Source organism: Camellia sinensis, chromosome 3, assembly GCF_055761805.1.
Source record: "Camellia sinensis isolate YWXY chromosome 3, ASM5576180v1, whole genome shotgun sequence".
Lineage (NCBI taxonomy): Eukaryota > Viridiplantae > Streptophyta > Magnoliopsida > Ericales > Theaceae > Camellia > Camellia sinensis.
Genome location: NC_138963.1, coordinates 108,509,147 through 108,580,829, shown reverse-complemented (window position 1 = coordinate 108,580,829; position 71,683 = coordinate 108,509,147). Strand labels below are relative to the sequence as shown.

The window sequence follows — 71,683 nt, the reverse complement described above, 5'->3', positions numbered from 1 at the left end:
TTTACCCTCTCTCCTCTGTTTTGTTTGATATTTCGGCACATTTGAGGGTTGTATTTCGGGTTTTTGGTTTTTTTTTGTGTTTCATTTTTTTCCCCTTTCTCTCACACACTTTCACTGCATCGTCCTGTCTTCCTCATGCTACATTTCTTGTTTGTATGTATGGAGTCTGTATTGTCCATTCCACCTAGGGTTCTGTATTCCACATGCTTAAGGTATTTGTGTTTGTTCTATAGGTTTGAGCAACTGTTTTGACCACATGATGGAGTAGTGTTGCCATAGGAGTTCTCTTGGTTTTTATATCAGTGATTAGTTTCACTAGGTCATTGCTATTGTACCATTGCCATTATGCACATTTTTTGCATTCTGCATTTCAAGGAAAAGGATAGTGTTGGGGGTACACTTGTTCAATCTGAAGAAGATGGCGAATGAGAGCAGGTGTGACAGAAATGGATTTGGACCGAACCTAAGTAGTGAATGAAGGCTCAAAGTCACTAATGTGCTCAATATTGCAGTAAAATTCTCGGACCCAGTCGAGATTTTGACGCCTAGAAAAAGAAAACACCAAATCACCACCTAGAGGATCAAACAATGGACTGATAGGGATGGACTCGAAAGTGTTAGGCTGGACATTCCGTTCTAGGTGAATAGTGCGAGCCTCAAAAGATTTATGGAACACCTTGTCTTGCTTAGCAGTCTGAAACCTCTCAGAATTAAAGGTAGGACGAGACACTGTCGCCTTTCGGCGTTTAGGGGCGGACATGATGAGATGAGAGATGACGAAAGTGTTAGTACCACTGCTGGCCTAGCTGAGGAGGCTGAGTTTGACGCTGCAGCAGCCGGGGGTGAGGAGGATGCTATTCCCCCTGTTCCGCCTCGAGCTTTTCATGATCAGCTTCAGCATTTCGAGAAGGCTATGACTCGGCGATTGGATCTTCTAGATGCCCGCTTTGATGCTTTTGATGGTCGCCTTGGTCAGTTGGAGCAGACTGCCGTCCACACTACTTCTCAGCTGGCCCACATCATTTCCTTACTTCAGCTTCAGCAGCCACCACCTCCCCCTGGTGCATGATTCATTGATTCCCAGTCAAAAAGGGAGAGATCGGTGTTACAGTGGTGCTCTTTTTGTGATGATCTTTGTGGTATACATTTCCATTTTTTTTGATATTTTGTTTCTATGGATATTTTGTTCATATTTGGATATGTTGGATACCTTGTTGATATTCGGATAGGTTGTAGTTGGTGGATACTGTATCATGGTTCTCTTTTTGTGTATGTTTTGGTATATTCTTATACAGTTCCACAAGTTTTTTTTTTCTGGTATGTTGATAGTTATTTCACAGGTGAATGTTGAATGAAGTTGGATGGATGGATTGATTGATCACAGGGCAAGATTGTTTGATAATAGAGTTGTTTAGAGTTTTTTTTTCTTGTTTATTAATCTTGTCTAGTGCGTGTGTTTAAGGACATTTATTTAGAAAGGTTTTGTCCGGGAATTGACAAAGGGGGAGATTGTTAGGTCCCTTGATTGTCAAATCCGGGTACAAAACTTTGTGTTGAACAAGTTGTAATTTTCCTGTGTTTTTTGTTCTTCCCGCTCGAGCGGGACCATTGGCACTCGAGCGGATATTGTAGTCTTTCAGTATTTTGACAGGTCTGTAAAAATACTGGAAGGCATGATTTCGCGCTTGAGCGGGTCATCAAGCGCTCGAGCGGAACTCTGTTTTGTCGCTCACAGATTTTGCTGAAGACGCTCGAGCGGGATGTTGGCCGCTCGAGCGGAGATCGCAGACTCAGGATTCCTGTTTATATATGTTTAGTTTGTTTTTAGGACTGTTTTTTTCTAGATCTTATTCAAGAGTCTAGGGTTTTGTTGGTAGTTTTGTTCTGAGGTTTTTATGAGTTTTTCTTGACATTTTGAGAAGAGTTCTTCAATTATGATCTAAGATACATACATCAAGGAGTTGGTTACTTTAAATTCAAGAGAGAGATCGCTTCGGTGGATTCCGAAGATTCAAGCGTAGAGTATCAAAAGGAGTTTGATTCTGTACGTAGTCGTTCATTCGACAAGTGAAGTTGTGGATTCAACTTCAGGATTGATCAGTTCCGAGACGAAGGCGTGGTGAAAGAGTTACAAAAGATTCGAAGACAAATTGACTGAGTGGGGTAAATTGTATGTTATCTTTGTAATCTTTCTTACTTCAGTAGTGGATTGATTAGTGGCGTTTCGCCCGTGGTTTTTTATTACAATTGAAGGTTCTTCAATTGTGGTTTTTTCCACGTAAAAATCGTTTGTGTCGATTTATTGTTTATTCTGAAAAACAAACAATCTAAATCACTTTCGTAAGTGCTTGTTGGTTTAGATTGTGTGTTTTGGATACTTGGGATTTGGAATATTTTAATCTTGACCTAATCACGAATCACTTAGGATTTTCACATAGTTTTTATTAAAATATTTTTAAATTACAAATAAATAAATTTTATTTAGTCTATTCTTTTAAATCTCAAATTAGATGCAATTTAGATATGGTTAAAATTTTGTTTTTAATTTTCTATCTAAAAATATTTTAAAATTTTAAATTAGATATGAGTTTGATATGGCTATTTTTATTTATTTATATGCCTGTGACTCTTTCTATATTAAGATTTTTAAATTCTAAAATCATATATATGATTAAATGGACTAATTTTTTTGCACCATGTGTATTTTTTAATGTTTAAAAATTTCTAAAAAATTAAGAAATTTAGATTAATGCGTTTGGAACTAATGAAAAATCTTTTTTGCTTAAAATATATAATAGAGATGTAGATGTATGGTTTAATTTGATACAATGGAAATTACTTAAAATCAAATGAACACAATAAATATGAGGTATGATGTCTTTAACTGCCAGGATTTTAAAAATCCTCATCTCCGCACCACAATTATTTATTTATTTATTTATTTATTTATGAAATTTGAGATTTTGAATGATATATTTTATATATTTTGAATGATAAACATTTTAAAAGAAGATCAACTTAAAATCAAGAGAGTTAAGAAGGATTTCAATAACAAATTTTATGAATTAGTAATACATGGAGGATCAATCAATTAACCAAAGTAAATTGAACGATTTAAAAGTAAAGGTATGAATATAATTATTTACCCCCCCCCCCAAAAAAAAAGGTATGAATATAAATTACGATACATTATACATAATCAACATGAAACAAATACATACACACAAAATAGGAGATGGCTTCTCTCTAATCCACAAAGTAGACTAGACCGTGTTGTTGGGCCCGTGGTACCCACCAAGGGTTTCATTTTGATGATCCGAACCGTTCAATGTGTACAACTCGTCGAGTACTTCATTTCTGCAAAAAATAACATTGATCAAATATCGATAGTCTCTTAATCAGAACACATTGTTGCCAACAATTTATTTTTAAAATCATATTTACCATTAACAAAAAAATATTATATGATCAAGAGGCTATCGATATCTGATCAATGTGATTTTTTACAAAGATAAAGTACTCGACGAATTCTACACATTTAACATTTCAAATTATTAAAAGGGCAAATTACCATGTAGTCCTATGTAGGGGATCTATTTCCCTTCTAATCCCAATTTATTTTTAATAGATCAATAGGTCCACAGTTTTTTAAGTTTTATACCCAGAGGTCCCGTTTTTTATTTTCGTATTTTTAAATGATTGTATTACCCTTTGTTTTGAGATCTATATATACGTGAAAAATCAAATTTTTGCTCCGTTTAAAAAAAGGAAATCAAATCTTCGTCTCCGCGATCCCGATTTCTCTTCGTTGTGGCGATCTCATTGTGCTGTGTGGTCGATCTCATTGTGCTGTGAGGTGGATCTGGTTGTGCGATTTGAATCTCTATGTACAGGCGATATCTGCGTACGTTGTCTCTCTCTCTCTCTCTGGTGATAGATATATGTATGTGTATGTATGTATCTGTTGATACATAGATATACATATATATGTATATATATATATGTCTGTGTGTGTATGTGGTTTGTATTTGTCGATATATATGTATGCATACATAGATAAGCAAATTTGCGTGATATGTGGTTTGTGTTTGGCGAATTTTGTTTGTTTGATTTTGATTTTGTTGATTTTGTTTGTCGTATAGTATAATGTGTTTTGAAGTTGTATTTTGGAATTGTGAATTCTGGTGTTTTGATACTGATATGTTATAAGTGTATAATTTTGCAATTTGGAATTGTAAATTGTGCACTGTTGGTATTGATATGTTGTAACTGTATAATTTTGCAGTTTGGAATCTATGAACAATTGTTTGTTGGTTTGTGGTTTTGTAGTATGGAGCGGTGTTTCATGTTAATGTGCAAATACAATAATTGTTGTGCTGCTACTAAGATTAGTGAGGGATGTAGTTATGATGAAGTTGTTGAGAAAATATGTGCGAAGTTCAAAGAGTTGAGTGTTGGTAACTTTTGTTTGTTTTTCTCTGTTCCTGGATATTCTAATTGTATTGTTGAATGTGATGATGATTTGGGGAATATGTTGTCAATGGTAGGTGGTAGTGGTCGTCATGTTGTTGATGTTATTGTGGGGGATAAGAGAGTTATGGAGGTTGATGATGGTAATTCTTGTAGGATTGATTCTGTAACTTGTGAGAGTTCTTTTGTGAATGATTGTGATGATGTTGGTGGTTTGTTGCATAGTTTTTATCCAGAACCAGAGAGAGTTTTGTTGTCTGCTAGTTGGAAGGGGATTATACATAGTGTTGGTCAAGAATTTGAAGGTGGAGTGCTGGGGTTCCGCATTGCATTGGCTAAGTATGTAGTTAAGTGTGGTTTTACAGTGAATTATTTGAAGAACGATGCAACAAGAGTAACCACTAAATGTATGATGAAGTCGTCTACGGGTTGTAAATGGTTTGTGCATGGAAGGGTGTTGATGGATTCTGGTGTTTTTTTTATAATGAAATTGGATAATGTGCATACTTGTGGGGTTGTTGCTCGTAGATCTTGTAGCAAAACGGTTGGTTCTAGACTTGTGTCTGATATTGTGCAAAATGATATTAGTGATAATCCGTTGACTCGTCCTATTGAAGTTAAAAAAAAGTTGAAGAAGCAATATGGTATAGATGTTTCTTATCGGGTTGCATGGTTAGGAGTTGATAAGGCAAGAGGTGGGTTGTTTGGTGATTTTGCAACTTCTTTTGACCAGCTTCGATGGTACCTTGAGACGGCTATGAGAACGAATTCGGGAAGTGTGTTTGAATTAGATGTGGATGAAAGTAGTGGGTGTTTTCGGAGGTTGTTTGTGGCATTTCATGGATGTTTGTATGGCTTTCAATTTTGTCGTCCGTTGTTGTTTGTTGATGGTACATTTTTGAAGGGGCGTTACAAGGGGCATTTGCTTGCAACAACATCAAAGGATGGTAATCAAGGTATGTATTTATTTGCAGTTAGTATTGGTTTAGTTTGTCAGTGTGTTATTGTATTGTGAGTCTGCTAATTTTTGCAGTTTCATGTGGTTTTGTTTGCAGGTTTGTTTTATTTGGCTTTTGCGATTGTTGACGCTGAAAATCAAGATAATTGGATGTGGTTCTTAAGTCAGTTGTTGAAGGCTGTTGGTTCAGGCCGGAGATTGACTTTTGTATTGGACCATCAACATGGATTGCTAAATGCTCTTTCAGTGGTTTTTCCCAATGCACATCATGCTTATTGCTTGAATCATTTAAAGAGAAATTTGATTGACAAATTGGTGGGACTTCGTACTAACTATAAGCTGTGTTTGATGAAAATATTAGTTAAATGTGCTTATGCGCCAACGGTTGCTTCTTTCCAACATTATATGGAGAAATTGAGGCGTATTGCTGGGAATGGTAGAGTTGATAGTATGTTGGATGGTTTGCAAAATGATAAGTGGGCCAATGCATTTTTTAGAGGGAAACGATATGGTGAGATGTCATCTAATGCTGCCGAGTCTTACAATAATTGGATTGGTGGGGCCCGTGAGTTGCCTATTACTTGTATGGTTGATATGATTAGGGTTCAAATCATGACTCAATTGTCGGATAGAAGAGCTGAATCTAGAAGATGGACTACGAAATTGTGTCCAGTTATGGAAAAGAAGTTGGTGGACTCTTTCGAGCTAACTAAGTCTTGGGATGTGATTGTTGCTAGTGATACTGTGCTTGAGGTTCATTCTTCTATTTCTTTTTATGTTGATATTGGTAGACAGACTTGTTCTTGCCATGAATGGCAATTGAATGGTTTTCCTTGTTGTCATGCTGTGCATGCTTTGCGTAGTAGTGGTAGAGATGTGTATGGTTTCATTGATCCTTTTTTTCATGTAGATTGTTTTAGAGAGTCATACAAGGAATCTGTTTATCCAGTGCCTTCAAGTGAGAGATTTGACTTTGATGGTGCCAGTAGTTCGGTTATCAAACCTCCTATAACGAAGAAGCAGCCCGGGCGGAACAAGAAGAAGAGGATACCTTCTAGGGGTGAGAATGTGAAGCAAATCAAGTGTGGGAGGTGCTTGAAATATGGGAATCACAATAAGAAGACGTGCAAGGCTGCTATTTGAGGCCACAATCTATTCTTTTGGATTTGTATTTGAATTTGAGGAATTATGATAATAAAAAATGTGATACTTGGTATTATGGAAGTAATGAATAAAGTTGGTTGAATTGTTTTTTGTTTGTTGATGTGTTCTTTACTTATTGAAGTTGTTTTGTAATAGTCTGGTTTTGTTTTTTATTTTTATGGAATGCAGAGAAGGTTGTTGAAAATTTCTTATTGAAACAGTATAATATGGAAATGCAGTTCATATTTCATAGCGAGAAAACCGTATAATTTTGCAGTTTTAAGAATTATTAGAAACAACCTGATGAAACCGCATAATTTTGCAGTTTTAAAAATTATTAGAAACAAGCTGATGAAACTGCAAAATTTTGCAGTTTGAAGAATTATTAGAAACAACCTTTACTGTATGAAAATATATGCAACCACAAACAAGTAGACAAACAATCAGAAGAAGAACCACAATAATAATAAGAAGAAGAAGAGCAACAACAACATCAATCATTTTCACCATAACCATAATAACCAGAAAAAGATCATTCCCAAAAGTATATAAAGTACTTGTCACATGTTAAAAAAGAAAAATAAATAAATAAAAAAAAGGTACAAAGATATGTTCCCTTGAATATTTGTATTGTCAAGAAATTTGTTCATTGTTTCTATGGTTTGGTATGTTTTGTCAACATTTGGTAGTGCTCGAGTTTCCAGGATCGGTTCTCATCATTGAGGAATTGATTGATGATTTGTGCTCGAAATTTGACCCACTCAGTTGGACGAAGTTTTTTCTGCACAGGTTGCCAGTTGAGATATTGGTTGATAACATTGCAGACGGCGATTGCACAATCATTCCTGCAGTGTTTGAGATGAAGTTAATTAGTTAGGTGAAACTGCAAAATTTAGCATATTGGAAGATTAGTTTATGGATTTTGTATCTTACGAGTGTGGGGTTTGTTGTGGGCATTCCTCAATTGATGCAATTTCTGTCTCGCACTCTTGAGATGATAACATGTTTCCCTGTTTGCTGAGTAATGCTTTATTCCATCTCAGTTGATGTTGTTGTTACAAAATAGTTAGTGGGTGTTTTTGTTAGTTATAGTGATGAGTTGAGATGTTTGTAAAGGAATGGAACTAAGTATGAAATTTTATTTTAATTTACAATTTGCTTTGCAATTTCAAAGTGCTTGTTGTGGCAATCTTTTGCTGGTCTCAAAGAGTCATAGTGTCTCCATATTCCATCAGCATTGTCAAAGACCACAATTGTCCAATGGTTGTCGTGGTTGATTGGGAAATGGATATATCTGTTTTTCATTGCTTCTGGAAAATGGCTGTCCATCAGTTTTTCTCTCAGTGCTTGATCTTGGTTTTGTAGTGGAGTCTGTAAGTTATATATATGTTTGAAATATGTTATAAAACTATGTAGTAATACATGTTGAGAAAGTAGAAAATTTTGCAGTTGTAAGGTATGTTAAGTTTTGCTTACATTGATGAGTGTTGAGAAAACGTAAGATCTTCCTGCGTATGAATTGCTTGCAAAGACTAGATCGTTTTTCTCAAATTCTTCAATGGTTGGTTATAGTGCCAATCGCTTTTCTGAGAAGGCATCAATGACCTGAAACATGTTATATATGAGAATGTGTTAGGTTTGTGGAATAGGTTATTGAATATGTACAGAAACTGTAAAATTGTGCAGTTGGAGACCTACATTCCCATATAAGGGTTCCCTGTTGGTCAATCTGCATATATCTGAAAAGTATACGCAGTTTTCATCTTTGCTGCCAGACCAGACACAAGCACTTGATTGTGTGTTGTTGATGAGTTGAATTTGGTCTTGGTCTTTTTTGGATAGGCTATGCCAAACCTTGTTTGTTTTGCGGCATGAAATGGCGAGTGGCTTGTTTGGGATTGATTCTTCCTGGAAATCATCATCACTTTCCAATACTTGAAGTTTTTTCTTCTTTTGATTGGCATGCTCTTTTGGGTTTGTTTCAGCAGCAACTGCTTTCTCTTGGCCAATATGATCTTGCATCTTTTCTTTCTGCTGTTGTTTTGCTTCATGAGCACCCTCTTTTTTGTTGTCATTCTTCTTCTCTTTTTCTTCATCGGTACCCTGTGTTGGTTTGGGTACATCAGCAACAGTTTGTGTCTTGTTTCTTGCATCTTCTTTGGGTTTGGTCATTGGTTGGTATTCAAAATCTGGGTCATGTGCTTGTTTTCTTGATTTTTGTTTGATTCTCTTGACCATGGATCTTTGTTGGGGACTGCTAGTTTTTTTGGTGGACATTTCCTTCAATTGATCTTCTTTTTTACGCAATTCAGCCATCAATTTTTGTTCCATTTCTTGCATTTGTGCTCTCATGGCTGATATGAGCTTGTCCTTGTCGTCCTCTTTGGTTGGTGTTTGTGGTTGGTCATGACCTATAAAAATGTTGGATTGTGTTATGGTTAGTTTAATGAAATTTTGCAGTATGCTTTAGTATTAGACAATAGTTTACCTTGTGCATAAAATATGTCAGATTTCTCTTGCAGTTCTTCTTGTTAGTTTGTCAGTTCTTGTTCATTGACTTCTTCTTGTTGGTTTGTTTGTTGTTCTTCTTGTTCTTGTTGTTGGTCTTCTTCTTCATCAAGGTCTTCTTGTTGATCACCTTTTGTTTGTTGTCTTTCTTCTGCTTTGTCATTGTCTTTCATCAGGTTCTTCTTCTTTTTCTTCTTCTTGTTGTTGTTGTTGTTGTTGTTCTTCTTCTTCTTCTTCTTCTTCAGCTTCTTCTTCAGTTTCAGTTTCTTCTTCTTCTTCAGTTTCTTCTTCATCAGTTTTTTCTTCATCAGTCACTTGATTTTTTTCATCATCACTCTTTTCTTCTTGTTCATCACTTTCTGGTTCTTCTTATGGTTTTTGCTTTCTTTTTTTTTTTTTTTTGTTCTTCTTGTTCTGATTGTGATTCTGATTCTGAATGATGTTCTTCTTCGAGAAAGTCATCCTCATCACTGTCTAGAAGTCTTCTTTTTTTTGTTGCTTTTGTTTTCTTTTTTTGCTTATTGTCCTTTTTGTGGTCTTGTTTCTTTGCTGAAGAGTCTGTTGATGTGCTTTAATTGATATGCAATAACTATATTTCTTGTTCAATTGGTGTTAAAGCACTTTGGTTAACCTGCATTGGAACAATGTGGCATATATCAGTAATACTGTAAATTTGGTCAGTTTCATAAGATGAGTTGTACTGTGAGTAATGTGGGTTAAGTGTCGAAATATGTTTTTTGAAACTGAAAAATGTTACAGTTTCATAACATGAGTGATGTTAAAGAAGTTTGTGCTTTGAAACTGAAAATTTTCACAGTTTCATAATATGATTTGTACTACAATGAATATGAAAGGAGTGTTGAATAGATTTGTGCTATGATAGTATAAAAGAGTTTGAATACCTTTTCAAAGTGAGCAAGGCTGATGTGTTTCCACTTGGAGTACATTTTGCCAAGGTTCCATTTCATAAACCTTGGGAAGCCTTCTTTGTTGGATGGTCGGAGGAGTTTATTGTGCTCACAGTACCAGTACTGTAAAAAAAAAAAAAAAAAAAAAAAAAAAGTTGAAATATGTTAGATAGTTAGAAATAGGTGGATGTCTGATATTTTTGTGGGAAGTAGTTGAGTAATGTGTTTACCAAGAGTAACATGACGCATCTAGTGACATGCCTTGGGTTGTTGTTTGCATTTGTCATTGAATTCATCAGTGTGTCTTTTATTGCCTCAACCCAATTGTACTTCTTGATGTTGTTGAGATTGTCAACATAGTTGAGGAAACTCCAACTGAGTGTATGGCCTGTTGTATGCATGAGAAGTTTCAAGCACAAGTAAAGGATGATTACCCTTGCAAGATCTTGACGATCATTGGTTGATTTTCCTTTTTTTGTTCGTTGAAACATTTTGGTCAAAGACTTGCCATCCAATCTCTTGACTGATTTGCATCTTCTTTTGTAAAATGGAAGCTCAAAATCCTTTGGTCTTGCATAGGATTTGGTGGTGATGCTGTCTTCTCCACAATCGATACCAAAAATGAGCTTGACATCACTGCTTCTAAGTTTCATTTCCTTTTTCCCAAGTACAAATGATATTTTTCTTTTGTTGTAGAGTGTTGTCATTTCTACTACAATGGAATTGTAGCATCTGCACCAAGAGGCCTTTAATTGTGTTGAGGAGAGAGCATTTATAAGGGGCCAAAAAGGGGTTTTTTGCAGCTCTGTCTGTTGAGCTTTTGTGAATTTGACCCCCTTCAACAGTTTGATTACCGTTCCGATGTTGGAACGATAATTAAATTGTTGGACTCTCTTTGCAGAGACTGCTGTTTTTTTTTTCTTTTGATGCCTTGGTTTTTGTTTTGGGAGTTGATTGGCTTTCTTGGAGCTTTCTTTTTTGGTTGGAGGAGCTTCTTGGTTTTTTGTTGGCTTTCTTTTGTTTGTTTTTGTTGTGGTTGGAGGTGTGGTTGGTGTTTGTTGGGTGGGTGGGGTCTGTGGTGTAGTTCTTGGGCTTTTTCTTGTAGGTGGTGTGATTGTTTTGTGGGTTTTTTGGTGGGGTCTGTTGGGTTTGGTTGTTTTTGGGTGTGGTGGTTTGGTTTTTTGTGGATGGGGAGATGGTGGTGGCATTTTAGTGAATACAGGAGATGGACTTTCAAAAGGGGAGATGGTTAAATCCCTGATTGGATTTGTGGGCATACGGGTTTGTTTCTTCCAATATCTTCCAGCAGCTATTTCTGAAAAAATGAAAGTGACAGCAGGGTATGAGTAATATAGTGACAAAACTGTATAATTTTGAAGTTTTATATGCAGTTTAATATGAAGTTATATGTATTTTGTTGGTAACAGTTACGAAACTGTATAATTTGACAGTTTGATTTGCACTTTATAATAAGTTAGCTATTTGTTTTGAGTAGTGGTTAAACTGTGTAATTTTGCAGTTTCATTTGCAATTTGAATAAATTTAGATATGTTACTTGTATAGTGATGAAATGAAACACTATGATGTTTATAAGGAAACAGTATGAACAATAGGAACAGCCCATTGTATTTTGTAAAAAGCAACAATAACAACAAGAAGATTAAAAATTCAAAAATAAGAATAAGAGAAGCCAATATTGAACAACAAGAATAAGAATAAGGTGTTGAATGTGTAAAAACAGGGATTTATGTGTAAAAACAGTGTTTAGAATGTTGAAAAACAGGGGACTATATATATATTAAAAGCGGGTTTATACATTTTGGAAGTATGTAAAATGTGTATATACGAAATATGAAAGAATGATGTACAAATGTGAATGAAAAATAATGAATAGGTGAAGAGAGATGTTACTTTTTTTCCCCATTTTTGTGAATCGGAAGTCAGGAACTATGAAATCTCTTCAGAGTGGTGATGGTTCTTCGTGTTGTTGAGAGTCGCCGATTGGAGAATATGAACGGCTTGGTGTTGTGTTGAAGATTAACGGTTTGGTTTTGTGGTTAGGGTAGGGTTTCAGAGGGAATGGAGTCGAACGGAGGAGAGATAGAGGACTGAGAATGCGATTTCGAGCGGCGGAGATGTAACAGTGTACTGATCAGACTGAGATGATTGTGGGTGATGAAAATGAACGGTTACGTTTTCTGGTTAGGGTCAGGGTTTCAGAGGGGATGGAGTTGAACGGAAGAGAGATGGAGGACTGAGGAGTCGATTTCAAGCGGCGAAGACGTGACAGTGTAGTGATCGGACTGAGATGATGGGGATGTGGGAGATAGTTGTGCGCGTGTAAATTGGATGATATATTGTGGGTATTTTCGTCTTATTGTTAATTTGAGGACTTAATGGAGTATTAAATTTGTTTTGGGTCTAAATGGGGTATGATATGTTGGGCTTGGACCTTTGGGTCAGACTCCCAAAATAGTATATGTATATGATGTTAAATATATGTGCATAGGTGTAAATGTGTATATTTTGTAGGGAAGGGCTTCTCTGCAGTCTACAAAGTGGACTAGACCATGCTGTTGGACCCATGGAACCTATCACGAGTCCTATTTTAATAAGGGCGTCTGACCCAAAGGTCCAAGCCCAACATATCATACCCCATTTAGACCCAAAACAAATTTAATACTCCATTAAGTCCTCAAATTAACAATAAGACGAAAATACCCACAATATATCATCCAATTTACATGCGCGCAACCATCTCCCACGTCCCCATCATCTCAGTCCGATCACTACACTGTCACGTCTCTGCCGCTCAAAATCGACTCCTCAGTCCTCCATCTCTCTTCCGTTCAACTCCACCCCCTCTGAAACCCTAACCCTAACCAGAAAACGTAACCGTTCATCTTCATCACCCACAATCATCTCAGTCTGATCAGTACACTGTTACATCTCCACCGCTCAAAATCGCATTCTCAATCCTCCATCTCTCCTCCGTTCGACTCCCTCTGAAACCCTACCCTAACCACAAAACCAAACCGTTCATCTTCAACACAACACCAAGCCGTTCATATTCTCCAATCGGCGACTCTCAACAACACAAAGAACCATCACCACTCTGAAGAGATTTCATAGTTCCTGACTTCCGATTCACAAAAATGGGGAAAAAAAGTAACTTCTCTCTTCACCTATTCATTATTTTTCATTCACATTTGTACATCGTTCTTTCATATTTCGTATATACACATTTTACATACTTCCAAAATGTATAAACCCTCTTTTAATATATATATATAGTCCCCTGTTTTTCAACATTCTAAACACTGTTTTTACACATAAATCCCTGGTTTTACACATTCAACACCTTATTCTTATTCTTGTTGTTCAATATTGGCTTCTCTTATTCTTATTTTTGAATTTTTAATCTTCTTGTTGTTATTGTTGCTTTTTACAAAATACAATGGGCTGTTCCTATTGTTCATACTGTTTCCTTATAAACATCATAGTGTTTCATTTCATCACTATACAAGTAACATATCTAAATTTATTCAAACTGCAAATGAAACTGCAAAATTACACAGCTTAACCACTACTCAAAACAAATAGCTAACTTATTATAAAGTGCAAATCAAACTGTCAAATTATACAGTTTCGTAACTGTTACCAACAAAATACATATAACTTCATATTAAACTGCATATAAAACTTCAAAATTATACAGTTTTGTCACTATATTACTCATACCCTACTGTCACTTTCATTTTTTCAGAAATAGCTGTTGGAAGATATTGGAAGAAACAAACCCGTATGCCCACAAATCCAATCAGGGATTTAACCATCTCCCCTTTTGAAAATCCATCTCCTGTATCCACTAAAATGCCACCACCATCTCCCCATCCACAAAAAACCAAACCACCACACCCAAAAACAACCAAACCCAACAAACCCCACCAAAAAACCCACAAAACAACCACACCACCTACAAGAAAAAGCCCAAGAACTACACCACAGACCCCACCCACCCAACAAACACCAACCACACCTCCAACCACAACAAAAACAAACAAAAGAAAGCCAACAAAAAACCAAGAAGCTCCTCCAACCAAAAAAAGAAATTTCCAAGAAAGCCAATCAACTCCCAAAACAAAAACCAAGGCATCAAAAGAAAAAAAAAATAGCAGTCCCTGCAAAGAGAGTCCAACAATTTAATTATCGTTCCAATATCGGAACGGTAATCAAACTGTTGAAGGGGGTCAAATTCACAAAAGCCCAACAGACAGAGCTGCAAAAAACCCCTTTTTGGCCCCTTATAAATGCTCTCTCCTCAACACAACTGAAGGCCTCTTGGTGCAAATGCTACAATTCCATTGTAGCAGAAATGACAACACTCTACAACAAAAGAAAAATATCATTTGTACTTGGCAAAAAGGAAATGAAACTCAGAAGCAGTGATGTCAAGCTCATTTTTGGTATCGACTGTGGAGAAGGCAGCATCACCACCAAATCCTATGCAAGACCAAAGGATTTTGAGCTTCCATTTTACAAACGAAGATGCAAATCAGTCAAGAGATTGGATGGCAAGTCTTTGACCAAAATGTTTCAACAAACAAAAAAAGGAAAATCAACCAATGATCGTCAAGATCTTGCAAGGGTAATCACCCTTTACTTGTGCTTGAAACTTCTCATGCCCACAACAGGCGATACACTCAGTTGGAGTTTCCTCAACTATGTTGACAATCTCAACAACATCAAGAAGTACAATTGGGTTGAGGCAATAAAAAACACACTGATGAATTCAATGGCAAATGCAAACAACAACCCAAGGCATGTCACTGGATGCGTCATGTTACTCTTGGTAAACACATTACTCAACTACTTCCCACAAAAATATCAGGCATCCACCTATTTCTAACTATCTAACATATTTTAACTTTTTTTTTTTTTTTTACAGTACTGGTACTGTGAGCACAGTAAACTCCTCCGACCATCCAACAAAGAAGGCTTCCCAAGGTTTATGAAATGGAACCTTGGCAAAATGTACTCCAAGTGGAAACACATCAGCCTTGCTCACTTTGAAAAGGTATTCAAACTCTTCTATACTATCATAGCACAAATCTATTCAACACTCCTTTCATATTCATTGTAGTACAAATCATATTATGAAACTGTGAAAATTTTCAGTTTCAAAGCACACACTTCTTTAACATCACTCATGTTATGAAACTGTAACATTTTTCAGTTTCAAAAAACATATTTCGACACTTAACCCACATTACTCACAGTACAACTCATCTTATGAAACTGACCAAATTTACAGTATTACTGATATATGCCACATTGTTCCAATGCAGGTTAACCAAAGTGCTTTAACCCCAACTGAACAAGAAATACAGTTATTGCATATCAATCAAAGCACATCAACAGACTCTTCAGCAAAGAAACAAAACCACAAAAAGGACAATAAGCAAAAAAAGAAAACAAAAGCAACAAAAAAAAAGAAGACTTCTAGACAGTGATAAGGATGACTTTCTCGAAGAAGAATATCATTCAGAATCAAAATCACAATCAGAACAAGAAGAACAAAAAAAAAAAAAAAAAAGAAAGCAAAAACCACAAGAAGAACCAGAAAGTGATGAACAAGAAGAAAAGAGTGATGATGAAAAAAATCAAGTGACTGATGAAGAAAAACTGATGAAGAAGAAACTGAAGAAAAATAAGAAACTGAAACTGAAGAAGAAGAAGAAGAAGAAGAAGAAGAACAACAACAACAACAACAACAACAACAAGAAAAAGAAGAAGAACCTGATGAACAACAAGACAATGACAAAGTAGAAGAAAGACAACAAACAAAAGGTGATCAACAAGAAGACCTTGATGAAGAAGAAGACCAACAACAAGAACAAGAAGAACAACAAACAAACCAACAAAAAGAAGTCAATGAACAAGAACTGACAAACCAACAAGAAGAACTGCAAGAGAAATCTGACATATTTCATGCACAAGGTAAACTATTGTCTAATACTAAAGCATACTGCAAAATTTCATTAAACTAACCATAACACAATCCAACATTTTTATAGGTCATGACCAACCACAAACACCAACCAAAGAGGACGACAAGGACAAGCTCATATCAGCCATGAGAGCACAAATGCAAGAAATGGAACAAAAATTCATGGCTGAATTGCGTAAAAAAGAAGATCAATTGAAGGAAATGTCCACCAAAAAAACTGGCAGTCCTCAACAAAGATCCATGGTCAAGAGAATCAAACAAAAATCAAGAAAACAAGCACATGACCCAGATTTTGAATACCAACCAATGACCAAACCCAAAGAAGATGCAAGAAACAAGACACAAACTGCTGCTGATGTACCCAAACCAACACAGGGTACCGATGAAGAAAAAGAGAAGAAGAATGACAACAAAAAAGAGGGTGCTCATGAAGCAAAACAACAGCAGAAAGAAAAGATGCAAGAACATATTGGCCAAGAGAAAGCAGTTGCTGCTGAAACAAACCCAAAAGAGCATGCCAATCAAAAGAAGACAAAACTTCAAGTATTGGAAAGTGATGATGATTTCCAAGAAGAATCAATCCCAAACAAGCCACTCGCCATTTCATGCCGCAAAACAAACAAGGTTTGGCATAGCCTATCCAAAAAAGACCAAGACCAAATTCAACTCATCAATAACACACAATCAAGTGCTTGTGTCTGGTCTGGCAGCAAAGATGAAAACTGCGTATACTTTTCAAATATATGCAGATTGACCAACAGGGAACCCTTATATGGGAATGTAGGTCTCCAACTGCACAATTTTACAGTTTCTGTACATATTCAATAACCTATTCCACAAACCTAACACATTCTCATATATAACATGTTTCAGGTCATTGATGCCTTCTCAGAAAAGCGATTGGCACTATAACCAACCATTGAAGAATTTGAGAAAAACGATCTAGTCTTTGCAAGCAATTCATACGCAGGAAGATCTTACGTTTTCTCAACACTCATCAATGTAAGCAAAATTTAACATACCTTACAACTGCAAAATTTTCTACTTTCTCAACATGTATTACTACATAGTTTTATAACATATTTCAAACATATATATAACTTACAGACTCCACTACAAAACCAAGATCAAGCACTGAGAGAAAAACTGATGGACAGCCATTTTCCAGAAGCAATGAAAAACAGATATATCCATTTCCCAATCAACCACGACAACCATTGGACAATTGTGGTCTTTGACAATGCTGATGGAATATAGAGACACTATGACTCTTTGAGACCAGCAAAAGATTGCCACAACAAGCACTTTGAAATTGCAAAGCAAATTGTAAGTTAAAATAAAATTTCATACTTAGTTCCATTCCTTTACAAACATCTCAACTCATCACTATAACTAACAAAAACACCCACTAACTATTTTGTAGCAACAACATCAACTGAGATGGAATAAAGCATTACTCAGCAAACAGGGAAACATGTTATCATCTCAAGAGTGCGAGACAGAAATTGCATCAATTGAGGAATGCCCACAACAAACCCCACACTCGTAAGATACAAAATCCATAAACTAATCTTCCAATATGATAAATTTTGCAGTTTCACCTAACTAATTAACTTCATCTCAAACACTGCAGGAATGATTGTGCAATCGCCGTCTGCAATGTTATCAACCAATATCTCAACTGGCAACCTGTGCAGAAAAAACTTCGTCCAACTGAGTGGGTCAAATTTCGAGCACAAATCATCAATCAATTCCTCAATGATGAGAACCGATCCTGGAAACTCGAGCACTACCAAATGTTGACAAAACATACCAAACCATAGAAACAATGAACAAACTTCTTGACAATACAAATATTCAAGGGAACATATCTTTGTACCTTTTTTTTTTTTTTTTTTCTTTTTTAACATGTGACAAGTACTTTATATACTTTTGGGAATGATCTTTTTCTGGTTATTATGGTTATGGTGAAAATGATTGATGTTGTTGTTGCTCTTCTTCTTATTATTATTATTGTGGTTCTTCTTCTGATTGTTTGTCTACTTGTTTGTGGTTGCATATATTTTCATACAGTAAAGGTTGTTTCTAATAATTCTTCAAACTGCAAAATTTTGCAGTTTCATCAGCTTGTTTCTAATAATTTTCAAAACTGCAAAATTATGCGGTTTCATCAGGTTGTTTCTAATAATTCTTAAAACTGTAAAATTATACAGTTTTCTCGCTATGAAATATGAACTGCATTTCCATATTATACTGTTTCAATAAGAAATTTTCAACAACCCTCTCTGCATTCCATAAAAATAAAAAACAAAACCAGACTGTTACAAAACAACTTCAATAAGTAAAGAACACATCAACAAACAAAAAACAATTCAACCAACTTTATTCATTACTTCCATAATACTAAGTATCACATTTTTTATTATCATAATTCCTCAAATTCAAATACAAATCCAAAAGAATAAATTGTGGCCTCAAATAGCAGCCTTGCACGTCTTCTTATTGTGATTCCCATATTTCAAGCACCTCCCACACTTGATTTGCTTCACACTCTCACCCTTAGAAGGTATCCTCTTCTTCTTGTTCCGCTCGGGCTGCTTCTTCGTTATAGGAGGTTTGATAACTGAACTACTGGCACCATCAAAGTCAAATCTCTCACTTGAAGGCACTGGATAAACAGATTCCTTGTATGACTCTCTAAAACAATCTACATGAAAAAAAAGGATCAATGAAACCATACACATTTCTACCACTACTACACAAAGCATGCACAACATGATAACAAGGAAAACCATTCAATTGCCATTCATGGCAAGAACAAGTCTATCTACCAATATCAACAAAAAAGAAATAGAAGAATGAACCTCAAGCACAGTATCACTAACAACAATCACATCCCAAGACTTAGCTAGCTCCAAAAAGTCCACCAACTTCTTTTCCATAACTGGACACAATTTCGTAGTCCATCTTCTAGATTCATCTCTTCTATCCGACAATTGAGTCATGATTTGAACCCTAATCATATCAACCATACAAGTAATAGGCAACTCACGGCCCCAGCAATCCAATTATTGTAAGACTCGGCAGCATTAGATGACATCTCACCATATCGTTTCCCTCTAAAAAATGCATTGGCCCACTTATCATTTTGCAAACCATCCAACATACTATCAACTCTACCATTCCCAACAATAAGCCTCAATTTCTCCATATAATGTTGGAAAGAAGCAACCGTTGGCGCATAAGCACATTTAACTAATATTTTCATCAAACACAGCTTATAGTTAGTACGAAGTCCCACTAATTTGTCAATCAAATTTCTCTTCAAATGATTCAAGCAATAAGCATGATGTGCATTGGGGAAAACTACTGAAAGAGCGTCTAGCAATCCATGTTGACGGTCCGACACAAAGTCAATCTCTGGCCTGAACCAATAGCCTTCAACAACTGACTTAAGAACCACATCCAATTATCTTGATTTTCAGCGTCAACAATCGCAAAAGCCAAAGAAAACAAACCTGCAAACAAAACCACATGAAACTGCAAAAATTAGCAGACTCACAATACAATAACACACTGACAAACTAAACCAATACTAACTGCAAATAAATACATACCTTGATTACCATCCTTTGATGTTGCTGCAAGCAAATGCCCCTTGTAACGCCCCTTCAAAAATGTACCATCACCAAACAACAACGGACGACAAAATTGAAAGCCATACAAACATCCATGAAATGCCACAAACAACCTCCGAAAACACCCACTACTTTCATCCACATCTAATTCAAACACACTTCTCGGATTTGTTCTCATAGCCATCTCAAGGTACCATCGAAGCTGGTCAAAAGAAGTTACAAAATTATCAAACAACCCACCTCTTGCCTTATCAACTGCTAACCATGCAACCCGATAAGAAACATCTATACCATATTGCTTCTTCAACTTTTTTTTAACTTCAATAGGATAAGTCAACGGATTATCACTAATATCATTTTGCACAATATCAGACACAAGTCTAGAACCAACCATTTTGCTACAAGATCTACGAGCAACAACCCCACAAGTATGCACGTTATCCAACTTCATTATAAAAAAAACACCAGAATCCATCAACACCCTTCCATGCACAAACCATTTACAACCCGTAGACGACTTCATCATACATTCAGCGGTTACTCTTGTTGCATCGTTCTTCAAATAATTCACTGCAAAACCACACTCAACTGCATACTTAGCCAATGCAATGCGGAACCCCGGCACTCCACCTTCAAATTCTTAACCAACACTATGTATAATCCCCTTCCAACTAGCAGACAATAAAACTCTCTCTGGTTCTGGATAAAAACTACGCAATAAACCACCAACATCATCACAATCATTCACAAAAGAACTCTCACAAGTTACAGAATCAATCCTACAAGAATTACCATCATCAACCTCCACAACTCTCTTATCCCCCACAATAACATCAACAACATGACAACCACTACCACCTACCATTGACAACATATTCCCCAAATCATCATCACATTCAACAATACAATTAGAATATCCAGGAACAGAGAAAAACAAACAAAAGTTACCAACACTCAACTCCTTGAACATCGCACATATTTTCTCAACAACTTCATCATAACTACATCCCTCATTAATCTTAATAGCAGCACAATAATTACTGTATTTGCACATTAACATGAAACACCGCTCCATACTACAAAATCACAAACCAACAAACAATTGTTCACAGATTTCAAACTGCAAAATTATACAGTTACAACATATCAATACCAACAGTGCACAATTTACAAGTCCAAATTGCAAAATTATACACTTACAACATATCAGTATCAAAACACCAGAATTCATAATTCCAAAATACAACTTCAAAACACATTACACTATACGACAAACAAAATCAACAAAATCAAAATCAAACAAACAAAATTCGCCAAACACAAACCACATATCACGCAAATTTGCTTATCTATATATACATACATATATATCGACAAATACAAACCACATACACACACAGACATATATATACATATATATGTATATCTATGTATCGACAGATACATACATACACATACATATATCTATCACCAGAGAGAGAGAGAGAAAGAGACAACGTACGCAGATATCGCCTGTACACAGAGATTCAAATCGCACAACCAGATCCACCTCACAGCACAATGAGATCGACCACACAGCACAATGAGATCGCCACAACGAAGAGAAATCGAGATCGCAAAGACGAAGATTTGATTTCCTTTTTTTAAACGGAGCAAAAATTTGATTTTTCACGTATATATAGATCTCAAAACAAAGGGTAATACAGTCATTTAAAAATACGAAAATAAAAAACGGGACCTCTGGGTATAAAACTTAAAAAACTGTGGACCTATTGATCTATTAAAAATAAATTGGGATTAGAAGGGAAATAGATCCCTTACATAGGACTACATGGTAATTTGCCCATAATTTTCATAAATACATTAAATATAGATACATGTATATGTTCAACATCATATATAGATACTTAAGATAAAAGACTTAAAAGAGAGAATACAAAACGACGAGATATTCAAACATTCATTTAAATGTAAATATTTGTACCAATTTTGAATAATAAAAACAGACAAATATATGAATTGTATGAAACTAAATTTTTTCTAAAATACATGTTACATTAGATTGCTGGATTGTGTAGGATTTTGCCTTCTTCTAAAATGCTTTTCATGTTGAATTGCTATATGTTGTTTACGTTTTCAAATTCTATGTTTTGTAATTTTATTTTATGGTTTTGATTGGCATTATTTGGAAAGGTTGAGTGAAGCCAATATATGGGATAGGTTAATCGCTTTTCATATTAGTGGCATATTTGAATTTTAAAATGCCAATTTAAAGAATAATTAGAGTATTTTTTCTTTTAATAGTGGTTAACAAATAGAAATTTTTTTAATTATTTAGAAATATAAAAAAATCAACATAATTGGGTTGAAATTTTGGAACTATCACAAGCCTTCTCATTAAAAATTCTCTTTTCCTTATATTATATATATATATAGATAGAGAGAGAGAGAGAGAGAGAGAGAGAGAGATTTGACCAATGAAACAATTTGTTAAGATGTCGAGCATAGTTTACACCTAAAAAAATATCAGCGATGCTAGGTATCATGAAAAATCTTTCATGAAAGCTTTGTGACCTTTGGATTACACTTAGAATAAAGCACCACACACTAATTAAGATAATCCAAGGATCATAACTCTTTCATGATCATTTTTATGAAAAAATTTTCATGATCCCTAACTTTTCTCAAAAAATATTGTAAACTCAATCTAACAGTCGATATCACAAGTTTGTTTCTTTAAAATTTAATCCTAAAAAGCCCCAAATTAGTGACATACACCATCTTATATAAGCCCGTTCAAAACATCTAACAAAATACCAACGTTAACTTGTTTGATGACATGATATAAAGCAAAGACTAGTAGAATTTTTAAGGGAAAGTAATACATTGAAAAGTAAATATCATTTTCCTCCTCAAACTATCACGCATTTTTCATGCTGACCCCTATATTTCGATTTATTTTAATTTAGTACCTGAACTTTTCACAAATTGATCAATTAGACCCCTGTCGTCACCTTCCGTCTATAATTGGACAAAATGTGCTGGCGGGGCATTTAAAAGGTATGAATATCAATTTGTAAAAAGTTCAGGTATTATATTGAAATAAATCGAAGTATGGGGGTCAACGTGAAAAATGCGTGATAGTTTGAGGAGGAAAATGATATTTACTCTACATTGAATTAGGTTTGGAAGAGCTTTGGCTTTTTTTGTTAAAGGCTAATGTATTTCCTAATCTAAAAGTAAAGCATATAAATCATGAGATCTATATTATGGAAATTTTTAGAGTGATTAAAAAGAAATAGTTTCATAATCAACAAAAGCAGTCCTAAAACAAAGGCATTGGAAGCTTTTATAATGCCATCATAATTCATAAACAAGAAGAAAGCATAAAGTTCTTGTCACCAGATAAACATCACTATTTTTTCAACTCAAAACTAAAATCACAAATATCGTGTAAAAATAATAGAAATTTTACATCTACACATGACGTTTATGGCGTGTATTCAAGCAAATAGTGAAGAAAAAAAAAAAAAACAAAACCATGATATTCATTCAATGATATATAGCAGCCGGCTATCAGTAGAAAATAGACTATATTTTTCAATGCATCTAATGCTAGTTTCTCAACTTAATTCAATATATGTTGTATACCTAGTAGAAATCATCACCGATAATCAAAGTTTTTATGGAATTCTTCAAGCCCTCTTTTTACCGCTTCCACTTGATTCATGTCTCGTGTTGATTTTTGTAGTCTTACCAGCAGCAGAAGAGTAGTATGTTAGCAGGCCACGCAGAATGGATAAAACACCGCAACCAATGAAGAGGAGATAGAGCATTATAAGCGTGTCCGACACTGTATGCGACATCACTTCTGCTAATACTGCATACTGAAACATCCATAGTAACTATAATAAGCAAGAAGCACTCTACATTTATTTTATTTGTTTATATATTTATTTATTTTTGCTTGGCAAGAAAAATAATACACAAGGCATGAGGAAAGAAAACTGATGAACAGTGTTCAACCACCCAAAAAAATGAAGAAGAAGAAAAGCATAGTCGGCAGGGAGTCAACTTAATTAGAGTATCTCTAACCTAACACTGTTAATTAGAGCATGAAAATACATTTTTTTAGATTTGGTTTCAGATTTGGGTGATCTAATAATAAGAGTTGGATTGCTTCTCTAATGTTCATTACAAGGCCTGAACACTATGGTTGGAACCAAAACTATCAAATACCAAACATTCAAAATTATATCCATTTTATCCAATTTCACTATTCGAAACACACAAAAAACAAACAGGTTTTTTACACGATTTTTTTACTACTCGACACAAAGGAGGGTTTATATCAATAACTACTGGCAAGACTCATTGCTTTGCAACCTTCAATTTTAATTAAAAAGTCAAAAAATTACTATAAATTATTATATCACTTTTTTTATTTTTCTATATATTTTTTCGTAAAAAATTAAGAAGTTATTAAAATAATCTGTTTCCAAACCAGTCTAATAGTAAGAAAATTTGATAGTATTATATATTGTATTTTTCAAAAAAAAAGAAAAAGGAAAGTAAACATTATAACTGTGATGAGATTAGAGGTGCAAACAACCTGACTTGTTCACGAACAATTCAAACTTGATTTAAATTGAAGGCAAATCAAAATATTAATAATTAAATTAGTAAAATTAAAAATTAAAAATTTATTTTGTTATATGGGACAAACCTTGAAATTCTTATATAATTTCTACTAAAAGTTATTGTTAATATTCTTATATATCTTACTCCTATTTTATTCATTTTTGTTTTTAATATGCATATTAATTTGAGTTTGCTTTTTCTTTTCAAACACAAGCTTAATTGTTAAAATCAGACTTGAGAAGATGCTACCTATCTAGATAAAATTGTAACTGGGTCTCGTACATTGTGGAGTCAACAGATCTCTTTGTAAACTGACTAGTCTTTGTCAATAGTAAAGTATCTTTTTTAAGTTCGTGATTTTTAAATTTCCATTCTAGACCAATGTTTTAAGAATTGGATCATATCGGCCGGTTCAACCGGTAGAATCGGTAATCGGACCTAATTCTGATTCAGAAGATCCACGAAAATCGGACTAGGTCAAAAACCGCCCTTGTTTGCAAATATCAAAAAAATTGGTCATTCAACCAGTAAAATTGGCAAAACTGATGCCCGTTCTCGACCAACCTGGTGGGTTTTTTTTTCATGTTTTTTTTCCCTTCTTTTCTTTCTTTCTTTCTTTTGTATATATATATTAAAATTTTGACTGAAAATTCTTACTTCAAAAGTCTCCTCTTATAAGGAGAAGTCTCATTGGAAGCTTAAAGAAATTATGAAAGTCTATTCCTATTTGTAGGACAAAATTATTCAAAGAGAACCTAAAAAATCAATGTTGGATTTAATCAAATTGTTTGAATTATATTTGATTGGAGGGAGAGTTGAAAATTTCATTCCCCTCCAAAATTAAATCTAGTGTTCAATCAATTAGTTTGAAGGGAATGTTAATTTTTTTTTAATTTCTTTAAAACTAATGACTTTTTTTTTTATCAATTATGACTTTATTAAATATTATTAATAAATATTATGCAACACTTTTTTTTATTTCAGTAATTATATATATTTTTATTTATTTATGATTTATAATTATATAATATCAATTATGATGTCACGATTCAACCGCTTTGACCCGACGATTGAACTAGTGACCTGTCTACCTGGTTTCTTTTCCGATTTGCTCACCGATTCAATTTTCAAAATATTGTTCTAGGCTAAGCACAACATGGTCTTTAGAAAAAGAAGAGACACAAAATAAACAAATAAATAAATTACATGCACACCTCTTCACGTTTGCTTAAAATATAAATTACCTCTTATAGTTCTAAAAATTACATCATGTCCTTTTAAGTTTTAAATTTTCACTACTACAATAGTGGTTAAAGGTCGCACTATATTAATGGTTAAAGGTCATAAAATATAGTCCTAATCAGTTCTATTAATAAATTATTAAGAGCTCGTTTGACATGGAACTATCTAAAATAATCATAAAAGGACAAAATAAGTTAAAAAGTTAATAAAATAAAATGTCACTTTGAAACCACAATCATTCTATTTTTTCTCTCACAAAAGTCAAAAAAGCCAAAAAGCCCAACATAAAGGAAGTTTTTTGACCTCAAGCTAAAATAGCCAAAAAGTCAAAAAGTTAACTCGCTTCCCAAACGAAACCTAAGTCAACTAACTATATTAATGATGTCATAAATATATATCAATTAATAATTCATATAATTTTATTGTTATATTGGAAAGTAGTTAAGAATTTAATTTTTTGTATTAATTTTGTTAAATAAAAACTTTTAACAATGAGATATTTATAATTTTCAAAATCATAAGGATAATCCATATTTTTATTAAACTTCAGATAATGTATTTATAATTGTCACGACCTGCTCCCGTACCCAAGGGTTAAGTATCGCGATGGCCAGTAACTGAGGTTACCTCTGGTCAATTCTTAAACAAATTAATAAACGCGGGCAGAAGTAATATTTAAGTGAGGGTACCAAAATAATCATCAGAACTTCTATTTTTATTATAAAATTATATTGACCAAAAAGACCTATATTTACATAGAAAAATATCAATAAAAGTGCAGTATATGTCTATTCCACAGTCAGGCATCTAAGACTTTTCAAAAGCTATTTCTTAATTGCACCGTTTCCTGAAAATTGGTAAACAGTTATAAGCACACGGCAGAGTGAGAAGTATTATACCAAAAGTATAAGGGACACGAAATAACTATGGATAGTTAGTTAGGCCAAAACATTTACATAATTCAGTTTGGTAAATACATCATTGGTAAACAAATCATTTAAGTAACAGAACTGAAACACATAACTTATGAAAATAAATATATAACCATAACCACGGTACCGAAAGAAACAGAACAGAGGTCATATAAGTGACAGTCAGAACAGAGGTACGGATTCAAAAGGTGGTTGGTACGGACTATAGAGGTGGCTCCCATAATAGTATAACACTTATCTCCGCACGGCACTTTGCTCTGCACAGAACAGAGGTACGGATTCAAGAGGTGGCTCGTACGGACTATAGAGGTGGCTCCTACAATAGTGTAGCACTTATCTCCACACAGCACTTTGCTCCGTACAGAACAGAGGTCAATGGATCTATGACAAACAGAAGAACACAAAGTGGTCAAATAGATACCAATAGTTATTTAAGTCCCCAAGGCATGGGACTCCCGTGGTGGTACTTACAAAACATAATTGTACATAAGGTCATAGTCAAATATTATTTAAAATATAAACAAACAAATTCATGGGTTTCCTTTTAGACAAATAGGGTTCAGAAATTAAACCACGTAACTGAAATATTAATATAGTTTATAATAATTTATAAAACATAACTTGTATAAAATAAATATAATAAGTCAAAATATACGTAAAATATATTTTGATAACTCAAGATATAATATAACTCACCTTATCTTTAATACTTTATTTTTTCTTTTTACTATAAAAAACCATCTCAACTTCCATTATTTTTTCTTCCTTTCTTTTCTTTCGTTCTCTCCTTTCTTTCTTCTTTCCTTCTTTTCTTTCTTCTTTTCTTTTCTTCTCCAAGTGACACGCCTTTCTTCTTTCTTTTCTTCTCCGGGTGACGCGCCTTCCTTTTTATGGGGAGATAACGCGCATACCTGACAGATTCGATAATAAATTTATAGATTTATTTTTATCCTTAATAAATATTTAAAATCATTATATTTTAACTCAATATTTTAATATAATTATATAAATAAATTAATTTTTAATTAAATTACACTCTATTATATACTAACAAAAAATTATTTATTATATTTTGATCCATAAATTTTTTATTATTATATTATTTTACAAAATTACGTATAATAATACCAAGTAAGTCATATATTTTTCTAACAGTGATTAAATAATATTAATATAAATTTTATAGAATAATTAAAAATTTGGGTTGTTACAATCTTCCCTCCTTCTAAAACTTCGTCCTCGAAATTTGTTACATGTGTAAGTTATCCGCTGCGCACTCTGATAAATATATATTAGATGATTAATCTGAGAGAAAATATTACCTTAAAAAAAAATTTACCAAAAATAACTCACTGTCTAGTTGTCAAAAATTGGTTTGGTCCAGAATGAGAAATAATTGGTGACTGTAAAAACTTTTCATTTGTTTTGTTTACGACAAAAATAAATAAATAAAAAATAAAATGAGAACACAATGATAGAATCATATATAAGAGTGGAAAAAAATTTGAGGTGAACTTTTCATTAATGGGAAATAGTTTCAATATTAGTATTTTTAAAATTTGAACCCACTTTTTTAAAAGGTCGAAATAAATTTTTTTTTTTGAATACTGAACTGGAAATTCCATGTATTTAATTATATTATAATTTTAGTGGGTGTTTGAGCCCGACATTCTCTGTTTCTTTTTCCTCTTTTGCTATAACAAATATAAATTATATCTAATATTCTTCACAATTTTGCGCAAAAAAAAAAATTTAATATATATATAAAATCATATAAAATTATAATATAATTAAATCGACGAATGTAATATTTAGGTACTAATTACCCGCTATGCTACCTCTTAAATGTGCGCGTGTCCTATGCTCCAATGATGATTTTTTTTTTTTTTATAAACCATTGCTCTGATACCACTTGTCACAACCTACTCTCCGTACCCAAAGGTTAAGCATCGTGATGGCCAGTAACTGAGGTTACCTCCGGCCAATTCTTAAACAAATTAATAAACGCGAGCAGAAGTAATATTTAAGTGAGGGTACCAAAATAATCATCGGAACTTCTATTTTTATTATAAAATTATATTGACCAAAAAGGCTAATATTTAAATAGAAAAATATCAATAAAAGTGTTATGTGTGTCTATTCCGCAGCCCCGCATCTAAAACTTTTCAAAAGGTATTTCTGAATTACACCGTTTCCTGAAAATTGGTAAACAGCTATAAGCACACGGCAGAGTGAGAAATATTATACCAAAAGTATAAGGGACACGAAATAACTATGGATAGTTAGTTAGACCAAAACATTTACATAACTCAGTTTGGTAAATATATCATTGGTAAACAAATCATTTAAGTAGCAGAACTGAAATACATAAATTATGAAAATAAATATATAACCATAACCACGGTACCGAACGGAACAGAATAGAGGTCACGTGAGTGACAGTTAGAACAGAGGTATGGATTCAAGAGGTGGCTCGTACGGACTATAGAGGTGGCTCCCACAATAGTGTAGCACTTATCTCCGCACAGAACAGAGGTCATAGATCAATGACAAACAGAAGACCGCAAAGTGGTCAAACAGAGGCCAGTGGTTATTTAAGTCCCCCAAGGCATGGGACTCCCGTGGTGGTACTTACGAAACATAATTGTATATAAGGTCGTAGTCAAATATTCTTTAAAACATAAACAAACATATCCATGGGTTTCCTTTTAAACAAATAGGGTTCAGAAATTAAGCCACGAAACTGAAATATTAATATAGTTTATAATAATTTATAAAACATAACTTGTATAAAATAAATATGGTAAGTCAAAACATAAGTAAAATACATTTTGATAACTCAAGATATAATATAATCACCTTATCTTTAATACCTTATTTTTTCTTTCCTTATCAAAAATCATCTCAACTTCCATTCACTATGCTTGTTATTATTTTTCAAAAATACTTTTCAGAAAATTTTACTTTTTTATTTTCCGTGTTTTTTTTGTTTTTACTGAATTTTTTTAATATTTTGAGCAATTTTTTTAATTTTTAGACAAACCTATCATAAATATACCTAAAAAGTAAAAAAAAATTGAAAAAAACTTTTTAAAAATTCACTAAATACCAAAAATACAAAAAAAAAAAAAATCAGTACATTTTTTTATATTTTTATGTATTTATTAATTTTTAAAAATATTTTTTCACAAATTTTTTACTTTTTAAATACATCTAAGTAAGGTGCATCTAAAAAAATATAAAAAATGTTTAAAATTTTAAAAATATTCACTAAAAATAAAAAAAATACAAAAACTAAAAAATTTAATTTTTAAAAAACTTAAATTAAAAAACTCAAACCAAACACATTGATTATTTTTTCTTCCTTTCTATCCTTTCTTTTCCTCTTGCTTTCTTTCTCTCCTTTCTTTCTTCTTTCCTTCTTTTCTTATCTTGTCCAGGTGACACGCCTCTCTTTTTATAAAAAGGAAGATAAGGCTAAAAAGGAAGATAAGGCGCATACGTGAAAGATTCCATAATAAATTCGTTGCTTCATTTTTATTCTTAATAGATATTTAAGATAATTATATTTTGATTCAATATTTTAATATAATTATGTAAATTAATTAATTTTTAATTAAATTACACTCTATCATATACTAATAGAAAATTAATTATTTATTTATATTTTGATCCATTAATTCCTTATTATTATATTATTTTATAAAATTGCATATAATAATACAAAGTAAGTCATATATTTTTCTAACAATGATAAAATAATATTAATATAAATTTTATAGAATAATTAAAAATTTAAATTGTTACAATAATTTATTCATAAAAAAACAATAATGGTAAATTACACTTTTTATTGTCAAGCTTTCACTTTATTTTTCATATTTATTTTCTAATTACAATAATTGAGTTCTCTACCTTTAACATACGTTTCAACATGATTCTCTTATCACTGAGCCAAAAATTTGGATCAAAATTGTTCATTAGGGCTATATGAACACATTTTTAAAACATTAGAACAAATTTATGTATTTCACTTTTTAAATTTCATTTTAACTACTATATTTTGACTTTAAAAAAAAATTCAATACACGCTATGCCACAATTATGATATTTGTAATCTTTAATTATGACCTATTTTGATATTAATTTTGACTTGTTTATGACTCATTGTGATATTAATTATAACTTATTGTAATTATTATTTTGGTCGAAAAAGTTTTTAGTTATACCTTATATATTGTTCGGTTATAACTAATAAAACTTTTTTTTTTCTTTTTTTTTTTTTGCTAAGAATTAAAAAGAATTTAGTTATAACATTTATGATAATTAATATCAAAAATGTTATATCGAGTATATGATACACACCCTTTGGAGGGGGTGTATGTATACTATGACCACCTTTAACTTCAGTTACATTCTATTTGACTTATAGATTTCAATAGGAATTTAAAAGAAAAAGGAAAATTTGAAGGGGGGAAGTGTATATTTTATTGACATTCACCTCGTCTTTTTTTTTTTTTTTTTTTTTTTGTTGTTCAAATCTCTATTTCAAATTTATATGATCCAAACACAATTTGAATATATTTCATTCATATTATCCTCACATTTTTTATTTATTTTTTCCTATTTCTACCCAAATTCATAATACAAACATATCACCAAACTAAAAGAGCGTTGATATAGGAGAACTCAGTTGTTACAATTACAAATTAACGGACTAAAGAATTCAAATTATTTTATTTTATTTTATTTTATTTTTAACAGAATTCAAATAAAAATTCAAAAGCCAAAAATGCGGTCATATTTGGTTTGATTTTCACACACTTGTTTCAATTTTTTTTCTAAAAATTAAAAATTAATTTGGTGAAAGAATTAAAAAATGAAAACACTTATTATTTTTATATAATTTACAAGGTCAGAAATAATTTTAAAAAATTAAAAATATTTTTTTGATATTTATTTTTGTCAAATTAATTTTTATTTTTTCAACAAAAATATGAGAAACAAACTAAACAAGCCCGTAATTTACTCAAAAAAAAATTGGGAAAAAAAAGAGAGAAAAATACCATGGTTGTGCAATAGGAGGCACCAAAGAGCAAGAAGGTGAGAGGGAGCCAAGAAGCGTGGGGAGAGAGAATGCCATAGAGATTGAGAAGCTGTAAAGGCCAGAGGAACACTACTTCGAGCCACACCAGGGCCACAAAGAAAGCTGGCTTGTTTGTGACCAAGTAATCCCCGTACTTGAATTCGTACAAAGGCTTGAGGTGATGAACCAGCAAGTTATTGTTGTTGTTGGGGTCTAGATTGGGGGTGAGGAACAATAGTCCTGCGTCCAAGGGTGCAGCCACTCCAAACGCAATAGAGAACACTATCAGAACCCTGTCCATAAGCTTCATCACAGACACCATCACCATTTCTTTCTTTCTTTCTTTCTTTCTTTCTTTTCTCGCTAAGTTGTTTGAGAACGTTGTGATTTGTGATTGGTGATAATGGATGGTGGGTATTGGCTGCCCTGACTTCTTTCTGCTAAAGTGGGTACATGTAGCTTTCTTTTTAATTTCTGTAGTTGACTAAACTATTGTTATATTAAAAAAACAAAACAAAAACCCAAAAAAAAAAAAATAATAATAATAATCCAAAGTTAAAAATAAAGTTTCAAAAATTAAAGGCTAAATTACAGTCTGTCCCTTTTATGTTTAGCTATTTTTTTATTTTGGTACTTAATTTTTTTTTTTTTTTTCATTTTGAGTGGTTGTTCATGTGATATTTTCTGTTTAATTTTGAACCGAAATGAGTTTTGGGAGTAGACTAAAAAAAACCTTTATACATGAAGGGTAAAATATAAAAACTGTAATTTATCCAAAATTAAGTGTTGAAATTTTGAAGTGAAATGTTATTTGATATATGATTCAATATATTTAAAAAAAACAAAAAAACAAAAAATAAGTAGTAAACTTTACAAATATTAATAACTAAAGTCTTAAACTTTTTTTTTTTATTTATATAAATCTGTATTATTTTGTGGGAATTGGGGTAGGTGTTGTGCCTTATGGATCCGTTGGGGCATGTCATGAGCGTATTTTCATGATCTGAATCGTTCATATTATAAGATTAGTCAACTAATCATATATTAAAAAAATCGTATCAATTAGACAACTATAACCCTATACAAACCACATTTGTTTAAAAGAAATAATAAACGGTTAGTATAATTTTGATAATTCTTATAAAAACTATTAGGGCAGATCATAAAGTTACATATGTCCGATTAACTAGAACTTTTTTATGAATAATATGCTCGATAAATCTTATAATATGAATAGTCTAAATCATCGAAAAAAATTCTAGATACACAATAATATATCCGAATATTATAATATGAACGGTTTAAATTATAAAAAAATAAATAATAATAATAATAAAAGTTCTACGCACATCTCTCCAGGACCTCACAACATAAGCATTGTACATTCTGGCACAAGAACTGAAATGTAATTTCTCCTTATTTTATAGTCCGGATCCTCGGCCGCAGTATCCTGCCGCCCTCCCTGCCGCCTTCCAAACTGACGTCGTTTAGGAGTATATTTTTTTTTTTCTTATTTGTTTTCCCCTCTGCTTTTCCCTTTTCTTATTTTGAACCCTAGCCTCTGAGACAGAAGAGGCGACGAGAGAGAGAGAGAGAGAGAGAGAGTCGACGAACGGAGGCGACGAAGGCAGAAGCAAGGCAAAGCAAGGGCAGCAGAGGCGACGAACAAAGAGGCTACGGAGGTAAGGCGAGGCGAGGAGAGGCGGCGGTGAGGCGACTGAGGCGGCGAGAGACGAAGAGAGGGGCTTGAACAATTAACTAATTTTTTTCTTTGAGGATATTCTGGACGAAATTTTTAGTAAATTTAACCTGTAAATTTTTTTTCTTTTTGTTGAATACTTGACAGTTGAAATTATATTTGTAAGTCATTTAACATTTTGGATTTGGAGCATCACTATTGTAGGTGAGGTTATTTGAATCTTTGATCAGTTGAATGTGTGGGTATGTGGGGATCAAAGTGAAAGAGGAAGATGAAAGTGAGCTGCTGATAGAGGAAGATGAACATAACATATGAGCTGCTGATAGAGGAAAATGAAAGTGAAGGAATCAAATTTTGGGAAGGACAAAAAAAAAAAAAAAAAACCAAAACGACGTCGTTTTGGAGAGAGCGGCAGGGTGGACCGCAGGAAAGGGCGACTGAGAATCCTGATTCCTTATTTTAGCGTTAGTTCTTTAAACCATTCCCTCGAGGGTGCTGTTATGGTGTGCAACCCCTTAAGGTTGCACACCATATGCAACCAACACAAAAGGTGTAAGTGGAAGGTGTAAACATAAAACAGGACAGCAAACAGAAAGGCGTAAGTGTAAGGTGTAAGTTGCACACTTAAGAAAAGTCCTTCCCTCGATCCCACTTGTTAACTTTTGGTTATAGGAGCTTTTGGCAACAAATTAAAAAAGTCAATTTTTTAATTTTTTTAGTTAAAAAAGTCAATTTTTTTTACTCAAAAGAATTCAACTTTTTGTCAAAAAAGTCACAAAAAAACTCAAAAAGTCAACTTTTTACCAACTTTTCAAAACACTCTTTGTGTTACTCTAATTATATAACTTTTCCTTCTATTTTATTGGTTAAAATAAAATGAAATAGAATGGAATGTGAGAGGGTAATTTATGATCTGGAGTTGGGCCGAGGTAACGGCCGAGCAGGTTGAGGGCCCAACGGTGCATGGGGCCGAGCTGATGAACTATCCGCCTGGAAAGGGGCTGCCAGAACTTGGGCCGGGCAGAGTTTGGACTGTGTGCCACCCCGAACCGTACAGAAACTGCTCGGCCAGGAAGTGACCGATCGGACCAGGCTGCTCGGTCCGAGGATGGTCGAAGCCAGACAGACCGAGTGACCGGCGCCCGGAAAGGCGTGGTCAGCCGAGGTAGTTGTATGACCGGCAGGAAGGCCGATCAAAGTAAGTATCCGGGCTAGGCTCGGCCGGGATGCCGCTTAGCCCGGTCCTCCGTGTGTTTATCCGGTTAGGCGCTTGAAGTATGAAGCATGATATGACCGAGGTAGGGCAGCTCGGCTGCCGAGCTCCAGCTGTGATGACAGGCAGTTGAGATTAGGTGATGAATGGCATGGTTCATGCTGACAGATGGGATAGCAGAGCCACGTGTCAGGAGATAGCAGGGAGTGGATATGGGGCTCAGTAGGTATATAAGCATGTCTGCGCCCCCCATACGCAACACACGAACATCTCTGTAAGAAATTCTTACACCCAAACACTCTCTCCCTTCTCTCTAGCTATCCTCTGTGTGTGTGTTCTAACTTGATCGTCGGAGGGTTTTTCCGGCCACACACCGCCGGGTAGCTCACCCTTATTGGCTCGCAGGTGATCGGACAGAGACGGAGCTCGGAAGAAAGGAGTACGGGCTCGCCGGAATATTTGCTCCCCGTACAATTGGCACCGTCTGTGGGAAGTTTTCAGACAAAACCTTGTCTTCCAGGCTCGTCTGATCGCCGTCCATGGCGAACAACGACGAGTTTCCGTTGTCCGCCATCGACGGAGCCACCCCGGAGTATACCCGAAGGAGAGAGGGACCTCATGCCGTCCATCCAATGGCTGACTTGGGGACGCCCACTGGAGGACAGTCAGGAGATGCGCGGGATAAGCGCGGAAGGAGTCATGGTCATTCGCGGAGTCCAGACGGACACCGGCGGAGGAGAGACTCGCACGCCAGGTGACTGGAAAACAAGTTAAGGGACCAAGACGTTGTCATCAGGCGGATGGCGGCGGAGATGGAGGATCTTAAGCGGCATGTCAAAGGGAAAGGTGTAGCTGGAGTAGGAGACCACAGTGAGCGCACCCCATCCCGCCGGTCAGGCGATCAGAGTCAGCGACGTACTCAGTCCATTTCCATCACCAGGAGTTACCAGGTTGGTGATTCCGACGTGCATGCAGAAAAGTCTAGCGCGCAAGACAGCACCTACAAACCCTCACGTCCGGCGACGACGTCGAGGTACTCTTATTCTGCTCAGTCAGAGGACCTACGGGCAGTGTTAAGGGAGCGGGCTCGCCGGCGCGAAGCCCAGAGAATACCAGCTTTCCAGCGGCTCTCCTACGGGGTACACGCCAGCGAGGAGGTCGGAATGCCTCCACCCCGCCAAGCAGTGCCAATATTTGAAGATACAGACCTGGCCAGGCTGAGTGCCACCCCTTTTTCCCTGGAAATAGAAACAACACCGCTTCCGGCAGGCTTCCACCAACCTAAGTTCACGCTCTACGACGGCAAAACCGATCCTTATATGCATGTGAGCCACTTCCGACAGGTCATGGCCGGACATAGGCGAAATGACGGACTTATGTGCCTAATCTTCCCGTCCAGTTTGGGTGAGCTGGGCTTAAAGTGGTTTGAGAGGTTGCCGGAAGGGAGCATACAACGGTGGCATCAGTTGGCCGAAGCGTTTGTTACGCGCTTCAAAACCAACACAAAAACACCAAAGGAAGTCGATCACTTGCTGAGTGTCAAGATGGAACCGTGCGACACACTGAAGGCATACAATTCAAGGTATTGGGAAACCTTCAACGAGATCCTGGATTGCCCGGTCAACCTTGCAATCACGCAATATAAGCGTGGTCTCCCGGTCGGACATAGACTGCGGGACTCGCTTACCATGCACCAGCCGACCTCCATGGGCCAGCTCATGCAGCGCATCAATGAGTACATCCGAGTAGAGGATGATGCGTCAGCTTCCACCGTGAAGGCAACTCCGGTCGGAACAGACAAGAAGACAGCAGGCAAAGTGCACGCAGTTGGGCAAGAGTCCAGCCGCTCAAATGACCGAGCAGAGGAATCAGACCGAGGTTCAAATCGTAAAAACCGGGGTAGAGGACGTCGGAATGACCGGGATGATTACCCCCGAGATGACGTTGAGGACGCAAACAGAAGAATGAAGGCGAGGACTGGCATAACCACGGTCTTCAAGATTCCAATCTATCGCATACTTAGTGAAATCCGAGACGAGGAGTATGTCCAGTTTCCTGCTAAGTTGGGCGATGGACAAAAGGGCTACAATCCGCGGTATCGTTGTACGTTTCACCGGGAGAGAGGCCACCGGACTGAGGATTGTTTGCCTTTGCGACAACACTTGGAAGAACTGGTTGCGGCCGGACATCTAGACCTTTACATTGATGGTGGCGTGAAACCGAATCAGGCTCCGGTCGATCCCAGGGGACAGGATGACCGAGATGCACCACCACAAGGAGTTATTAATGTCATCCACGGCATCGTGGAACCGGAGCGTGTTTGCGAACTCCGGGGCATGATCAAGAAGGCAGAGCATATGAGGGAAGTTTTGTCGGTACAGCCTGCCGTCAAAAGGGGGAAGACAGAAGAGAAAGACGTGATTAGTTTCACCTCAAGGGATTTAGAGCGTATCCAGACGCCGCACAACGATGCTCTTGTAGTAACACTACGCGTCAAAGAATTTGATGTTAGACGGATCTTGATCGATCAGGGTAGTTCGGTCGAGATCATGTATTATGATGCGTTCAAACAGCTCAAACTCCGTGAGACAGACTTGGCTCCGGCCACTTCGCCTCTGGTTGGATTTAACTCGCAGCCGGAGTGGCCATTGGGAAAGATTATCCTGCCGGTCAAAGCGGGATCCGTGGTCAAGCAAATGGAGTTTTGGGTGCTACAAGTGCCTTCAACGTACAACCTTATCCTTGGAAGAGGATGGCTTCACGCCATGCAAGCCGTAGCATCGACCTACCAGCAGGTGATGAGATTTCCCTCGGCTATGGGGGCAATCGAGGAGATTTGGGGTGATCAGGTCATGTCCAAGCAATGCTTCGTGGCGGTCAACGGGAGCCGGGCTGCCAAAGGATTCGTTCAAATGATCGAGAGACCGGAGGACCGGAGTGTCTTGGATGATGTTGGCGCCAAAGCCGAAGACAAGGCTGTTGAAGAATTGGTTGAGGTGCGGATTGATGCCGAGCAGCCGGACAGATTCTTCTTGCTCGGTTCAAGTCTCTCGGCCATGGAGAGAACCGAGATGATTAAGTTTTTGATGGCGAATATCGAAGTCTTTGCATGGTCGCCCTACGACATGACTGGCCTTGACCCAAGCTTTATCTGCCATCACCTCAATGTCTTCCCTGGAGCAAAGCCAGTCATCCAGCGAACAAGGAGATCGGCGCTGCATCACGCCGAGGTAGTAGCAGAGGAGGTGAAGAACTTGCTTGAGGCACGAGCAATACAGGAAGTGCACTACCCTCGGTGGATTTCCAACACGGTAGTGGTGCCTAAGAAGAATGGAAAGTGGCGAGTTTGTGTCGACTACAAGACAGTCAACCGAGCTTGTCCAAAAGACAGCTTCCCTTTGCCGCACATTGACCAGCTAGTGGATTTGACGGCTGGACACAGTCGACTCAGTTTCTTGGATGCGTACCGCGGCTATCACCAAATTGCCATGCATGGGCCTGACCAAGAGATCACCTCTTACACGACTCCATGGGGACTCTTCTGCTACCGAGTTATGCCCTTTGGTTTGAAAAACGCCGGAGCAACCTTTCAGAGGATGGTGACCAAAATGTTTGCACCTTTGCTTGGCCGGACAATGGAGGCTTACATCGATGATATGGTGGTAAAGAGCAGACATGAGGCAAACCATTTGTCCGACTTAGCCGAGATGTTCGCCATTCTGAAGAGACACAAGCTGCGCTTGAACGCCTCGAAGTGTGCCTTTGGCGTGGGATCCGGGAAATTTTTGGGATTCTTAGTCACGAACCGAGGCATCGAAGCAGACCCTACTCAGATCAGAGCCGTGCAAGAGTTGAAGCAGCCCAGCTCGGCTAAGGACGTGCAGCATCTAGCCGGGATGGCCGCCGCGCTTAATCGATTTATAAGCCGGTCATCAGATCGCTGCCGCCCTTTCTTTCAAGCATTGAAGTCAAAGTTCTCATGGGATGACGAGTGTGACCGAGCTTTGGCCGGGCTCAAGGATTATTTGTCTTCTCCGCCGCTGTTGGTTACACCAGAGCCAGGTGAGGAACTCTACCTTTACCTTGCCGTCTCCCAGCACGCAGTAAGTGCGGTGTTAGTCCGGGCTGAAGGAATCAAGCACCTCCCAATTTTTTACGTAAGACATTGCTGCCAGCTGAGAGGAGGTACTTGCCGCTGGAAAAGCTTGCGTTGGCACTGATGATGGCTTCGAGGAAATTGGCACATTATTTTCACGCCCATACCATCGTCGTACTGACCGAGTTTCCCCTCAAGGCCTTGTTTGAACGCGCAGACTTTTCAGGCCGAATTTTAAAATGGGCGGTCGAGTTGGGACAGTTCGATGTGAAGTTCCAGCCGCGCACCGCAATCAAAGCCCAAACCTTGGCCGATTTTGTAGCCGAGTTCTCACCTGGCACTCATCCGGTATGCCCGGTCGACATTGCCGAGGCAGATGATGAGCCGCACGCAACGCCAACCGAAGAACAACCAGTTGAAGAGGGAAGCGCCGCGGAGTTAGTGCGCACCATCGAAGTTCCCTCAGTTTGCACGGTCATACCACCCGGCGATGCGATGACGGAGTTGTGTATCACCAACCCGTCCACTCTGTCCGGTACCGCATCACCAAGGAGGCAAGGAATGGTTCCACACAGCTCAGAAATTGATGATTCGCCTACGGACTTGGGCATTCTGAACCAACTTGCTGAGTCCGGTGCCGAATCATCAAGGGGGGAAGGAATGGTTCCAGACAGCTCAGAACCTGCGGCCGGCTTCATACCGCAACCTGATGATTCGCCTACGGACTTGAGCATTACAGACCAACTTGCTGAGTCCGGTGTCGAATCACCAAGGGGCACTGAATTTGAACCGGACAACACCAAACTTGACACCGCACAGCCAGGCAGTTGTGATCCCATTACCCTTCGCAACTCTCAGGACCCATCTGACTGTTGGAAGCTTTTTGTGGGGGATATGTGGAAGCTTTTTGTTGATGGAGCGTCCAACCGCCATGGTGCCGGCCTAGGTATTGTTCTTATATCCCCGGACGGCCTAACCATTGAGCATTCTATCACACTTGGCTTCCCGGCGTCTAACAACGAGGCTGAGTACGAGGCGCTTCTCGCCGGGCTCAAGAGCGCAATTCAAATGAAGGCTGCCGAGCTCCTAGTATACAGTGATTCCCAGCTTGTGGTTAACCAAGTTTCGGGGATTTATGAAGCGAAGGACGATAGGATGGCGAAGTACCAAGCTCTGGTCAGGGACCATATCAAGCAGTTTGAGGCAATTAGAGTCCAACGGATTGGCCGGGAAGAAAACAGCCGAGCTGATGAACTCGCCGGCCTCGCTTCCATGGTAGATAGTACGTCTCCAAACCCCCTGTTAATTGACTTTCTTCCGCGGCCGAGCATTGAAAACGCCGGGCAGACGGATGTACTCTGCGCCGAGTTAGGTCCTTCCTGGATGGACCCCTTGATCTTGTTCCTCAGAGACCGGACTCTTCCAACAGACAAGAAAGAAGCACACAAAATCCGGGTGAAGTCAGAGCGGTTTTGGCTCTCTCCATCTGGCGCGTTGTATAAGAAGTCCTTCACCGGTCCTTACCTCAAGTGCGTGCACCCGAATAGTGTGGAGGCCTTCTTGTTTGAAATTCATGAAGGCATTTGTGGCAGCCACATAGGGGGCAGGTCCTTGGCCTACCGAGCTATTTCGCAGGGATACTGGTGGCCGTGCATGCAGGGCGACGCGCAAAAATATGTCCGCAAGTGCGAAAAATGCCAGAAATTCGCCCATCAGATCCACCAGCCTGCCAGGGAACTTCTTCCCCTCACCAGTCCTTGGCCTTTCGCCATGTGGGGGCTAGATATAGTGGGACCACTGCCAACAGCACCGGGCAACCGGAAATTCTTCATCGCGGCCACAGATTACTTCACAAAGTGGGTTGAAGCTGAGCCCTTGGCAACCATCAAAGAGAAAGACGTGAAGCGATTTGTCTGGCAGAACGTGGTTACGCGGTTTGGCGTCCCCAAGATTTTGATCTCTGACAACGGCACCCAGTTTGACGGTCGCCTATTCAGAGGATTTTGTGAAGATTTGAAGATAGAATTCTACAACTCCACCCCGGCCTACCCGCAGTCCAATGGTCAAGCCGAAGCATCAAACAAGACTATACTAGATGGGTTGAAGAAACGGCTGGAAAAGGCTAAGGGCAAATGGGCTGAAGAATTACCTAGCGTCCTTTGGGCATACCGAACAACCCCGCGACGTTCGACCGGGGAAACTCCATTTGCTTTGGCTTATGGCATGGAGGCGGTCATACCTTTGGAAGTTGGAATGCCCACCCTTAGAAGCGAAAGTTTCGAGCCCGAGCTAAATACCGAGGCTATTGCCTTGGAGCTCGACCTAGCGGAAGAGCGCCGGGAGAAAGCCCTCATCCATGTGGCCGCCTACCAACAAGAGCTCTCCAAGAAGTATAACAAGACAGTGCACCCCAGACCGTTCAAAGTTGGAGATTGGGTTTTGAGGAAGATTATGGGCAACACCCTGGTGCCAGGAGAACGCAAACTAGGGGCAAATTGGGAAGGACCCTACAAGATCACTGATCTGGCTGGCAAGGGGACTTACCACTTGGAGGATCTAGAGGGAAGAGCCATACCCCGGCCATGGAATGCGGCCAACTTGAAATTGTATTATTTTTAAGCTTTTACTTTCCTCTTTTTGTAAAGAAATTTCTTGGCTTGCAAAGCAGAATGTAATTCTTTTTGTCAAATTATAGAAGTAATTTTGCTTTAGCACTTGTATTATTGTTTTAATGTTACGGACCGAGATGATGTACTCCGGTTGGAAGAGTTGGTGTCTTGCCCAACTTAGGATTCCCAACCGAGATGATGTATTCCGGTTGGAAGAGTTGGTGTCTTGCCCAACTTAGGATTCCCAACCGAGATGATGTACTCCGGATAGGAAGAGTTGGTGTCTTGCCCAACTTAGGATTCCCAACCGAGATGATGTACTCCGGTTGGAAGAGTTGGTGTCTTGCCCAACTTAGGATTCCCAACCGAGATGATGTGCTCCGGTTGGAAGAGTTGGTGTCTTGCCCAACTTAGGATTTCCAACCGAGATGATGTACTCCGGTTGGAAGAGTTGGTGTCTTGTCCAACTTTGGATTCCCAACCGAGATGATGTACTCCGGTTGGAAGAGTTGATTTGTTTGACTTTGTTACAGCCGAAGTGGCTATTTCGGTTCATGAATTTGTCTTGTTCTGCTGAAGTGCTTAGACCGTGTTATGTATTCCGGTCGACAAAGTGTTCAAACGATGAGTTATACCGAGATGTTTTGCTGAAGACAGAACTGATTACAACCGTGCATACACTTGCAAAAATTTGAATTTTCATTGATAAGAAATTCAGTACAAAGGTGGGGACAGAGCCCGGTTACATCAAAAGTGTTGAAAGCAAAAATACAAAAAAGAACAAGAGAACTAAACTAGGGGGGAGAGATTGGTGAACTCGTCCTCGCCAGCATCCAGGTTGATGGTAGGACTGACGTCTTCGACACCGGGCTCAGCATTGCCGGGCTGCTCTTGCACCTCGGCCTCCTCTGCCTCAGAATCTGTGTCACCCTCTCCGTCCTCAAGTCCTTCCTCGGCCTCCGCTTGCAAGGCGCTGAATACGTCGTTTGCATAAGGCACAAGGTAGACCGGTAGCAAAGTTGGAGGAGGGTTGGCAAATACGTCGGTGTCGGAGCCTTGGCCGAGGTGTTCGCAGGCGGACTTCCAGCCGGCCTTGAAGTAAATGTCTTGAGTAGCGAAGACTTGCTTTTTATAGCTCTGCTCGGCCTCGTTAAAACCGGCATTGTTAGCAGCCCGGCAAGCTTTCTTCTCTGACTTCTTGAGGGTGTCCACCTCGGTCTGGAGCTCACTTTGTTTCTTCTCGGCTGCATTAAGCTGACCGAGCAGCCTATTATTATCCGCATTGGCCATCTCGAGAGAAGCTTTAGCCCGGCCGAGCTCGGCTTGAAGGCTTTCAACCTGGCTGGCAGTGTCGTTGGCTTTCTGCCTAAGCCGGTGGATGCGCTCCAAAACCAAGTGTTGTTTTTGAATGGCCTGCACAAAGAAGCAAAGTTGATCAGAAAGGAGACCGAGCAGAAAGGAAACCGAACAAACACTTATGAAATTTTTCAAAGCAACATCCACTTACCCTGGCCATGGACTTCACCGACGATTTGACCAACCGGGTGTCTGGGACGTGGTCGCTGCCGACCACGTCGCTCGGTAGCAGCAGGGCCTTGGTCAGATCAAAGGCGAGCAAATGCTCTTTGTCAGCTTTGATAGAAGCCGTTGCCGGGATGTCCTGACCCCGGTGCTTCAAATGTGGGCGCCAGGCCGGCACTGGGGCGGGGGCGTCAGTTGGGTGCTCGGTGGTAAGCTCGGTGACTAGCTCGGCGGACGGGTCTGCCCGAGCTCTTTTTCCGGCCCGACGTGCAGGGGCTTCTCGGCTGGATTGCCCGGCGGATTGAGTGGCAAGGGCGACCACGGCGCCACTGGATTGACCGGCGGCCGGCGACCGAGTTACCATGCTCGGTACCTCGGCGGATGTGGCGGTGAGCAGGTTTTTGATTCGACTTCTTTTGGCCATCTCTTGCTCGTCTGTCAGCCGGATTAGCGGGACGTCGGGTAGGGTTGGATCTGGAGGTGGCGAAGGAGCTCTGAGGAAGTCGGTTACTCTACTCCGGCGCGGGGCAGAATACCTATACGTCGGGGTATAGCCGAGTAAATCGTTGCAATCCCGGTGACGGTACCTAAGCACGGCCCGAATTGCTTCGACGTTGGGGAATTGGTAGTTGGCTTGCAAGGCTTGGATAGCTGCAAAAGAAACAGGAAAACCGGTTAGTTAAACTAAAGAATTAAGTTCACCGAGCAAGTTTGAGTGGCTTACATGAAGAACCGAAGTCCTTGCTTATGAACCAGCCCGGCACCTCGGCTATTTCGTAATTGCCGGACACCCAGAAAAAATCATCGTCGTGCATATCTTTATCCGGGGTGCCGGTTACGATTTTTTCCTTGCCCGGTCTTATTTTCAAGTAGTGAGCTAGGCCGTCACCGGTGTGGCCCATTGTGTATTGCCTCAATATCTCGGCTAGGCCTAAGTTGGTGCCTAGCCGTTTGTTCAATTCGTGAACGCCGTTGATTATTCTATAAGTGTTGGTGGACACCTGTGTGGGTGCCAGCCCGGTGCGGCGGAGGAACTCGGTTATAAGAGGGTTGAGCGGGAAACGAAGGCCCCCTTCGACAATAGACAGCACGGTGAAGGGGCATTCCTCCCTACCCCAAGGCGTGGTCTCTTCTTCGGCCAGCTCGAGATGGACGTCGGCCGGGACGCCGTACTCCTCTCTGAAAGCGGCTAGCGCGGCCGGAGTATCCACTAGGAAGCGGAATTTCCCCATTTATGGCCGACTTACTATAGCCCGGTTGATGGGTTGGGCACGGTGGTAAATTGCTGCAGCTCGGTCCTGAGAGGTTCAGGAATGACAGTGGTCCCCTTGGACTCTGCAGGAAAAGGATGGCAAGTGTAAGTGAGCGTGGTTTCGCAATAGGAGCTAGACTTCAGCTCGGTCAGTAAGGATGCCAAACCACCTCGGTTGTCTAATTAAGGAGCTCGGTCGCCCAAGCAGACCTGATGTTAGCCTGGTTGAGCGACCAAGTCCTTTGGTTATCTCGGTTTTTGCTGTGGTTGAAACAAACATGTTGTTTGCCCGGTTTGGTTGGTTTTTTGGATCAAAAGAAGGCCCAGAGCCCGGTTCATCCCAGTTCTTCAGCGTTCTTCAGGAAGACGAAGAACACCAAGAACAGTGGGAGGTTTGGGACGTTTTCTATGGTCTATGCCCTAAAATCTACGTTTTTGTGCCCTAATGTGTGTAAAATAAAAGAAAATAGCAACGTAAGAGGGATTGAGTATCTTACCTGTGAAGGGCTGAAGGTGTTCTTCCTAAACACGAAGAATGGCAGAATGGCAGAAGAGGTGAGGTCAAGAGTGCTGGAGCTCTGAGGTTGAATATCGAAGTGGCAGTAGGAGTTGGAGTTTGGGGGAGGTCTTGTATGTATAGGCAGGAAGGAGTCCGCCCAAATTCAAAATCTGACAAAAACGGCGGGTTGGCTTCTCGATGACCAATGGGAGCTCGCCACGTGTCACCATTTATGGCTACGTCGGGACTGAAGCGACGGGTTGAAGAGACGAAGAGCCAACCGAGCTACTTTTGACGAAAAGGCTGTAAGCCGAGGAACATGACCGGGGAAGGATTGCAGATTAACTCGGTGAAGCTTTGGCATCTTGGGAACCGGGGAAACGTCATCTCGGTCAAAGTGAGTAATCCCAGTCACGCTTTCGCGGACGGAATTAAGGGGCAATTGAGAGGGTAATTTATGATCTGGAGTTGGGCCGAGGTAACGGCCGAGCAGGTTGAGGGCCCAACGGTGCATGGGGCCGAGCTGATGAACTATCCGCCTGGAAAGGGGCTGCCAGAACTTGGGCCGGGCAGAGTTTGGACTGTGTGCCACCCCGGACCGTACAGAAACTGCTCGGCCAGGAAGTGACCGATCGGACCAGGCTGCTCGGTCCGAGGATGGTCGAAGCCAGACAGACCGAGTGACCGGCGCCCGGAAAGGCGTGGTCAGCCGAGGTAGTTGTATGACCGGCAGGAAGGCCGATCAAAGTAAGTATCCGGGCTAGGCTCGGCCGGGATGCCGCTTAGCCCGGTCCTCCGTGTGTTTATCCGGTTAGGCGCTTGAAGTATGAAGCATGATATGACCGAGGTAGGGCAGCTCGGCTGCCGAGCTCCAGCTGTGATGACAGGCAGTTGAGATTAGGTGATGAATGGCATGGTTTATGCTGACAGATGGGATAGCAGAGCCACGTGTCAGGAGATGGCAGGGAGTGGATATGGGACTCAGTAGGTATATAAGCATGTCTGCGCCCCCCATACGCAACACACGAACATCTCTGTAAGAAATTCTTACACCCAAACACTCTCTCCCTTCTCTCTAGCTATCCTCTGTGTGTGTGTTCTAACTTGATCGTCGGAGGGTTTTTCCGGCCACACACCGCCGGGTAGCTCACCCTTATTGGCTCGCAGGTGATCGGACAGAGACGGAGCTCGGAAGAAAGGAGTACGGGCTCGCTGGAATATTTGCTCCCCGTACAGAATGAAAGGGTAATTACTTAATTTTTTAATAGAATGATTATTATTTTAAAATAGTGAAAAATAATTTTTTTTAATACATATGTCGTTATTGTTTTAGTCTAACTAAACATGAAAATGAACATTTTGATAGAATAATCATTTTATTTTATTTCATTTCAATGAATCAAACACTACCTTAAAATTTCTTAATTGAATATTATGTTTACTTAAAAATAAAAATAATAAATTTAAAAAAAAAAAAACCTAATTTGTGACAAGAAGCAACTAGATTTTGACTCACAAATCCCTTATAAAATCAATAATTCAAATTATTCAAAAAAAAAATAAAAATAAAAAATTCTATGATCAGGGGCACGACAGTGTCTGATTGATTCAGTGCCATCTCTCCATCAAGCAAACAATAACTCTTTAAAAGAAATATTTGTATTAATATTTTATTTTCTATAGTTTAATTGTTTTAAAAAATTAAGTGACTTGATTGGTGCCTAAATGTACATATTTAGCCTCTAAATATGCATTTTATTAGTTTATTAATTTGTATTAATTTATAATTTTGTATATTTATATATATTTTAGATGTTTGTATATAAAGCATAAAGCTTGAGACCCATCCCCAGTGATCCCGTGCCACATGGCACCGCGTGATTGGAAGGAAAAAAAAATTTGTTTTGAGGGTCCCAGCACCCCTAGTATATAAATTAGTATAAATAATATTTTTTAATATTTTATATATTATAAAATAAATAAAATTGAAAAAAAGAGAAGAGAGAGCACGCCTCCCATGCCCCTCTTTTTTAATTATATATGTATATATATATAATAAAATATTATTTTATATATTATATAATTTATAATTTAAATAATTAATATTTAAAAAAAAATGTAATCGATGTCGGCAGCCATCGACTGCCCGACACCCTCCACTGTTATATATATCGATATTGTTTTATTATAATATTATATTATTATATTTTATTTGTTTTTGTAGGTGATGGCGTGGAATTCGCAATTCAAGAAGAAGGAATAAATCCGTTCAAAAAAACAAAAAACAGAAGAAGGAATAAATGGGGAAGGGAGGAGGCAGAGAGGCAGAGGCCACGGAAACCAAGGGAAGAAAGAAAAGAAAATAAAGAAGTAGGGACTGATAAGGTTTAAACAACCGTGCTGGGAGCCCAGTGGGTGGCCCCAGCACCACGTGCTGTGTTCTCAAGTTTTAGAAAAAAAAATATATATATATTTTTGACTAATTAGATTTCATTGGAGGTTCTGAACGTCATCTTCAGCGGGGTCTGATGCATTTTCGAGGTTTAAAATGAGGTAAATTATATTAACAGTTTTTATAATTTAGAGTTTATGTCATTTTGATCTTTGATTTTTTAATTACAATATATTTGATCTTAAGTTTTGAATCTTGTTTTAAATAAGGATAATTGAAGATACTATTTGATATTTTAAGGACAAATTCGTCAATTTGATAAAATATAAATTAATTTGACAAAAATAAATGTCAAAACATTATTTTTGAATTTTTAAAAATTATTTCTATCTACTAAAGATAAGATTAAATAAAACTGATAAATCTTTTAGACTTTTTTTTTACCAAATTAATTTTTATTATGTATTTGGATGATGACCATGTAAAATTAATTTTTAAAAATTAATGATGTAATTTTTATTAATTTTTATCAATTTTACATAATTTTATCTTTGCTAGGTAGAAATAATTTTTAAAAAATTTTAAATATTTTTTCGACATTTATTTTTGTCAAATTAGTTTATATTTTATCAAATTGACAATTTTGCCCTTGAAATTAATCAATGGTATGTTCAATTGTTCTTATTTGAAAAAAGATTCAAAATCCAGGGTCAAATATGTTACAATTGAAAAGTCGGGGACTAAAGTGACACGAGTCCCAAACTATAGGGACTATTAGTGTAATTTGCCCTTTAAAATATATATATATATATATATATATTAACGTATGTCCATGCCTGAAGACACGGTGTCAATAATATTAAGATTAGAATATAATTATAATCTCAATACTATTTAAATTTATTTTTTAACTTGATAAAATCACAAATTTACTATAAAATTTTGGAGTTCTTACAAAAAAACTCCTCACAAAGACTCGTTTTTGCTTATATAATGAATAACTAGATAGATAGATGTACTTAGCATACATACAATTTTCACGAGCATACATACAATACTGCTTTTGCTTATATAATTATATGAAAATTGTATGTATGCATGTAATTTCCTAGTGTATTACGGGCATACATACCTTGTATGAAAATATGTGTAAAATATATTAAATAAAAAGGAGAAAATAAAAAAAAAATAAACAAATAAAGAGAAAAATAAAAACAGAAGAAAATAAAAAAATGAAAAAGAAAAGACAGAAGAATGCGGGATCATGGGATCATAGAAGGAGGGGTGTGAAAAAAGGAAAAAGTAAGAGAGAAAAAAGCAAAAAAGTAGAAAATATATAAGTATAACATTTTTTGGAAAATATATCTCAACCATTATTTTATAATTTAAACAGATTTGAGTCATCCAAATGTCCTAGTAGGACAAATGTGCGTAAGACAAATTTAAAAACCATCCTGCTTTATTATATAGATGTTGAAGATTCATATGAGGTCTAAATTTACAAAGTCTATCAGGTATTCAATATATTTAAAACAATAGTTAATTGTTCAAATTTATTTAATTTGTGAATTATAAAATTCATTAATTTAATCTCCTCTACACATAGTAAAATCTGATTCCTAATTTTGGAATCGCAAACTTTTTCATATAATATGAATAAAAATAAGTGAAAAAAAAGGAGAAAATAAAAAAAATAAAAAACAAATATAGAGAAAAATAAAAATGGGAGAAAAGAAAAAAAATAAAAAGAAAAGAGAGAGGAATGTGGGATTAGGGGGTCATTGAAGGATGGGTGATAAAATGAATAAGTAAGAAAGAGAAGCGAGAAAATAGAAGATGTACATGTAGGATATTTTTTGAAAAATATATTTCAGCCATTGTTTTATAATTTAAATAGATCCGACCCGTCCAAATGTCCTAGTAGGACAAATGTGTGTAAGACAAATTCAAAAATCATCTTGCTTTATTATATAGATGTTGAAGATTCATGTGAAGTCTAAATTTATGAAATCTATCAGGTATTCAATATATTTAAAAATAATAATTAATTGTTCAAATTTATTTAATTTGTGAACTAAAAAATTCATTAATATAATCTCCACTATACACAGTAAAATCTGGTTCCTAATTCTAGGATCGTAGATTTTTCCATATAATATGAATAAAAATAAATGAAAAAAAAGGAGAAAATAAAAAAATATATGAATAGAGAGAAAAATAAAAATGGGAGAAAATAAAAAAAAAAATAAAAAAAAAAGAGAGAGAAATGTGGGATCATGGGATCATAGACAGATGGGTGATAAAAGGAATAAGTAAGAGAGAGAAGCGGGAAAATAGAAAATGTACATGCAGGATATTTTTTGAAAAATATTTCTTAGCTGTTGTTTTATAATTTGAATAGATCTAAGCCGTTCAAATGTCCTAGTACGACAAATGTGTATAAAACAAATTCAAAAACCATCCTGCTTTATTATATAGACTAGCGTATGCTCGTGCCTGAAGGCATAATATAAATAATGTTAGGATTGGAATATAATTATAAACTCGGCCTCGTTTGGGAACAGGCTAATTTAGTAACTTTTTGGCTATTTGGCTAAAATGTGATGTAAAAAAAACTAGTATGTTTGGGATGACTTTTTGAATTTTTACGAAAAGATGTGCAAAAAGTAGAGAGAAAAGGGAATCTTTGACTTTTTGGTATGAGTTGTTGGCTTTTTGGCTTTTTTAGTAACTTTTTGACTTTTTGGCTAAAATAGCCTCTTGCCAAACGAGGCCTCAATACTATTTAAATTTATTTTTAATTTGATAAAATCACAAATTTATTATAAAATTTTGCATTTATCACAAATCTCCTCACGAAAACTCGCTTTTACTTATATAATACATAGCTAGATAGATAGATGTGCTTGACATACATACAATTTTCACGGCATATATACAATACTACTTTTGCTTATCTAATTATACGGGCATACATACATTGTATGAAAATATGTGTAAAATATATTAAACAAAAAGAAGAAAAAAAAAAAACAAATAGAGAGAAAAATAAAAACAGAAGAAAATAAAAAAAATGAAAAGAAAAGACAGAAGAAGGCGGAATCATGGGATCATAGAAGGAGGGGTGTGAGAAAAGGAAAAAGTAAGAGAGAAAGAAGCAGGAAAGTAGAAAATATATATGTAAACCATTTTTTGGAAAATATATCTCAACCATTGTTTTATAATTTGAATAGATTTGAGCCGTTCAAATGTCCTAATAAAACAAAAATATGTTGAAGATTCAAAAACCGTCCTACTTTATTAAAATATGTTGAAGATTCATATGAGGTCTAAATTTATGAAGTCTATCAAGTATTCAATATATTTAAAAATAATAATTAATTGTTCAAATTTATTTAATTTGTGGACTATAAAATTCGTTAATTTAATCTCCACTACACATAGTAATATTTGACTCCTAATTTGATATGACAAACTTTTCTATATAATATGAATAAAAATAAATGAACAAAAAGGGAAAAAAAATACGAATAGAGAGAAAAATAAAAATGAGAGAAAATAAAAAAATAAAAAGAAAAGAGAGAGGAAGGTGGGATCATGGGATCATAGAAAGATGGGTGAGAAAAGAAAAAAGCAAGAGAGATAAGAGGGAAAATAGAAAATGTACACGTAGAATATTTTTTGAAAAATATATCTTAATCGTTATTTTATAATTTGAATAGATTTGAGCCATCAAAATATCCTAGTAGGACAAATGTGTGAAGGACAAATTCAAAAATCATCCTGCTTTATTATATAGATGTTGAAAATTCATATGTGGTTTAAATTTATGAAGTCTATCAAGTATTCAATATATTTTAAAATAATAATTAATTACTCAAATTCATTTAATTTTTGGACTAAAAAATTTGTTAATTTAATCTCCACTACACACAGAAAATATCTAGTTCCTAATTCTGAGATCGCAGACTTTTCCATATAATATGAATAAAAATAAGTGAACAAAAAGGAAAAAATAAAAAAATAGAGAGAAAAAAAAATGTCAGAAAATAAAAAAATAAAAAGAAAAGAGAGAGGAATGTGGGATCATGAGATCATAGAAGAATGTGTGAGAAAAGGAAAAAGTAAGAGAGTGAAGCGGGAAAATAGAAAATGTACATGTAAGATATTTTTTGAAAAATATATCTCAACCATTGTTTTATAGTTTGAATAGATCTGAGCCGTCTAAATGTCCTAGTAGGACAAATGAGTGTATGACAAATTCAAAAACCATCCTGCTTTATTATATAGATGTTGAAGATTCATATGAGATCTAAATTTATGAAGTCTATTAGGTATTCAATATATTTAAAAATAATAATTAATTGTTCAAATTCATTTAATTTGTGAATTATAAAATTCATTAATTTAATCTCCATTACACACAGTAAAATCTGACTCTTAATTCTGAGATCGCAGACTTTTACATATAATATGAATAAAAATAAGTGAACAAAAAGGAAAAAATAAAAAAAAATATGAATAGAGAGAAAAATAAAAATGGGAGGAAATAAAAAAATAAAAAGAAAAGAGAGAGGAAGGTGGGATCATAGAAGAATGGGTGAGAAAAGAAAAAAGTAAGAGAGAAGCGGGAAAATAGAAAATGTACATGTAGGATATTTTTTAGAAAATATATCTCAGTCGTTGTTTTATAATTTCAATAGATTTGAGCCATCCAAATGTCCTAGTAGGACAAATGTGTGTAAGACAAATTCAAAAATCATCTTGCTTTATTATATAGATATGTTTTATAGGAGTAATGCTATAGTTACTAATTAATGTACATATTAGTGTACTAACAGTTGGTGTGACATCATTTGTATAATTTTGGATATTTGTAACTTATATAATAATATGGTCAATAATAATATCATAATACTAATTGGTGCATGTAGTACCACCGATTTTATAGTGGTTGTAATATTAGTATGTGAAATTAATTTCTATTTCTTAAGGTAGAGATGAAACTCTGATTAAGTAATTGAGATGAGTTGTATTTGAATTTTTTTTTGATTTGGATAACTTGTATAACTTTTATATCTTTTTGTGCAATAAACGTTTTATTTAAATCATATTATACAATTGTTTTCACGATGTGTATTAAAATTATTAGACGAATTATACCTAGTAATACGGGTCTTGCATCAACCTTAATTTAGTTTAGTTTAGTGGTGACGGTCTGAACTAAGCGAAAATGATTAATGACTTTTTAGTTTTAATATACAAATTTTTTTGATGATATATTTCTGATCAACTTACATCATATTATCCAAATTAATAATTTTTTGAAACTAATACAATAATCCTTGATTAGAAAGTTAGTGGTAGATTCAAAATCCTGAGAAAGTTTTTACTTTATTTTTATTTATTTTAAGTTTAATTAATTTTAATTTTATTGTTTTCAAAATCTATTTTTTAAATTATTTTAATTATTATTTTTGTATCAACACAACTTGATTAGTTCTTGAGAATCGATACTTGATTTTAACTGCTAAAAATAATAATTATTATTTAATTATAAATATAATATTTTGATGTGCAAACCATGACATCAGGACTCCATTAAATAAGAAAAAGAAAAAGTTGAATACAATGATAGTATGTTATTGGTATTACTATCCACTGGCATCTTGCCATTATCTTCCCATGTATTGTAGGTGGCAAGGTAGTTATATTTCAAGGGGTGTTTGTTTGAAAGAATTTGGAAGGGAGATTGGGCGTCATGTCCAATCCACCATAAAATTTATTATTTGGTTAAGAATCATAAAATTCATTATTTGGTTAAGAAGTTATAGGCTGAATTAGGAGTTCCACCATATTATAAATTTTATATGTATTGAACTATTGTGTCGTAAGGGATGTGAGATAGAAATTGTGGGATTAGAATCCCATAAGATTAAGTTATAAAATGACTTATTTGCCCTCCAGTTATTTGATTTCATTATGTATTGTATTTAGTCAAATAAAATAAAATAAAATATAAAAATCTCTATTAAAAAAATTAAAATAAATTTAATTAATTAATTAATTAATTTAATTTCTTAAATAAATTGATTGGAACCTAAATTTTACATATTTGACCCTCTACTGTACATTTTATTAATCTATTTATTTGTTTTATTTTATAATTTTGTATAATATTATGTGTTTTCATATATTTTAAGGGTTTATATATAAATTGTTATATATATTATATTTAATAATATTAGATATATAATAAATATAATAAAATAGATAAATAAATAAGCAAAACTTCCGCGTTAAAATCTGACAAGCAACAAATCTGTATATATTATACTATATAATTATATATATTATTATAATAAAAAAAATAAATAAATAAACAAAACAATAAATGGGGGAGAGACACTCCATCCACCCCTGCCAAATTATGAATATATATATATATATACGTTTTTAGTGAGTGACATATGATATGTGTGTAATTCAGAAAATTAATAATAAAAATAATAGAAATAATACATTCTTTTAATTTGAGAGTTCTAAAAGAACACTAATAATGTGAAAAAAAAAAAGCCAACACGTTACATCACACGGGACTCACAAACCAATTAAAGCTATTAAAGCTCTTAATTTAGAGCTTCCAATCTTTTTTCTAAAAATAAATAATAAAAAATTTAATATCATAATATGTATATTGCTTAAGTGATAAGTTTGTTCTTAATAAAATCCAATGTCTTGGGTTCAAAACTTACTTACACATTGTGTATAATAATTTTTTTATTTTAACATATATATAGTTGTCAAGTGACATGAGGAGAAATAAATTTTACTAATTAATTTAGACTTTTTACTTAATAATAATATAAATAGATAATATTATATTACTAGTGTGCTGAAAGACATTTATAATACAATTTTACACCGATTAAAATACGGAGTAAATTATTCTCATGCATTGACCTGCCCCATCCTCTTTCTCTCTCAATTTATACTATATATTAACACAAATGGTCTTTCTAGCCAAGCGAGTTGTTCATGGCTCGGTCAAAAGTACAACTACAGTGAAATTATTTTTAAATATTTTCTTTTCTATTATTTTTTTTAAGCCTTTGGGTTAGGTTTTTTTTATGAACATTTTGAATTTTAACATAGCAACGAGGGTTGTGGATTCAATTGGTGGATCCGACAATAATGACGCCAATGAAATATTTATGTTCTTGACTAAATGTTAATTTAAGGGTAAATTACAAACACCCCATCGAGATTTGGTAAAAATACAGATTTTTTCTTGAGGTTTGAGAAATTACATCCCGCCCTCTGAGGTTTATATTTCCATAACAAATTGCCCCCTGAGTTTTTTTACTTTCATACAGATTCCCTCCTAATTATCCCTAATTTGTTATGAAAATTTGACCATCAGGGAGCAATTTGTAATTTCTCAAACCTCGGGGGAGAATCTGTATTTTTATCAAACCTTGAGAGTGTTTGTAATTGTCCCTTAATTTAACTATGCACTTTTTAAAATAAGTTTGGAATTCTCCTTTCCATTATATTTTTATTTGACCAATTTATTTATTTGTTATTATAGAGCTCGATTCAAAAACAAATTAAGGTTAATTTTTTAGTAAGTTTTGTTTTTTTTTTTTTTGGTCAAGGATAGAATGTTAGTATGTTAGTAAAAGTTAGGTTGCAACTTCAAGGGTCACTACTAAAAATATGATTTTTTGCGTCTATTTTTTTGCGATTGATTATTGAACGGTCGCAAAAAATCATTTTTAGACATCAAAATCTTATTTTACCATCTCATTTTCCTGACCCAATCATTTTTGGACATCATAATCTTATTTTACCATCAAAATCTTATAAAACTTGACTCTCTCTCTCTCCCCCTCTCAATCCGCCCCCTTTTTTCCCAAATCTGAGCTCTCTCCCTCTCCCTCTCCCTCTCAAAATCTGCCTCTCTCGCTCGAATCTGTCGATCGATTCAACTTTCTCAAGTCTACAACTGTTGAAGATTTCATAATCGGTAAGCCTAAGCACATATTCATCGATTCAACTTTCTCTGTAATGATCCGAGAAATCAAGTTGTGTGTACAGAAATCAAGTTGTGTGTAATGATCGATTCAACTTGCTTATCCACTAATCTCACTGCAATCTTCACTGCAATCTTCTCGATCGATCAGGTTGTGTGTACAGAAAGTGAAGGAATCGGAGATAACCAAGCACGACTCGTTTCTACTGGTACAGTTCAGCTTTTGATTTTCATTTACAGGTGATCATAGCAACCTATATATAAATTTCACTATCTACTTATCTTCATTTTTGTGGATCGAATTCTGGAATTATTATTTGAACTTACGGTTTTCTCATATTCAGAATTAGATCATTGAAATTATCTTCAACATGCTCTTGTTATGTATTAAAACAAGCTACTGATTATAATGCTCTGTCACGGATAGGGAAAAAATGTGCATTACATATTGTATGAGTGATGTCTTCCTCTAGTTGATAAGCCTCAACATTTCTATAAGAAAATATAAATATGAGGCAAATAGACATATTGAGGGAATATTTTGATGTCCTGTAACAATTAGCATAGTTCATTTTCCTAAACCTACAATTGCTCAGTTCTTTATTCACAAATACAATTTTGCTCATGCATTGGTTATGTATTTTTTTTTTAAGTGATCGTGAATATTATTTCCAAAACAACAAAATATTATATCAGATTAAATTTTTTATCAAATTTTTATTCAAATTTAATCAATATTAGAGATGCTCTAATTGATTTCAACCTTGCAAACTATTTCAAGTGCCCGTATCGCATGGAATTATGATAATGGCATTGTGCATTAACAACAATCAATTGTTGCATCAGCTTGTATATAAAGCCAGTCTTGATTGATTTGAATTAGAGCTAGCTTTCACATCTTTATATGGTTGCAATTCTGTGGGGATCATTTCAGTACTTGCAATTCTGTGGTTGTAAATGTCTTTCTTGTTTTTGTATATGTCTATTTTATTTATTTATTAATATATGTATATATATATATATATATATCACAGTCAAATTATCTGTACTCTGTTTCTAACGAAATGAATAAAACCATTTTCAGTATAAGAGAAGTCAGTTTGCTTTCGCCCAACTGGCTACTTCGGTTGAAATGATATAATGGAAGTCAGCTATGTTTTGCCACCAAAGAAAATCCATTAACTTCAAGAACAAAATTCATTCACTTCAAAAAGTAAACAAGAAACTATGACTTAATTCATCATGAACAATAATCAAAAATTAAATTAACGAAAATTTATGTTTTCATAGTAGTAAAATGAAACCAGAGCGTGTGGAGTAATTTGACAGTGGTATCACATTTCTTTTTCTTTTTGGATACATTGGCGTACATAGCCCATGGGATAGGGAGTCTTGCTTGTGGCAAGACTTGAACCTTGACCTCCTAGTGAGGTACATGGGTTCTGGTGTCACGTTTCTGTAGTTGTTTTACTTTACTGCATTCATGGAGCTAGTTTTTTAACATGTCTCTCTCTCTCTCTCTTTCTCTCTCTCTCTCTGTGTATGCATTTTTGCTTTGTTTCCCTCCTGGCTCGTTATTTTGATGCTTGCGGATTCTAATTTATTTGAACCAAAGTTCTTTCTTAGGATGTTGAACTTTTTAAATTTGGCTGTGAAAGAATCATAAGCCACAACGATGCATTTTCTTGTATTGCCACTGACCTAACTTCTGGGTTCAAGTAAGCTGCCAATGGCATCATTTTACAAAGGATTCTACAACTTTTTCATGAAGTTCCTTTTTAAATACTTTCAAGGAATTGAAGTCACGAATCATGTGCTATATATACTTTATTGCTTGGTATTATTCGAATAAAAATTGAAGTTTTATTGATTTGTTTGAATGGACTTACCCAAATTTGAGTTCAGTTGCTTTGATCCTTTATAAATTTGCATTTTGCTCCCTTAATCAATTTATATATTTGTAGGGGTAAGGCAATTTCTTGACCTGGTCTTTTCTTCTCTGTTGTTTTTTTGTTTGGGATTTATTTGATTTATTTATTATATATTTTGAGTAGATGGGCAATGTTTGGTTTTGCTATTGGGATGCTTATAGAGTATGCAACAGGCTCCGATTTTGTTGATCAAGTAAAGATTCTTCTCTCCAATTTTGGTATTGTAGACCTGGAATGATTCACCTATTTGATCTCCAATGCTATAAATACTCTCTGTTTGATGTAATTGCTGTAATTAAATACAATGTCACGTCTGCCACTGTTTTTATTTTTATTTTTTTATTTTTGGATTAAATTGTTCAATTTCATCTTTTTAAATCCACTTGAAATACATTTATAGAGCAGCTCCTACCCTCTATTTATTCATGATGTGCAATTTTATAAATTTTACTAAAAGTTTTCATGGGCCATTGGTTTTATTTGGTATACTTTTTGAACTATAATATGCACTTGTCATTATGATACTTTGCAAACTCATTCTTTTTATTGATGTGTACAAAAATAGTAAATGACCATCATTTACTATACTAACACTTGTTCCACATTTGGACTTAATAGATTTTACAGCTTAGCTATTATCAAATTTAACATTAAATTTTTTCGATCCATCTAAGTAGCAAAATTCAAATTCCCTTATTGATTAATTACTAGAAGCGGGTAAAATTCAAGAATGATTGTCTTGATAATGGTCATACCAGTAGTTATTTAATTTTTTTTTCCCTTTTGTTTATTTATTTTTATTTTTTGACAACTCCACTAGTACCTGCCACATGCTAGTAAAATTCTATAGACAAATTTTAGATTAGCCCGATATTTATACATTCTAGCGAAGCTATATACATACCTTGATAGCTGCACATTAGCTTATGTAATTTTAGTTATAGTATGCATTTGAGATTCTACTCTTATGTGCTATATTGATAGGAAGTTCCTTAGCTTTCAGGTTGATAACTTGGAATTTCTGAGGGAAATGAGGATCAACCTAATAAAGGTTGGTTTTTTTAATTTGGCAATAGATTACACTAGTAGTTCTATTATACATATTATAGTTCCCGCAATCCTTCTTGTTTCACTTGTTTTTGTTCTGATAACCAGAAATTTGGTTATATTTTTTAGTCTTTCTTATGTTCATGTGACATAGAATAATTATGTGTGTGCTTGCTTACACATGCACATGCGCTCCAAAAATTAACCCCATGAATCTGGAAGGACTTCTGCTCTCACCTTTATAGTGAAATAATTCATCTTTGTTGCTTGCACTACTAGAAAATTGGCTTTTTGCGACTGATTATTTGACCGTCGCAAAAACTAATATTTGCAATAGCACCCTCCTTTTATTATACCTATGCCCTAACAGAGATTGATTTCCCCTGGACTCTCATTTCCCCCAAATCTGATTTCGCTCGATCATGTGTGAGTAAGAGAATCTGATTTCCCTCTCTCGATTTCCCTCTATAGATCACCATGGTTGTCTGAAGAAGTGACCTCCAACAGTATGAACTCTCTCTCTCTCTCTCTCTCTCTCTCTCTCTCGTCTCAGTGAGTCTCTTCGAATCATTCATGCATATTTCAACTTCTTTGTCTCTCTACTTCGATCACTTGTTTCTTATCATCTGAACTCACTGTAGTCGCAACCGTAGATCACCTTTCGACGAAGCTTTGGTTTGAATCAATCCTTCCTCATCTGCTACAGGTACAAACTGAACCATTCAATTCTTAATTGTGTATGTTCTGTGCTGCGAAAATGATGAACTTGCTCTGAACTTGCTTGATTTCAGTTCTGAATTCGAATTATTATTATTATTTTCTGTCATGTTAGATTGGAGCATGTGTAACATCAGCTAATCTGGATTTGAAAGTTAGATCAAGGAGATATAAATAATTGTGTATTTTTTACGAAGCTTTTATAGATTCGGACCTTATAGCGTTCAATAAATAATTGTGTATTTTCTGTCATTAATTGTGTATTTGATTTCAGTTCTGTGCTGCGAAAATGATGAATGTGTATTTTCTATATCCAAATTTCTGTCATCTCTTATGTAATTTGCTTGAAAATAGATTCAGACCTTATAGTGTTCGATAAATAACAAAATCGAATAGATTATATAGCTATTCAATCCAATCCTTTATTGTTTATATAGCTGTTATATTCAATGAGTCAATCTTTTTTTTTTTTTTTTTTTTTTTTCTGTTTGATGAGATGCTCATGATTGAATATATTAGTGTTTTTGATCTTTTCATTTGCATTGTTCTGTGGCACTTGGAGGCCATTGTTCATCTATGAATGTTTTACTTGGAAACTTGCAACAAGAATGGTTTCAAGAAATAAATATGCTAAACTATTGATGTATTGTTCTGTGGCACTTGGAGGCCATTGTTTATCTGTATATATGATTTGATTTTACTTTCAATTGTTAATGCTCTGCTTATTGGTGAAATCCATATGATGGAGCAGATGTGTATCGCTTGGTTATCATCCTTCTGAACAGTGGCTGCTCAAAATCATTCTCTATTTTTATTTTTTTTGACTTTGCTGTTTAGTAGTTGCTGTGTACTCAATCTGTTGGAAACATTTTAATGTTCATATTACTCTAGAGGGTATAAGAAATTCTTTAATTCGACAAGAGGACAGCATCATATTTAGCCTCCTGGAGAGAGCTCAATATTGTTTCAATGTTGACACATATGACCCTAATGCTTTCTTCATGGATGGGTTCCACGGCTCGGTTGATTTCATGGTCAAAGAAACTGAAAAGCTTCATGCTCGGGTATGTTATGCCTTAATTTATGAAAGGAGGAAAATAGAATGATTTTATTTCTAGTTTCTGATTTATATGACTTACCAGATCCAATGCTGCCACCTTTGCAGTACCCTCAGGTAAGACAATAGATACAATGGTTTTAGTTAATTTACTCTGAGCCAGAATTATGATTGACATAGCTTGTAAGATAATGTGTAACATGCAAATTTATGAAGTTTGGATTGGAATATGGCAAACTTGGAGGGTGCTTGTTCATGACTTCTTGAGCTCAATTTAATTTGATGAAGTCAACCACATAGATTTGCTACATGCATGAAACTTTATCAAATCCAAGTGTAGAATGTAATCTTGATGTTAATTTAGTAAAATCTTGGTATCAACTCTTACAATTGTTAAACTCTCTCTTTCTCACTATGCACTTGTTTGTGTTTGCAAATTTTTATGCCAGCCATCACTGACATAGCCCCTTGTTTTATATATTCAAATAGGTTCTTCATCCCATCGCTGATGCAATCAATATCAACAATAAAATATGGGATATGTATTTTAGGGATCTTCTTACAAGACTAGTCAGGGAAGGAGATGATGGTAACTGCGGTTCAGCTGCTGTCTGTGACACAATCTGCTTGCAGGTATACATTTTTAACATATAATTAATCTCGATTAGTTTGAACTGTGAATTATTGGAACAGGAGATGATTTCACTGCGATAATGTACTGTGAGCTGCATTTTAATGCTTCTGAATGTGTGCTTGCTTTAACACACCTATTTGTAGATGATAATTTGTTTTTAATTTGATTTTGTCCATGAAGCTCATCATGTTAAATTTTCTACAAATGGTAAAGCAAGCAGCCTAAACTGAATATCCTACGTTGAATTATAGACAAGACATTTTCCCCGTTGTAAAACAGTGAATGATCCATTTGCCGAGTATTAGTGACTGCCTACTGTTTTCACTAGTTACATTAATGATCCAACATTCTTTCTCATGATAGAAGTAAAGTAATTGATGGATTTGTTGCTTTTGTAGATATATGCTGACTAATTATATATATATATATATATATTAGCATAACGTTTTTCGATATGTATTTTATATATCCCAAAGCATGGCATTTAACGTAGTGTTGGGGATTAACCAATCATTCTAACTTGCAACTATTCCTTCTATGTATTGCTGTACTTTGTTTGCAGGCTCTCTCAAAGAGAATTCATTATGGTAAATTTGTAGCAGAGGCCAAATTTCGAGCTTCACCAGATGCATATGAAGCTGCCATTAGAGCACAAGTTTATATTTTATTTTTCAGATGCACTGGGTGCATCCATTCCTTTAGTATAACTTTTTCAAAACCTTGTGTGCTGAAACAGGTCATGATCACTTGATTTTGTTAAATTGTGGTGCTTGTGATTTTGCAGGACAGGACTCGACTGATGGATTTGCTGACGTATCCCACTGTGGAAGAGGCGATAAAGAGTAGTGTAGAGATGAAAGCCAAAGCTTACGGAAAAGAGGTGACAGATAATAATAATGTAGAGAAGGCGGAGCTGATCCGGTATACAATTTTTCAAAGCTTACCCAAAAAAAAAAAACATTTAAGCTTGAAGGTCTAAGTTGTTTGATTGTTTAAAATGAACCAAATAGGTATTTATTGCTCAAGCAAAGATAATTTGAATGATGTCTAATATATTGATGTATATTTTTGCAGGTAGCTAGTGTTGAGGGAGTAGTTGATATTGAGAGCTAAATTGAGATTTTTTTTTTTTAGTACTTGAATCTATTAGTTTTTTGTATAAATACTTTTAAGGATGGTTTGATGGATATTTGTTTTGCATGTATAGAAGTTTATATTTTGTATGCACATTTTTTTTAAATTTTTTGAAGAAATATAATTTTGATGAGGGAAGTGATGGAAAATAATACATGTGTAATAGAATTTTTGCAAATATCACTTTACATTTATTGTATATAATATTTGAATATATATATATATATATATATGAGAATATAGATTGCTATAACATTGTAGTTTTTTTTTATATAATTTTTTGCGACAGTAACAAGATGGTCGCTAATACATTGTAGGCATTTTTTAAATTTTTTTGCGACAACAAAACATTGGTCGCCATAAGTAGATTAAGCGGTCACAAATAGTTTGCGACTGCTGTTTTGCGGTCGCAAAAAGTATTTGCCACCCCCACATTCGCGACCCCCATTTGCCGTCGCATAGGCCGTCGCAAAAGGTCTTTTGCGACTGTTTTTTTATTATTTGCGACAGCTTGTAACGGTCGCAAAAAGTATTTTTTTTAGTAGTGGGTCCACCGTTGATCTATCAGCTCGAACTCCAGACCTTCCACTCACCACACCCCACGACGCGGCTACATGCCATTCAGCCACAAGGGCTTCGGCTAGTAAGTTCTAAAACTTAATTTTGATCATTTCGTTGTGTACAATATTTTTCACTCATCTAAAATAAATCCGGGTTTCATATAAATTGAGAGAAAAAAAATGGCAGGATAGGTCAATTATATGGAAAATGACTGATTTTACTTAGTGTCAAATTGTGTTATGAGTACATGCAGGCACGAGTAATATATTAATCAAAATGTAACTTTCGTTTGAAAGACTCTATAAACATTAAACATATTGTTTTTCCAAAAAAAAAAAAAAAATGTTAAGAAATATACATTCAAAAATATTAGTCCATCTAAATATTTAAAATTTAAAAATTGAAAAATCTTAATATAAAAAGTAAATATAGTCATGTCTAACTTACCATACTTAACCCATATATAATTTAAAAATCTTTAAAAGAAAATTTTAAATATAACTTTAGTCTTATGTAATTTTAAAATCGAAAAATATTTACTTCAAATTTTTTTTTTTTTGAAAACCAAAAAATGCATAAGGCATCTAAAAAATTATCAAAATATTTATGACACATTTATTAATTAAAAATAAAATTTCACATGGCACATGTAAAAATAAAATAAATGCATATGCAATGCATATTTTTATGTCGCGTCCAAAAATACACCCGAAAAAGAACCATTAATATAGGACAATAAATTATTATAGTGAACTCATTCGAATTTACACAAATAGAAAATCTTACATTTTTGTGCAGAAAATAAGGAAAGAGGGAAGGGAGAGAGATGTGAAGTGAATTGCATATGGTTAAAAGAGAAAATAGAGAAAAATAATAGGAAAAAAAAAAAGTAAAGAGGGGAAGGTGCTAGGAAAGTATTGAAAGATCTTTAGGTGGGAAATTAATTTTAGTAAAGCAAATCCAACCGTTAATCTCATGAATGAGTAGATTTGAAACGTTCTAACCAATTGTGTTATAGAAACATTTTCAAAAACCATTTTGTTTTATTATATAGATATTATTTTATTTTATTTATTTATTTATCTTCTTTCTCTTGTAGGGCTTCTATAAAAGATGGAGTTCAAAGCAAAGGAAGAAAGGGAGGTGAGGTAGAGTTCGAGAGCTCCAGCAAGGAGTAGCACAGAGTGATAAAAATCAGAAAGTGTCTCTCCTATATATTAGAGTAGCGTGTCCACAATTATGTGGAACTAATATTTTTTCTCCTTAGGGTAGTTATGAAATCATGACCAAATAATTAGCATTTATTATATTTAGTATTTTTGGTTTTGATTTGATTTAGATAAATTATATAACTTTCAGATATTTTTGTGTGATAAATATTTTATTCAAATCATGTTATACAATTGTTTTCACTGCTGTGTATTAAAATTGTTAGACGAGTCATGACGAGTAAGACATGTCATACATTAATAGTAGTTTAGTGTACTTTAGTAGTGATAATTTATGCTAAGCGAAGATGACTCATGTTTTCAAATTTTAATATATAAATGCTCTTGATGATGTCTCTAGAGCATCTTACTATCCTAATTAATGATTTTCTGAAAACTAATACAAAAATTCCTTGATTATAAGGTTAGTGGAAGATTCAAAACCCTGAGAATTTTCTTATTTTATTTTTATTTCTTTTATTTTTTATTATTTTAATTGGTTTTAGTTTTATTATTTTCAAAATAATATCTTTAAATTACTTTAATTATTGTTTCTGAAACAACACAACTCAATTAGTCCTTAAGGATCGACATTTGGTGTGATATACCAGGTCTTGGGCTTGACTAGTATTGAGCAGTATGATAGCATGCATTACTTGCAGCATTTTGTTTTATCATATTTGGTCATTAAGATTTCTTTTCTACTTTTACTTAACCTCTTGTAACTTTTTCGGGCTAAAAATTTTGAGTTTTGGGCATTGGAACTTGTCTTGGGTTACAAAATCAAATTCTGAGTTCATGGGCAAAACAGCTCATGCGGATTTGGCAACTACTTGAGTGGATCCTCATAGGGTTTTTTAGAGTTTTCTAGGCAGAAAACTGCTCGAGGGGATTTTGGTAAATTTTTGGGGTTCCTTTCTGGAGCAAACCACACCTGGAGGCAAAAAAATTCGTTCGTGCAGAATTCAAACCGCTCGTGTGGGTTTCAGCACATCTATCTCAAATTTCATGCTCTTTCCCTCAAAAACTGATGCTAAAAACGTATAGACACACTTTTTCACTTCTCTCTCTATGCTTCATCTTTTCTCTCCCTTCACTCTACAAACACACCCAAATCCAAACTTCTCTCTAAGATTTAACTAAAATCTTTAAGAAATTGAGAGGGCTTTTTACACCAAATCAAAGAGGATGGCGAGGGCTATGTTTATACCGATTAGATAAATTTTTCACCAATTTTGAGTTCTAGGGTTTTTGCAACAACCCCGAATTGTGATTAGTCACTAAACCATGATTAAGAATGCCTAAGAAGTAACTAACGAGAAATTCAAAATTAATTGCATGTATATTGTGTTATTTGTGCTTATATCTGTCTGAATTTCTATTTCGGTATGTGAATTCAAGGCCTTATTGGATACTGAATGCGAAATTGACTACGTTTATATGTTAATTAGAATTTTTAGAATTTTATGGTAGATTTAATTGAAATTCAATTCAGATCTAAATAATTAGAATATAATAATGTTAATTGATTAGGTTAAGCTAGGAATAATAAAACCCCACTAATCAAGCCAATATAAGGCTAATGGACAAAACAACATTTCATCTTCATTTCCTTGAGAGCAAAACGTGAGAGAGAGAGAGAGTTTGACTGGAAGAGCTTGAGCTCTAGAGAAAGGAAGAAGAATTGTAGAGAATTGAAGGTTTTGACTTGAAAACTCAAGCAATTGAACATCTAGAATACAATTAAGCATCTAAGGCAAGAATTCTAGCCACTAGTTTTGTAATTTAGTTGGTTAATGCATGAATTCAAGGGAATTAAGCTATGAGATGCATGAATGAGCTAAGGAAGTAGGAAAGAAGAGTTAACCATGCATGCACGTGCATTTCATGAAGTTTTGAAGTTGTTTTCAAAGAATTCTCACTTGCATGTGTTCATCTTGACTTGTTTTGTGAATTCATCACATTTCTTGACATCTTATCTCAATTGATCATGTTTTGGAAGAAATGAAATCATGTTAATTCTTGCATGTGTTTTAACTCAAGTTTCAAGTTTGATTTTGCCCAATTGACTTACCTTTGGGCTTTGATTTTGTGAAATGATCTTCAATTCATAATGTTTCACAAGTTTACACATGTTTTCTCAAGTTTTGAGGCCCGAAGGATGTGTTTTGAAGTTTTACACTTGAGTTTTGCATCTTAAACAAAAATCTGAAATTTTCATAATTCTTCATCATCGCTTGAGTGACAGAACCTGCGCTCGAGCGTCAACTCTTTATTTTTCACCTTCGCTCGAGTGACCCAAAGTTGGCTCTAGCGTAAAATTCAAGCTCCCAGCACTTTTGCAGACATGGGTCTTGGCTCAAGCGACATAAACTGCGCTCGAGCAACCACCCTTATTTTTTATCCTTCGCTCAAGCGTAGGAAGTTGAGCTGGAGCGTAAAATGAGAGCTTCCAAAAGTTTTGCAGAGTTTTGCAGACCGCTCGAGCGTAGGAAGTTGCGCTCGAGCGAAGACCTAGTTTTTAAAAATTTGATGAAGTGTTTTAAATCACATTTTGGCATCCTCATTGCATCTTAGGCATTCCTAAGCCTTATTTAAAACATAATAATAAGGATAAAGATTAGAAACACAACAAGATAGAAAAGAAATAAGTTAAGTGTTTTCCAACCTTGTGTTTCAATATGTATCAATTGTGTGTTTGTGTAGGTCACGCGCCATAGATTGTTTGATCCGACTGTTTTGACTCTTCTACTAACGGAGCTATCTGTGAGTAATAACCCCGTAAAGCTATATTTCAGGATAAGTACTTTCAGAATGATAAGATATGATTTGGTATAGAAAATGTTATATTATGAATAATAAATTAATGTCCAATTTTCTGAAATGTAATTGTGGCATCCTTAGTTCACATGGCCCTCGCCCGGGGGAAACAATACCGTTGCTTATGATCATATGGCCCTTGCTCGGGGGAAATAATACCGTGGTCTATGTTCACATGACCCTCGCCTGTGGGAAACAATACCATGGCTACTTGTGCGCAAGATATGGACCTTTGGGGTTGTCGATATCAACTATGCATATGGGTCTTAGGACCAAGTTGATATGATAGCTAATGGATGTACCACATATAACTGCTTATGACTTCTGATCAAGTATATGAATCTGAATCTGCTTCTGATTTGAAACCCGAATATGTATAAGAATTTGTTTATGATATAAACTCTGATTTCTGAAACTGTTTGGACATCATTCATAAACACTTTACTCTATTGTTATTCACTGAGCTCCAGCTCACCGTATTATTTTTGTATGTAGGTGATCAGGCACGTGACCAGGCCTAAGCTGCTGCCTGGAGATTTGTTTTGGTCAGCCAACCACAGTGCCTCCCGAGGAGGTTCCCGAACTGAGAAATGCTCAAGTTTTGTGTGCAAGTTTAAGACTTTTGATTTCCTTTTTGTTTAAGTTTGAACATGACTTTTAGTCTATTTATAAATATGGTGACGTAAGATTGACATTTCGATGACATCATATATGTAAATTAGGTTTTAAATTTTCTGTCATATGTATGTCTACATAGCTCTATAGACATTATTTGTTGGTATTTGCTTCCGCTAGCCTCTGTATTTTTTTAATTTGTTCAGAGGCCTTTAGTAATCCCAAGATTACTGGCCAGTTATGACGCTAAACCTCTAGGTGTCAGAGCATGTGTTATATTGCACACATGAGTCCATATGAGCTATAGGATGTCCTAGAAAAGAATTAGGGCCATTACATCTGCATGTGTGAGTATGTGTGTGAATTATTTGGACATATCTGAACTAAAGTGAAATGACATGACCATATCTGAACTAAACATGAACATTGAGGAACTGTAAAGAATTATGTGCCTATGGTATAGCTGAATCTTTTGAGGCCTAAATAAACTGTAAGGAACAGATGTTAAGAGGCTTTAACAGAATCAATGTTACAGCAACAGAGACAACAACCTCTGCCTCCTCCGCCCCCTCCGATCCAAGTGGAGCCGGTCAACAATGACATTCTCAGTTTGACTCAAAAATTTAACAAGATGAAGCCACCAACTTTTCTGGGTGGTATTGAACCGTCAAAGGCCAAGACATGGCTGCTAGAGACCGAAAAACTATTTGAAGTCTTTCCATGTTCTGATGTCCAGAAAGTTTTGTTGGCAACTTACACTTTGAAAGACGAGGCCTGACGTTGGTGGATGCTTATCCGAGACACTAATGGGGCTTTAACCTGGAATCAATTTAAAGAGATCTTCTATGAAAAATACTTCCCACAGTGTTTCTGAGACTGAAAGGTGTATGAGTTTGAACAATTAAGGCAAGGCAACATGTCTGTGGCTGAATATGAAGCCAAATTTACTGAGTTAACTTGGTTTTCCCCACACATGGTAGACACAGATTATAAGAAAGCTCGAAAATTTGAAGGAGGCTTGACTTTGGAAGTGTTTGATAGGGTCGGTGTATTAAAACTTCTTAAATATGTGGATGTGCTTGATAGAGCTTTAAATGCTGAAGCTAATTTAGCTGCAATGAAACAAATAAAAGCTCTAACAACTAAATGTAAAGGCAAAAGATTTGGGTTTAATTCCAGAAAAGGTCGGTCATTTTCAAAGAAGAAAAATACATTGTTCTCTAGTAGTTCAAGTCAAAGTAGTGGCACAACACCTACTTGCTCAGAATGTGGAAGGAAACATAAGGGCCCCTGTTACTGAATAACAGGAGCTTGCTTCCAGTGCGGCAAGATTGGCCACATGATGAAAGATTTCCCACTCACAGCTGACAATGTCAATCGTCCTATGGTAAGTTCAACTGGATCCACTCCTACACCAAGAACTAATACTAGAGCTAACACCAGTGAGGAAAGTTTGAGACAAGGCCGAGTTTTTGATCTTGTGCCCGGAGACGTCCAAAATACCAACTCTATGGTGTTAGGTATACTTCGTATTTGTGCTCAAAAAGCATGTGTCTTAATAGACTCTGGATCTACCCATTCATTTGTGTCACATGTTTTTTCTCAGAAATTGACTAGACCCTTGGAAACTATAAACTACTTGTTATCGGTATCTACACCATCTGGGGATTCTATGGTATGTGCTTATGTGTATCCTGCATGTGATGTTATAAATGGAGAAGCACTTTTATATGTTGATTTGCTGCCATTAGATATAGATCATTTTGACTGCATATTGGGTATGGATTATTTGACAAAATATCACCCTACCATTGATTGTGTTGCCAAATCAGTTGTGTTCCGACCACCAGGGTACCTAAATTTGTGTTTGTAGGGAATGGTGTAGTTCTTTCCCTATATTTAATCTCTGCAATGAAAGCTAATAAACTATTGAGAAAGGGGTGCCGAGGTTATTTCTATTGTGTATTGACCGTGCCCACAGATAGCACTAACGTAGAAAACATCCCTGTAGTCAATGAATTTCTCGATGTGTTTCCAAATGAACTACCTGGTGACTTGATTGATAGGGAAATTGAATTTACCATTGATGTAATACCTAGAATACAACCTATTTCCAAAACCCCATGCAAAATGTCCATCTCTGAACTGAAAGAATTGAAAATTGAGCTTCAAGAACTGTTAGATAAGAAGTTCATTCGTCTGAGCACTTCACCTTGAAGTGCTCCAGTTTTATTTGTTAAAAAGAAAGATAGGTCTTTGAGGTTATGTATTGACTACCGAGAATTAAACAAAGTAACTGTTAAGAACAAATATCCACTGCTCCAAATAAACGATTTGTTTGACCAACTCCAGGGAGCTCAAGTGTTTTCAAAGATAGATCTTAGATCCGGGTACCATCAGTTGAAGGTTAAAATAGAAGATATAGAGAAAACTGTCTTTCAAACTAGATACGAACATTATGAATTCCTAGTAGTGCCATTCGGAGTAACGAATGCACCTGCCGCCTTCATGGACCTAATGAATAGGGTGTTTAAACCATATTTGGATGAATTAGTTGTTGTATTTATTGATGATATTTTGATTTACTCCAAAAGCAGGGAAGATCGCAAAAATCATTTGAGAACTGTGCTACAGATATTGAGGGAAAAGAAACTGTATGCAAAATTCTCCAAATGTGAATTTTGGCTTGACAGTGTGACCTTTCTGGGACATGTAATCAATAAAAATGGCATATCAGTTGATCCATAGAAAATCAAAGCTATTGTGAATTGGCCAAGACCAATAAATGTGTCAGAAATTAGAAGTTTTTTGGGGCTTGCTGGCTATTACAGAAGATTTGTGAAAGATTTCTCCAAACTCTCCATGCCATTAACACAATTGACATAGAAAAATGTACCATTTGATTGGAATGATCAAAGAGAGTATGATTTTCAAGAATTGAAGAATAGATTGGTGACTGCACCAATTTTAACTTTGCCCAATGGTACTGAAGTGTTCCAAATCTACAGTGATGCTTCGTACAAAGGTTTGGATTGTGTACTAATGCAAAATTGAAAAGTAATTGCCTATGTTTCTCGGCAGCTCTGTCCACACGAAAAGAATTATCCAACCCATGACCTGGAAATTGCAACTGTAGTGTTTGCTTTAAAATTTTGGCGCCATTACTTGTATGGGGCAACTTGTGAAATTAACATGAGATAAAACTGAACATGAGACAAAGAAGATGGCTCGAATTAATTGAAGATTATGATTTATAGATTTTGTATCATCCAAGAAGGGCAAATACAGTTACAGATGCTTTGAGTAGAAAATCTATTGAGAATTTGACATGTTTACTTACTAGTCAGAAAGAATTGTCGTATGAGCTGGAAAGAGATGAAATTGAAGTTGTTGTACGTGAATAGGGTGGAGTTCTAGCCGCCAGTTCTGCACAACCAGCTATACTTGAGGAAGTTAAAGAAAAGTAATTATAAGATGAATTCCTGAAAAAGACTGTTGACGAAATTGAATCAAAACCAAGGCCAGGATTTGTGTATGAAAATAATGTGTTGAAATTTCATAGTAGACTTTGTGTACCGGATTGTTCAGAATTGAGAAAGCATATATTGACTGAGGCTCACAATTCCAAATTTGCTATACATCCAGGAAATACAAAGATGTACCATGGCTTGAAACAAGATTTTTGGTGGCCTGGAATGAATAAATGTGTTGCTAATTTTGTAGCTAAATGTTTGCATTGCCAACAAGTTAAAGTCGAACATCAACAACCCACTGGATTACTTCAATTAATTCCAATACCAGAATGGAAATGGGAGCACATTACGATGTACTTCATTGTTGGACTGCCTCGCTCCTCCTGAGGTATGGATTCTATATGGGTCACTGTTGATCGTTTAACTAAATCTGTTCATTTTCTGTCTGTGAAAACCTTTTATAATGCGGACAAGTTGGCTAACATATTTATATGAATGAGATTATGAGATTGCACAGAATACTAGTATCCATTGTATCTGACAGAGACTCCAAGTTTACTTCGAGATTCTGGCAGAGTTTGCAAAAAGCTTTGGGGACTGAATTGAGATTGAGTAGTGCTTGTCACCCACAGACGGATGGCCAATTAGAACGAACGATACAGACCTTGGAAGATATGCTCAGAATGTGTGTACTAGATTTCCAAGGAAATTGGGAGACATATTTTCCTTTGGCCGAGTTTGTGTACAACAACAACTATCACTCAAGTATTCGGATGGCTCCTTATGAAGCTCTGTATGGTAGGAAGTGCCGATCTCCAATTTGTTGGGCCGAAGTAGGCGATAGTCCTTTGTTGGGACCGGAATTTGTACAAGAGACGACCGAGAAAGTCAAGTTGATTCAGCAACGGTTGAAAACCGCTCAAAGTCGGCAGAAGAGTTATGCGAATGTACGAATGAGGGATAGAGAATATGAAGACGGTGACCATGTGTTTATAAAAGTAACTCCAATGAAAGGGCAAACTCGATTGGGGGTTAAAAGAAAGTTGGCACCACGATACATTGGCCCGTATGAAATTATTGAGAAAATTAATCCTGTAACATACCAAGTAGCCTTACTTCCGGTTATGGAGAACATGCATAACGTTTTTCATGTTTCGATGCTTTGGGAATATTTACAAGATCCGCATCATGTTATTAAGCCAACACATGTGCGTCTAAAGGATGACTATACATATGAAGAGAGGCCAATTCAAATTGTGAATTGTCAGATCAAAAGACTAAGGAACAAAGAAATTCCATTGGTAAAAGTAGACTGGAAAAATCACGGAGGGACGTATGCGACTTGGGAGATTGAAGAGGATATAATGAAGAGATACCCTGATTTGTTCCCTCTGGACCCGATATTCTTCCAAAACAAAGGTAATTCGAGTTTGAATGACCAAACTCTTTAAAGGGGGGAAGACTGTAACAACCTCGAACTGTGATTAGTCACTAAACCATGATTAAGAATGCCTAAGAAGTAATTAAAGGGAAATCCAAAATTAATTGCATGTATATTGTGTTATTTGTGCTTTTATATGTCTGACGTAGGAATATCTATCTAAATTTTTGTTTCGGTATGTGAATTGAAAGCC

At 35.6% G+C, this 71,683-nt stretch overlaps 6 protein-coding genes and 1 long non-coding RNA gene across 11 annotated transcripts; 3 read left to right on the top strand and 4 right to left on the bottom strand.

The window, feature by feature from the left end:
• The first annotated feature begins 14,113 nt into the window (after positions 1-14,113).
• Positions 14,114-15,687, top strand: LOC145822724 (uncharacterized). Its single transcript, XM_082920526.1, has 3 exons — positions 14,114-14,839; positions 14,936-15,064; positions 15,336-15,687. The coding sequence occupies exons 1-3, from the start codon at positions 14,363-14,365 to the stop codon at positions 15,498-15,500; spliced, it is 771 nt and encodes a 256-aa protein (XP_082776652.1). The 5' UTR covers positions 14,114-14,362; the 3' UTR covers positions 15,501-15,687.
• Positions 15,688-16,928: 1,241 nt separating this feature from the next.
• On the top strand, positions 16,929-17,764 carry LOC145822723 (uncharacterized). Its single transcript, XR_014364403.1, has 4 exons — positions 16,929-16,999; positions 17,105-17,323; positions 17,421-17,542; positions 17,631-17,764. It is a non-coding gene; the product is annotated as an uncharacterized LOC145822723 (long non-coding RNA).
• Positions 17,765-17,878: 114 nt separating this feature from the next.
• On the bottom strand, positions 17,879-20,788 carry LOC145822722 (uncharacterized). The gene is made up of 2 exons (XM_082920525.1): positions 19,615-20,788; positions 17,879-19,515 (listed from the first exon to the last, which is right to left on the bottom strand). Exons 1-2 carry the CDS (start codon positions 20,159-20,161, stop codon positions 19,379-19,381), a joined length of 684 nt encoding a protein of 227 aa, XP_082776651.1. The 5' UTR covers positions 20,162-20,788; the 3' UTR covers positions 17,879-19,378.
• On the bottom strand, positions 18,472-19,002 carry LOC145821749 (uncharacterized). The gene is made up of 2 exons (XM_082918309.1): positions 18,801-19,002; positions 18,472-18,704 (listed from the first exon to the last, which is right to left on the bottom strand). The coding sequence occupies exons 1-2, from the start codon at positions 19,000-19,002 to the stop codon at positions 18,472-18,474; spliced, it is 435 nt and encodes a 144-aa protein (XP_082774435.1).
• A 2,094-nt stretch (positions 20,789-22,882) lies between the features above and the next one.
• LOC114274825 (uncharacterized) lies at positions 22,883-32,006 on the bottom strand. The gene is made up of 2 exons (XM_028216801.2): positions 31,517-32,006; positions 22,883-23,522 (listed from the first exon to the last, which is right to left on the bottom strand). Exons 1-2 carry the CDS (start codon positions 31,862-31,864, stop codon positions 23,331-23,333), a joined length of 540 nt encoding a protein of 179 aa, XP_028072602.2. The 5' UTR covers positions 31,865-32,006; the 3' UTR covers positions 22,883-23,330.
• Positions 32,007-41,840: 9,834 nt separating this feature from the next.
• LOC145821095 (uncharacterized) lies at positions 41,841-45,608 on the bottom strand. The gene is made up of 2 exons (XM_082917682.1): positions 42,661-45,608; positions 41,841-42,566 (listed from the first exon to the last, which is right to left on the bottom strand). Exons 1-2 carry the CDS (start codon positions 43,096-43,098, stop codon positions 41,943-41,945), a joined length of 1,062 nt encoding a protein of 353 aa, XP_082773808.1. The 5' UTR covers positions 43,099-45,608; the 3' UTR covers positions 41,841-41,942.
• A 12,527-nt stretch (positions 45,609-58,135) lies between these two features.
• LOC114291075 (chorismate mutase 1, chloroplastic-like) lies at positions 58,136-61,611 on the top strand. Of its 5 annotated transcripts, none has more exons than XM_082920524.1 (4): positions 59,681-59,721; positions 60,094-60,237; positions 60,801-60,825; positions 61,023-61,153. In XM_082920524.1, exons 1-4 carry the CDS (start codon positions 59,695-59,697, stop codon positions 61,082-61,084), a joined length of 258 nt encoding a protein of 85 aa, XP_082776650.1. In that variant the 5' UTR covers positions 59,681-59,694; the 3' UTR covers positions 61,085-61,153. The 5 variants fall into 5 exon arrangements, with proteins under 5 accessions (XP_082776649.1, XP_082776650.1, XP_082776646.1 ...); XM_082920520.1 differs by having other exon boundaries at positions 60,801-60,939; positions 61,023-61,123; XM_082920523.1 differs by lacking the exons at positions 59,681-59,721; positions 60,094-60,237 and adding an exon at positions 58,136-59,611 and having other exon boundaries at positions 60,801-60,939; positions 61,023-61,123.
• The last annotated feature ends 10,072 nt before the right edge of the window (positions 61,612-71,683 follow it).

Bases quoted from the DNA above. Each gene is read 5' to 3' on its own strand.
- LOC145822724 (XM_082920526.1), top strand. From the start codon at position 14,363: ATGACAACACTCTACAACAAAAGAAAAATATCATTTGTACTTGGCAAA. The intron at 14,840-14,935 runs GTAAACACATTA...TTTTTTTTACAG, and splicing joins GATGCGTCATGTTACTCTTG to TACTGGTACTGTGAGCACAG. The intron at 15,065-15,335 runs GTATTCAAACTC...GTTCCAATGCAG, and splicing joins GCCTTGCTCACTTTGAAAAG to GTTAACCAAAGTGCTTTAAC.
- LOC145821749 (XM_082918309.1), bottom strand. From the start codon at position 19,002: ATGACTCAATTGTCGGATAGAAGAGATGAATCTAGAAGATGGACTACG. The intron at 18,705-18,800 runs GCAATTGAATGG...TTTTTCATGTAG, and splicing joins ACTTGTTCTTGCCATGAATG to ATTGTTTTAGAGAGTCATAC.
- LOC145822722 (XM_082920525.1), bottom strand. From the start codon at position 20,161: ATGATGAAGTCGTCTACGGGTTGTAAATGGTTTGTGCATGGAAGGGTG. The intron at 19,516-19,614 runs GTATGTATTTAT...TTTTGTTTGCAG, and splicing joins ATCAAAGGATGGTAATCAAG to GTTTGTTTTCTTTGGCTTTT.
- LOC114274825 (XM_028216801.2), bottom strand. From the start codon at position 31,864: ATGGTGATGGTGTCTGTGATGAAGCTTATGGACAGGGTTCTGATAGTG. The intron at 23,523-31,516 runs GTATTTTTCTCT...TGGATGTTTCAG, and splicing joins CCTCCTATTGCACAACCATG to TATGCAGTATTAGCAGAAGT.
- LOC145821095 (XM_082917682.1), bottom strand. From the start codon at position 43,098: ATGGCCAAAAGAAGTCGAATCAAAAACCTGCTCACCGCCACATCCGCC. The intron at 42,567-42,660 runs GTAAGTGGATGT...TTCTTTGTGCAG, and splicing joins CGGTGAAGTCCATGGCCAGG to GCCATTCAAAAACAACACTT.
- LOC114291075 (XM_082920520.1), top strand. From the start codon at position 59,695: ATGCTGCCACCTTTGCAGTACCCTCAG. The intron at 59,722-60,093 runs GTAAGACAATAG...ATATTCAAATAG, and splicing joins CACCTTTGCAGTACCCTCAG to GTTCTTCATCCCATCGCTGA. The intron at 60,238-60,800 runs GTATACATTTTT...CTTTGTTTGCAG, and splicing joins GTGACACAATCTGCTTGCAG to GCTCTCTCAAAGAGAATTCA.